At 32.7% G+C, this 72,089-nt stretch overlaps 2 protein-coding genes and 1 long non-coding RNA gene across 7 annotated transcripts in view; 2 read left to right on the top strand and 1 right to left on the bottom strand.

Moving 5' to 3' along the window:
• Positions 1–4,082, top strand: part of LOC139516861 (monocarboxylate transporter 12-like) — an 11,486-nt gene extending 7,404 nt beyond the window's left edge. For all 5 annotated transcript variants that reach the window (XM_071307222.1, XM_071307224.1, XM_071307225.1 and 2 more), the window contains 3 exons: positions 660–803; positions 1,308–2,174; positions 2,854–4,082. In XM_071307222.1, the coding sequence (XP_071163323.1) occupies positions 660–803; positions 1,308–2,174; positions 2,854–3,359 (1,517 nt within the window). In that variant the 3' untranslated portion in view covers positions 3,360–4,082. The remainder of the gene's footprint in view (positions 1–659; positions 804–1,307; positions 2,175–2,853) is intronic.
• A 24,677-nt stretch (positions 4,083–28,759) lies between these two features.
• LOC139516860 (monocarboxylate transporter 12-like) lies at positions 28,760–52,927 on the top strand. Its single transcript, XM_071307221.1, has 4 exons — positions 28,760–28,987; positions 41,410–41,553; positions 49,817–50,644; positions 51,655–52,927. The coding sequence occupies exons 1-4, from the start codon at positions 28,795–28,797 to the stop codon at positions 51,894–51,896; spliced, it is 1,407 nt and encodes a 468-aa protein (XP_071163322.1). The 5' UTR covers positions 28,760–28,794; the 3' UTR covers positions 51,897–52,927.
• A 5,744-nt stretch (positions 52,928–58,671) lies between these two features.
• On the bottom strand, positions 58,672–59,560 carry LOC139514889 (uncharacterized). Its single transcript, XR_011662739.1, has 3 exons — positions 59,360–59,560; positions 59,090–59,148; positions 58,672–58,774 (listed from the first exon to the last, which is right to left on the bottom strand). It is a non-coding gene; the product is annotated as an uncharacterized lncRNA (long non-coding RNA).
• Positions 59,561–72,089: the final 12,529 nt, after the last annotated feature.

Raw genomic sequence — 72,089 nt, 5'->3', positions numbered from 1 at the left:
TATGCAGATTATTTTGATCTGGTTTTTTTTCCTTTAGACATAACGATGTCTGTTCTTTGGTTACATGTAGTATTATAAGAAAGTTTTTTAAAATTCACCTCTGGTATAGTAATGTTTTTCTTAGTTTAACCAGAGACATAATAATAATTCTTTCTTTTTTAATAATTTGCATTTTCTTGCAGTTAAATATTTTAAAACAATGATTTCTACTTTATATCTAACGATAATAGCAATTTAGAATTCTACCTTAATTTGCCAGAGTTAAGTTAAAGATATACGATAGAAAATAATCTGTCTTACAAGCAGTTTATAAATTTCATTTCAGTTTGGGTCGCGCTTCTTCCATGACTTTTTGACAGTGTATTCATCAAGAGTTACATGTATATGTTAGCTAATGTATTTTAGTTTTCCACTTTCAGCAATTCATCACCTGAAGATAACTCTTGCTTACGCGCATATCGTAACATTGTAGCGGAGTGTTCGACAGTAAATATTACTTGTTCTTTTGTAAAACAGTCGATTTTTGAACTGAAAGCTGTAGAAGAAGGAAATGCGAGATAGCCTGTTGGATCATAAATGATGGTTAAATTCTTACAAAACGGCAAGGCGAAGATGTTCTATAATGTAACAGAATCCTATGTTAGTATATTTCCTTTCAGGTCCATTGTCTGGATACTTGATTGAAAGATTTGGTGAACGGAAGGTTGCCATTGCCGGAAGTCTGATTGCAGGTATCGGCATGACGTCATCAGCTTTTGTCAATTCCGTTCCAGCACTTCTTCTGACTTACGGCATAATTTCAGGTAAAAACATATTTGGGACATCAGAAGTGAACAAAATACACTTTTTAATCACTGACGTATTAAATAATACCTGTTACCCTTACAAAATTTATGCAAACGTATTCCTTCTATATATTATATTTACAGTGAGGTATATGCACATTACTTGGTTATCTACACAGATATATTCGAACATATTTTTAGCAAGACCGTAAATGTTTAATATGCAAAATACTATGTGATAAATCTTTTATTTCATTTTACTTCCAAGACAGACATCTACATCCTTTTTCTGTGTCAAAAGATAATATTCATCGAAGTATAATAGTTGTTATATTTTCTAGCGATTTAAAATTTAACATAATGCTTAGTTTACCTTGTAAACTTTGAATACTGTTGGCACAGTAAGTGTTGCCTAATGCTCTTTAAATATAATTAAACAGTAACTCGGGCTCTTGACCAATCAATTTCATGTACACTGGATCTAATAATATATGTGTTGAAGATATTGAAATATATTTACAGGCATAGGATGCGGAATAGCGTTTATGCCAGGAAGTGTAGCAGTGGCTAAATACTTTAAAAAACATCGAAACCTAGCAATGGCGATAGCTTCCGCAGGAGGCGGAGTAGGTAGTTTTGCATTCCCACCGATTATTGAAATGTTAAATGAATATTATACATGGCGTGGTATGTTTTTGATTCTTGGTGGTGTAACACTCAATATATGTGTATTTGGATCATTAATGCGGCCTTTAAGACATGAGATCAGCCCAGAACAAAAGTCCCAAGAGAGTGGATATTCATCGGACAAATCAGAATATAGTAAGTTACAAAAGAGCAATGTTAGCAAGAATCTCAAGACAGTACCTTTGAATGGAGAAAGTGAAAACTTCGAACGAGTTGGACTTCTTGACAAACATTTTTATCTGAAAATTCCATCGTTTTACATCCTCATAATCAATAATTTTATGTATCAGTTTGGTGCATCGATTATCCTAGGTCACCTTCAAGCTTATGCTGTTTTTCAGCAAGGATTTACTAAGCCAAATGCTGCCATTTTATATACAATTTCCGGTGTTATGGTTCTTGTTTTCAAACTTTTACATGGTGTTTTTGCAAATATGAGCCATGTTAAATTATTTAGACCGATTTATCAATATATATTCTTCTATGCATTAGGTGGTATAGCAACAATTTGTTTGATTATAAATTCTCGCTACGGAGTATACTTTTATAGTGCGGTATTTGGAATGAGTTATGCAGCATGTGGAGGCTCCCTTATCCCAGCTTTAATCATTGACATTTCTGGCATAGAAACATTTGGTGTTACATATGGAATTGTGCTTCTCGGTTTAGCATTTGGACAGTTAACTGGTGCTCCTGTAGCAGGTAAGTCTTGTTTCTGAATGCACTTTAATTAATTTGAAAAAAATGTTTTGTAGGTGTGTCGAAAAGGGACGAAAGATACCAGAGGGACAAACTCATAGATTGAAAAAAAAACTGACAACGCCATGGCTAAAAATAAAAAGACAAACAGACAAATAATAGTACGGAAGACCAAACATAGAAAACTAAAGACTAAGCAACACGAACCCCACAAAAAACTGGGGGTGATCTTAGGTGCTCTGGAAGGGTAAGCAGATCCTGCTACGCATGTGTACATTTCGCCTCTTTCTGTTAGCGAGGCACTCATTACAAAAAGGATACTTGTATAAACTACTTAAGCATACATGACGCGCCGTTAAACAGTTCAGAATCGTAGACTTACATGTCATATACATGAACAAAAGAACGTTTAAAGTAGCAGAGAAAATGACAACCTTCGAAGTTAACATAGCCTTTTAATCAATATCAAACGGGGCTATATTATATCACCTTAAATAAGTATTACAGTATAAAAACTACTATTCGAACAAAACTGTGGAAATATAAATAACACACTCTTTATAAAGATGCTGTTTCCGGAGCGTTTACAAATATATTTTACCGTTTGGAAGAATGCAACTAGTTGAAGCAAGCTTAAAGACTTTTGTTTTTGTTTTAATCTTTAATGAATTGATTGTTGCAGGGTTTTTATATGAACACCAGAAAACATATGATACTGCCTTCATCCTTGCTGGATCCATGATGATAGCAAGTGCCTTAATAATGATTTATCCTCTGAAAACTGATCTCAACCCTTCAAAACTAAATAAACAAAATAAAAATAACATAGAAATAAATATTGAAGAAATTGATTCAATAAACGATGAGGTGCTTACCGTTTTTGATCCAATATCAATGTCCGTCGTTAAGGGAAGCAGAACAAGTCTTCATAGTGGAAACATCGACAATTTAAACAGTGCAGGGAACTTTTATCACAGTTCTAATGGTTTACATCGAATCAATCGACTAAGTGACAGTTTGGAATCTATAGAAGTTGGACCAAGATCATCAAGTTTTAGTGTTCATAGGCATATAGCTCGTCCACACAGTGGAAATACACAACAACCAAGTAGACTTCTGAATGCATTAAGACAGGAAGGTCAACCCCACTACCATCCAATACTGTCACCACTTGCAATAGAGCGATAATTTAGATGCTTATGAAAATTTTGTTATGGAAAAACGACCAATAGTTAAACTATCAGAATTATGTCAAATTCGATTATTATGATAATAAGTTAGAGAATATCATAATAGGTATTTTCTTTAAATATTTAACGTGGCGGTCTACTTTTTTAACGAATTAAATTTTTCGTAATGGATGGTTTTACATACATGAAAGTTAAAATCGTCTACAAAAGGAACTTGTATTTCATATAGGTCACGAAACTTAATCTGATAAAAATAATTTCTTCATGAACGGAGCACCCCTATTCCATAATGATTAACAGAAAAATAGTTTACACTTACGGGCATATGATATAAAAAAAAAAAGTGAATTCCGCGCATTTTAAATGGTCATCACGAGCAACGTACGAAAAGTTAAATGTGTTAATTGCTCTTGCGACTGTGTCGTATGCCAATAAGACCAGAGAAAAGTCTTGATTGATTGGAAAAGTTCCCGGCGCTTGTCAACTTGCATCTATAGGTAAAATATAAAATGTTTGCATATTGCGATACAAACTATAAATGAAGATAAAAACATCTTACAGTGTTAAAAGATGCAAATAATGTGAGACATATTAAGGTTGTTTTTTTAAAGCCACGATTATTTTTCGAATAGTTTTATTTTTCAATATTGATAATTCATAAACATACAAACTCAATTTGTTATAAAAACTTACATTACAAGAGTACGTTAAAGTACTGTAACACGTCTTTTTGTGATTTTTATGCCACGATTATTTTTTCGAATAGTTTTATTTTTCAATATTGATAATTTATAAACATACAAACTCAATTTGTTATAAAAACTTACATTACAATAGTACGTTAAAGTACTGTAACACGTCTTTTTGTGATTTTTATGCCCCACCATAGACGACGGGAACATACACCCATGTTGTTGAAAAAGAGAAGAAAGTAGCAAACAATACTACATCCAATGCATCCATCGAATCATTTGAAAAAAGTAAAATCACAAAAATACTGAACTCCGAGGAAAATTCATCAAAGAAAGTCTCTGATCAATTGCCAATATAAAAAGCTGAAACACGCCAAATGAATGGATAACAACTGTTATATTCCTGACTTGGTAAAGGCATATTCTTATGTAGAGCATGGTGGATTAACCCTGCTTTTTAAAGCTAGTTAAAAATATCAGTTGTATGACAGTCGCATCAAACTTCATTATAATGACAACAATATGTGAACAATACAAACAGACATAATAAGTTAAAATGTCAACGTTGTAATACTAGTATATGTATAATCAAGATAATCAAAATATTGTTTTGGACGGATCAATTTTGGATTTGTCAGATTTTTCCTTGTCTTATAATAGTTTTGCACCTTGACAGAGCAGAAAATTGCAAATTGTTTGGTTTCCGGCTGGACAATATCTTGTGTAAATTCAACGAAATAATTCAAATTTGAAAATGTTGTCAGGGAAAACTGATCACAGACCATTTTTACAGTAATTCTGGGTCCTCAATACTCTTCAACTTCACACTTGTTTGGCTTTCTAACTATTTTGATTTGAGCGTCACTGATGAGTCTTATGTAGACAAAACGCGTGTCTTGCGTATCAAATTCAAAGCCTGGTCACCACTAGGTCCATGCCACTGCTGGTGGACTTTTTGTCCCCGAGGGTATCACCAGCCAAGAAGTCAGTATTTTGGTGGTGACATGAATATCAATTATATGGTAATTTTTATGAATTAACTGTTTGCAAAAGTATGAATTATTCAAAATACTAAGGATTTCTTATCCCAGGAATAGACCACCATAGCCGTATTTGGCACAACGTTTTTTGAATTTTGGGTGCTCTTCAGCTTCATAAATGATTGGCTTTCTTTCTATTTTGATCTTCGCGTCACTTATGATTCTTGGCATAGGCGTATCGACCGAGGTGCACCAGACGCACACATTTTTTTTATTATTAAAGTACGTATAGCACGCAAGATGCACGCTGAGCAATTGTTAGATGCGTGTTGTATAAGGGGCATTATGTTTTCTGGTCTGTGCGTCCGTTCGTCCGTCCGTCTGTTCGTTTGTTCGTCTGTCCCGCTTCAGGTAAAAGTTTTTGATCAAGGTAGTTTTTGATCAAGGTAGTTTTTGATGAAGTTGAAGTCCGAACAACTTGAAACTTAGTACACATGTTCCCTATGATATGATATGTTTTACTTTAATGCCAAATAAGAGTTCTTTTCCCAATTTCACGATCAACTGTACATATGAAATGATAATGCGAGTGGGGCATCCTATGGATACATTCTTGTTATGTTATCAGATAACTGCAATATATACAACATATAAAAAGTCTTTGAAGTCAACTTGGGGTGCAGGAGGGGGGATTTGTGGATTTTGGCTCGCAGATTTTGTCACAAAAAGATCGCCATACAAACAAAGGGAGACAACTATAAGAATAAAACTTATGTAAGTACAAACTTTTTCGTTAATTTATTCTGGCAAAATATTTATACAATGTAAACAAAGACTTCAATCGATAGAAAGTATCCACAATAAGTCTTTATATCCTTTATTATACTAGTTACAAGAACTGTAAACATTCCCGAGTGACTTTACGACGCGGGTTATTATATCAGACGTATACGGATTAGAAAAGTATCATAATTCTGATATACTGCAACATAAAATAAGAAGTATTAGAAAAATATAAACACATTTATGCCAAATAGTTATCAAAGGTACCAGGCATAAGACTCATCAGTGACGCTCATATCAAAAAAGTTATAAAGCCAAACATATACAAAGTTGAAGAGCATTGAGGATCCAAAATTCCAAAAAGTTGTGCAAAACACGGCTAAGGTAATCTATGCCGGGGATAAGAAAATCCTGAGTTTTTCAAAAAATTCAAAGTTTTGTAAACAGGAAATTTATAAAAATGACCACATAATTGATATTCTTTTTGTCAACACCGAATTGCTGACCACTGAGATGGTGATACCCTCGGCCACAAAACGTCCATCAGCAGAGGCAATGCAGTTATACACATGCATAGTGGTAAAGTTGTAGCGATTAGAGGACACATGCTTGTTGACACTGCCATCATCGGCATTCTTTTATCTAACATTTTCAACTTTGATTTCCAAGAATCAGAAGAAAATGAAGAAGGAAATATAAATGATTATTTTGACTTATCTTGTCTGAGGCAGCCGATGTATAAACAGAATTGAAAGGAACTCTGTCTATACATACTATATATGTGATAGTGCTGTACTTTCAGAGCATCGACGAAACAAAGCTCAGCACACTTGAAGGGAACAAGAAAAATCGAGTCTCTAAATTATGGCTTCAGTATACAGAAATGATTCAGATCCTTAGACAGTTTATCAAAGGAGAACAGACTGGGATAGGGAATTGCATTTAAAAAGTTATGCTGCCATACTTGACTGCCTCTGGTCACAACTTATATGCTAAATCTGCGTAGGTGTATCTAATGATGATGCAACAACTTGAAACAAATCATCCGGAAGTTTTTACCGCTTTCAAAGATAGCTATCATGTAATGAGCCGAATGGCAGATATTGGGCAGGATTGTTCCTAGATCTTACGATTGAACAAGTGCTAATGTGGAGAGTAAATACAGCAGGAGGACTGACAAGAGGACGTGGAATGTGTGAAAGTCAGAAATCACAGGCACTTTTGTCAATGCCCGCTGGTGCAGACATGACTCAAGCTATTCAAGAGCTCAATGGAGAAGGTTACAATACAAGTGGTCGGCACATGGAAGAATCAACTGCACGTCAAAAACGAGGCAGAGAAGACATTATGTCAATTCTCACATTTATAAAAGAACGCAGTCCATTCACTGGAGACAGTTTACTGCGAAATATTGACACTGGTATGTGGGGCGTGTTTGTAACATACGCCTTGTGTAGATTTAGCGCACCGTGAACACATAGTAAGCACCCCTGGTGTATCAATAACGTATTCGTACATTCAACAAAACTTGCTCTGACATTAATAATGGCATATGTCCGTGAATTCGAATATTCAAGTGCATGTACAAACTGGTATGAAAGGGTTTGGCAGTGTTCAGTTTGACACTTGCTTCAATAGATTTCAGGAGAATATATCTTCTATCAATGGCTCTACAACATGTAGATCAAATTCACCAATACTACAAGGTTTAAGAAGGGATCGAAGACGTCAGCGAAAAAAACTTCTATGGCAGCAGCCGTGGTATCATGGAGAAAGCACTTCACATTGTATGATCAAATATTAGTTGAACTCAGAGCTGTTTCAGAAATTTTATGAGAATACCCGTAAAAATGTACGATGAAGTTTTTCAGAGGATCAATCATAGGGTTTCCAAATAATACTAGAATACATGGTTCCGGTAGGTTTTTTGTTATGGCTTAAAAACCTTTTTGTTCTGCATTACGAATACAGTAAAATAATCAGTCTGCAATAGTTGTAACATCCTTAAATTATCAATAAACAATTGCAAGCTGTAAGTAACCAAGTACACGATATTGAATCTAGAAAAGTAAATAAAAAAACTTTCATTAACCATTCAATTTAAACACTTATAATTTTAAGTTTAACTGTTTCATTTTGTATATTCAAAGAGAACTGCTAATGCCTGGTTATAAATTGCCGCAGGTCTTTCGATTTTGCTGCTGTGTCGACATATGAAATTTTCCTGGATAGTTCCAGGTAAGATCTTGTCTGTAGTTGTTAGGGAAGTATGCAATGAAATTATTGATGAATATACAGATGAGGTCACGACTCCTCAAAATGATCCAGAGGAATGTAAAGCAATTGCTGATCAATTTATGCGCAGATTGCATTTCCATATTGCTGTGGAGCGTTGAACGGAAAACATATTGCCCTAAAGGAACACCTCGTTCAGGTCCATTATAACACAACTATAAGGGATTTTTTCCCCATAGTCATGCTTTCTTTGGTTGCTGGTGATTACAAGTTGATGTGGGCAAATGTAGGAAAACAAAGATATTCTGTGTTGTCTTTATTTTAAAGCCGACATGGTTTGCACCTGTCCTAAGTCACGAATCTGATGTACAGTAGTTTTTGTTTGTTTATGTAATTTATACGTGTTTCTCGTTTCTCGTTTTTATATAGATTAGACTGTTGGTTTTCCCGTTTAAATGGTTTTACACTAGTAATTTTGGGGCCCTTTATAGCTTGTTGTTCGGTGTGAGCCAAGGCTCCGTGTTGAAGACCGTACATTGACCTATAATGGTGTACTTTTATTAATTGTTATTTGGATGGAGAGTTGACTCATTAGCACTCACACCACATCTTCCTATATCTATGGTACATTGTTCAATGAGAATGTGTTATCTCTATACCATGCACCAAGCTCATTTTCCACACCAGGTTCCTTGATATTGCAATCTCTCTTGTTAGTGCGTGGTTTCGATTTTCTTGATTACACAACTGTTTGTACTGGATGGTTTTCTACATATTCGTGGTCAGTTTCGGATGACGGTTGGTTATTCTGAATGACATGTAGTTTTTAGGACTGTCGGGACCACTTTGTACGTTTCCTGGACTAATAGGACGACTTGAATGTGGAAGACTTAGTAGATTAACATCTTGAACTTTTTAAATGCAATTCCCTATCTAGTTTTAAGTATTCTCTTCTTGCACTCTCTTGTTCCCGACGTTCTCATCATCCCACGACGAAGACCACGACCAAAAACTGATTTTCCTCTGCCTCTTCCGTTAGTGTGGCATTTCGAAATGAATTGTTATGAGAAAGGCGGGAACACAAGATCACATGTATCCAGGAGTAGTTCAAACACCCCATAATTACACGTCCCAGACAGACCGAAAGCACGGATAATCAGCCCAGGTACGACCGGGACGCGTCTCAAATACAATCAAGGGACGTTTTAACCTTTGTAGCGTGCATCTCATCTACGTTAGACAAAAGCCAGATATACGCGAACATTTGTTACTTGAACGCCCGATTAACGCTAATGTACGGTTCTCGTACGTCATAAACACGCTTATTACTCGTTGTGCTGACGATACATATATGATAGTCAAGTTGAATGCGTCCGAAATTACTAGTGTATATAAGTAAAAAAACAAAATCTGTTTAGTATTAAATTTATATTAAGATCCACTTTGTTACATCTTGTGATCAATTTTATTTGGCAATCGCCAATGACAGTCAGCAGGGTTAAAGAACATCAGTTGGTCGACCTGTTAGTCAAATGCGTTTTGTTTAAATATACTTTTTCACTTTTTTGGTCTTTTGGAAAATGTTGTTTGTGCTGTTTTTATACCCTTCTACAACGAAATTTGTTTTACATGCACACGTATAAAAATTGCGGTTTTTATCCAACGCAATCATAGGTTTGAACGTAGTTTTCAATTTAGACTCGTGTATATATATATATATACAACTCGTCTAAACATCAACCCAACAATGTTAGATCTGTAAATTTGCTTTCGCAAATTTTTGGTTCTTCCCTCGCCGGGATTCGAACCCATGCTACTGTGATATCGTGACACCAAATCGCCTGCACTGCAGCCGTCCCGCTAGACCACACGACCACCTGGGCTCTCAAAAAAAGAGATTTCGCTGGCCGTGTGTTACCTTTCCACGTCAGTTTTAATCTAGCGGTGTACTACAGTACATGATATATAAGGCATGAAGATGTTATTGTTACAGATCAGCTAAATTATCTATAGTAAAGGATCCTACAAATTAATGTAAGATACAGTCACAGAAAATAATTATATTCATAAGTACGTCTGAGTCAGTGACAACCCTACAACAGATGTATCCATCGGATCGCCATCAATGATGGTGATACATGGCTGTGTACATAATGTATATACAACTCGTCTAAACATCAACCCAACAATGTTAGATCTGTAAATTTGCTTTCGCAAATGTTTGGTTCTTCCCTCGCCGGGATTCGAACCCATGCTACTGTGATATCGTGACACCAAATCGCCTGCACTGCAGCCGTCCCGCTAGACCACACGACCACCTGGGCTCTCATAAAAAGAGCTTTCGGTGGGCATGTGTTACCTTTCCACGTCAGTTTTAATCTAGCGGCGTACTACAGTACATGATATATAAGGCATGAAGATGTTATTGTTACAGATCAGCTAAATTATCCATAGTAAAGGATCCTACAAATTAATGTAAGATACAGTCACAGAAAATAATTATATTTATAAGTACGTCTGAGTCAGTGACAACCCTACAACAGATGTATCCATCGGATCGCCATCAATGATGGTGATACATGGCTGTGTACATAATGTATATACAACTCGTCTAAACATCAACCCAACAATGTTAGATCTGTAAATTTGCTTTCGCAAATTTTTGGTTCTTCCCTCGCCGGGATTCGAACCCATGCTACTGTGATATCGTGACACCAAATCGCCTGCACTGCAGCCGTCCCGCTAGACCACACGACCACCTGGGCTCTCATAAAAAGAGCTTTCGGTGGGCATGTGTTACCTTTCCACGTCAGTTTTAATCTAGCGGCGTACTACAGTACATGATATATAAGGCATGAAGATGTTATTGTTACAGATCAGCTAAATTATCTATAGTAAAGGATCCTACAAATTAATATATATATATATATATTGGCAACATACATGGTTTTTTACCACGCCCGGTGTTCGTCGGTCCTGTACGCTGATGTGTGACGCCATTATTATGTAGACGAAACACGCGTCTGGCGTATCAAATTGTAAGCCTGGTAGCTTTGATAACTATTGAAACAGGGTCAATTGCAATCAAGTCGCAGAAATGGAACATGAGTATGATTTAATCGACAACCTAGAATTAGCTTGATTATAATGAAGATATTGCTACATATATGGTAGCATTGGTTGTCTCAATTCCGGAGAACCTGAGAACACCCCCAGTTTTTGGTTGGGTTAATTTTGCCCAGTGTTTAGTTTTCGTTGTTGTGTTTTGTGTACTATTGATTGTCTGTTTGTTTTTTCCTTTTTAGCCATTGTGTTGTCAGTTTTTTTTTTTGCGATTTTCGTTAGTTGCAGGATAACAAACTTAAACAAGCTCGCTGAAATTTTCTTTTTCTTTGAAACACTTTGCCACTGAAGAATATATAACAAAAATCTTGTCCTCTTTTAGTTAAGAATTTCCTCCAGACAGGGTTCGTGTATATAAGCCTGGTTTTCTATGCAGTGCTTGGTAAACGTTTTTTGTTGTTTACAATTTTTTGCCTAGGCGTTCTGATTTGCTTCAATATATGACTGCAACAGTTTTTCATCGCAACTCATCTGAAACCACACAACAGAATTTCATGAAACTTCATAACGACAGGAAATTATGATTCAGGTCTTTTTACTAGGAGTGACGCCCGTTTGAACTTATTTGCCTCAATATACTACTGCAACAGTTTTTGTACAGCTTTCAACAACGAGAAAACCCATATCTTATAGTTGGCTATAAAAGGCCTCGACATGAAAAATATGAAACTTGATTAAGAAAACAAAATCATAGCATAACAGTTTCCTTAAAGCATATATGACACGAACCAATGACAACCACAGGCTCCTCGTTTGGGAGGATTAAGTAGACTTTTCTTTGTGTGGGTAATTTTTGGTATAAGATTTAGTCTAAAATTTCTAGTTTCCAGTGATTAAAAGAAATTGAAGTTTTTAATTTTAAGATATAATGTGTCAGTCCTATCGGTGAATTCTGAACTTGATTTATTGTTTCATTTTCTTTGACTGGTCATCAGCATTTATGTTAGATTAGAAAAAAAAGTGATAAAGTCCAAAAGGTACATGTTCATGCACTCGGACATTTTTCAATATATATAGCGCTCAGTAGACCAACGTTCAACGTCAAAAAAATGAATAGCCGTTAAATGTCGGAGATGTGATAAACCAGTTTTCTGAATGCCAACAAGTCCGATGACAAGTCAGAAAAATTAGGAAATCTTACGTAATCTAAAATTAACACAAAATATGTGTTTACTGTCATCTTTCCCACTATATAAACTCTTAACTATAATTTCACAATTTCATTTCATCATTTGAAATCACCGGTCTCAGAAACCTTTACATAAGATAATTTGTCTATTCTTTGTATGTACATTTTGGCATATACAGTTATAAATAAATTCTAAAATTTATTATCGGATTGATCAAATCTAGGTGGTTAAATTATTGGATTGTAAAGTCTGAGCCTGGGCGAGGATTTAGAAAAAATGTTAACTTAATTATAGAAACGGATAGATCTGATAATCCGCGAGAAACTATGTGTCAACTGTTTTTAAAAGAATAATCAAATGAATTATCATGTTTGATAAAAGAAAATCTCGTTCCAGTGCTTTTCACATTCCACATTCCACAAAGTTGTCAACTTCTGTAACACATGTTAGCATATTTCGATTCACCCAATGGGCCAATGAAGGTTATAACCTGCAACACAGCCAATCAACTTCTGAGATCATCAGAAACCATACGTTGATTAAATTGTGTATATAAAAAGGGAAAAGAAAGGTATTTTTTTATCATTTTATTTTAGGGAAGTAAGGGTTCATATAACAAAATCTTTCCTTACGCACAAACAAAAACAAATCACGATTGAGTATGCAAAATATTATGCTATTTAGAAAAAAATCATTTGTCTTTACAATTTCCATATTTTGTTTTTCAGTTATAATGGCCCAGAGTCTTAAAGTAAGCCGACAATTCAAAGAAAGATATAAAACACATTGCACTATAATTGTCCCTTTGATTCTTTTTACATCTCTTTTGAAATTAACTTTAAAATTGCTGCTCCTGATAGCATATGTGCGTCAAGTCAAGTCGATAGAAAATTCATAAACAAGTAAATAAACTCATCATAGATACCAAGACTAAATTTTGTATATACGCCAGACGCGCGTCTACAAAAGACTCGCCAGTTACGCTCGAATCCCAAAAAATTGAAAAGGCCAAATAAAGTACGAAGTTGAAGAGCATTAAGGACTAAAATTCCTAAAAGTTTTGCCAAATACAGCTAAGTTAATCTATGCCTGAGGTAGAAAAGTCTTAGTTTTTCAAAAATTCTAAATTTTGTAAATAGTTAATTTATAAATATAACCATATCAATGATAATTCATGTCAGCACAAAAAGTGCATGTGCTGACTACTGGGCTGTTGATACCCTCGGAGAAATAAATCTCCACCAGGAGGGGCATCGACCCAGTGGTTGTAAATAAAAAACGACCATACGTGACCAAACATGCATTCAGTTGAAAGTCAGGATTTTAACAGGCATATAAATCAAAACTTAATATGTTGTCTATTCAATTATCAACACGTTTATTTAAAAATGTTTAATTACAGCATTAACACGTGTGTTATCGTACGGTTACATGTTTGTAAACTTCATATTTCAATGACAGATTAAATTTTATGCGATGTGTGGCGTAATAAAATTTAGGAAGTTGCAATATATCAAATAGAATAGAATGTATGTAATCATAAAAAAGTTTTCGATTCGGCATTTCAGTCGGATTTTTTTCAGTTCCGCACCGTAAACATTTTAATTCGTACCGCGCCTAGATGATTTGTTAATGTTGAGGTTCTGTAATCGACTGCTCCATAGGCTTAAATGCAAAACAGCTGATCACTGAATAGTAAAAACAAAATGCTACATAGAAAAAAAGATTCATGTTCATATCAGGTCTGTACTAATGTAAAATTTTGATTTAATCGAGAAAAAAAGTGGATCATGACACTATGAATAAAAAGTTATGTAACCCTGAAGTCAAAACTATTTTTTTCTACTTTCTGTTTGCTGTTTTTAATAGTACACACCACTTACAGTAAACATGATATCCTTCCACTTTCCTGCATTGATATCTCCAAAAAGATGCAATATTTTTTTTTAAATATATATGTTTCAATTCAGCATCAATTTTTAATCAAACAAAATTGATTATTTCATTTCCCTCCATGTGTTGACATGCATCGGAAACTGGTACCTTAATTTAATTTTATAATATAAATATCACATAAATGAACCGATAATAATACTGCCAGTAGTTGTGATCAGGGTTTTGAATCGTTTTGGTGGAACCCTTAAAAATAATATTCATTAATCGATTAGGTTCTGAAGGGCGAATTCACTTGATTGCAGGATGTTATAAAATTCGAAAAAATCCACATAGTTCTATCACTCCTATGGCGATCAGTGAATTGCCGTTTTCAGTTTTAGCGTATTACAGTTGTCAAAAATGAAATTGCTGACGCTTTCTCTTCCATCAGTTGATACAACCGTAAATTGTCGTATAAAAATACAGTTGAAACTAAACCTGCTATGCATGCATCACCCGCAATGTGAATTCACAGTCAATTATACATTCACAATCGATAAAGTTTCTGACTGGACGACTATATTATTATCAAAATATTTAAGACCGCTAGTGAGTTGATACACAGACACATTGCAAGATGTTTTTTGTTTTTGTTTTTAAGAATGTATGAAGTCTGTTTCGAGTGAAAACGTAAACAAGAAGTGCAGTTGTGGTGCACAATGAGTTCACATTCCAATATCATCCAAGCAAACTCAACAGATATATTCTCCGTCAATAAGTCCAACATTTTGACGATTTCAGTTTCGTTGTACTTTTTTATTGGATTTTGTGTGCTTTTTCAAGACATTTATATCTACCTTTCCTTAAAGTACAGTCAAGACTTACACTTTCAGACATAAACCTTATGTCGTGTAGTGAGGCCATTTGCTCTTCTATCTATGACATTCTTCATATATATATGAAACGCAGATTTCAAAATGATTAATCCTTGTCCTACTTGTAAAAGGAGTGCGTAGATCATTCTGGTTTCAATTAATGCATTGACTAACAGCACTTAAAACAGACTTTGTGCATTTTAGTTATGAGGAGAGGAAAACTTGATAGTTGTTGGGGATGGATGATAGTTGCAGCCGCTGCATTAAACAAAATAATAAGATATGGTATATCACACTCAGCTGGTGTAGTTTATATTGTCATCCTGGAAGTTTTTAACGAAGGGAGCGGAATAATATCATGGATATCTTCTCTCATCACTGCGATATATTTTTTACTTGTTAGTATTTGTCAAAACACTCGTCTCTCATTTTACGCATTCATTAAACCTTCGAATAAACATATAACTAAGTTCTTTCTACCATTTTCCTAAATCAAAGATGACTTACACAAATTTTGTGACCAGGTTAACCGAATCAGCGGTGTCAATCAGATATTTATTATAAAAGGTCTACTCTAAATATTCTCGCTATATCATCAATTTTGCAAATTTATTAAACTTCTGTTATCAATATGAACTCAAAAAAAGTCAAATCTATACTAGAAGGTTTGCTTCCCAATTTTTTTTCTTGATAATGTCACAGATAAACTATATAACCTTTGGGTATATGACATATGAAACGGTTTCATCTTTTCAAAAGTCGACTTCCCTCTGCCTGGAAGACACGTACCATCTGCTTCATGATGTAGTGTTAATAAAGAGATCTTAAATTATACTTACGCGCGCGAGTTTACGTAATTGAACTTTTTTTAATTAACGAATGTTCTCTTTTCATTGTTGAAGGCTGTTTAGTATCCTATAGTTGTCAATTTCTGTGTCATTTGGTCTCTTATGAAGAGTTGTCTCATTGGCAACCATACCACATCTTATTTTTATTTCAAAAAAGAGGCAAAAACACCAACTGTTACTTGAACTTATCAGTAAAAACGAAAAACGTGTAATGGCCGTATGTTTAAATTTAAAGACTATTTAAACTATATATTGGTTGTGTTTGCATTTTGTATTACAATGCTGTATATTGGGAACACAAATATTGATTTAAATTTAAACGACATATGTAGCTTTCTCCATTAAATGAAAAAAAAAATCCATTATCAAGCAATTTGTGTTTTTTCCATATCTTTTTACCTTTGTTTTAGTTTCAATATTAACATTATTTTCCTTTACAAAACTTAACACGAACAATTCATCTCTAGCTAAGGAGTTAAATTGAAGTTCATATGAATACGGATTCAATGAGGTCAAATTATTCACTAGCAAGTGAATAATTCATCATCAATGTTTCTTGGCTTAATATTTTAACAAAATTGAAACATACTAGCTGCTAAAAGCGAGTTGTTAGTTCACTATTTCACTTTCATCAATGATTGAACAACATAAAAATCATGTTTTAGATTTGTTAATTATCTTGTAGCTATGGACTATGTAACATGTTTATTGTTTGATAGAATAAGACACTAAATTCATCAAAACAAAAATTGGACAAACAATTAGCGTGATAGATAAGTTCTATTTTTAGAAAAGAAATTGTCTTTACTACAATATTTATAGATTTAAAGTAGTTTATTTACATTATGTATATGATTGCTTGGGAAAATTTAATACTTAACAAAGTAAGAAAGTACATATTATATTATTCATGGAAAACAAAATGTGTACACATTGTATAAAATAAAATTGAAATTAAATCACCAAAATTAATTAAGGTTCTATATGCTATTTGATTTCCAGGTATAAGTATAACAAAATAGAATGTACACTAAAATTTTCCTCTACCCGCGAAAATCCACGATAATAAAGAATCCACAGTAGTACATAGAAAGTATACAAGATAGGGATTTAATATGATATTTGATGGTGTGAAAATGTGGTAATTTATTTGTTCGCTAGGTCTGGTTAACATTTATACTTATTATGCATAATGGGGTATTTAAAGGCTTATATTAAAAATAATGCAAAAATAATAATAAACACTTGTTAAGACACTTCAAAGAAAGTTCAGTTTCATGTTTGCAATTTACTCATTGACTTACTAGTCTGAACGGTGCCTCCAAAGTTCTCGGTGAACGATTGTCCTATGGCCTTATCGCCTTATTCTGCAGTACTTACAAGTAATTTTCCATTTTAAATAAAGTTTTGACTGGATGAAAGCTTATGTTCAAATCTAAACGAGAAGAAAACTTGACAAGATTGCAAATATATATTATTCAAATTATCCAGAAAATCATGTATGATGAGTTTATTTACTAACGGCTCTCATCTTTAACGTAAGGGTCATTCTTTGTTTTTATGATATTTGAGAATAATTTTGGCTGCTGCTGATAAAACCAATTTAAGTTAGAATATCAGCATGATAAATACAGACAACAGAAGTAAACCCGTGTTCAAAAGTTGTAAATCGATTGAGAGAAAACAAATCCGAGCTCAAACTAAAACCGAAGGAAACACGCCAACTATAAGAGATAATAAGGAACTACTGGACCACTGAATTGCAACTAAAACATACGCCAACATACATAGAAACGAACTATTTGATAATAGCTGCCATATTTCCGACTTGGTACAGATCATTTTACGAAACAAATATATATTTATAGTTTGTTTTCAGTATACACAAAATTAATGCGACATTATGTCATTAATTTTTTTTTAAATTCATAAATACTTAACATGTCAATGATCTTCTTATGACATTTCGTGACCTCTCTTAAAGCTAGACATATAAGTTAGTTCACTCTAATAAACATATAAATCATGGTTAACCAACGATGTGATCTCAGTCTATTAAATTTTGTGTAAAAGTACAATTCAATTACATGAAACACCTTAACAGGAAAAAATGTTATATCTGTGATTTATTGAGGAGGCAAAGGATCTGACATAACACGGTCAACCTTATAGCTAGGACATCTTAGTTCCTTAACCCGACTTACTTTGTTAATTTTCGGTAAACCAATTATTTGATCTCAGCCTATTTATTTACCTTTCTTATGGACCACGCTTCGTAAATCGGCAGCTGAAATAATCGAGTAACCAATCATAATTGATTGTTCGACTTTGTACTTGATAATTTTACTGAATTTTGTTCTCAATTGGAATAAATTAAAAATTTGTCTTTAACTGTTGAAATTATTACCCGAATTGAATGGGGTTCAAAATCCCTTCTTCCAGTTCAAACTACTCATGGATACATCATCGAAAACCTACCTATCGTTTGATATTAGATTTGGATTTTGTATATATAAATTCACCAATATATTATGTAATACATCGTTTGTATACTGTAAAATATTGGTCACAAGGTTAGGACGAGTTGAAAGATGTTTGGAATAACACTTGAAGACATGATTCGATTCTGTTTCAGCTTGTTTTTTCTTCTTTTTGTTATCATCGATGTTTTGCAATAACAATGGATCACATGGAGACCATGTAGTTGAATAGTGTAAACTTTCCAATAAGAACTGTATTGAATTTACGTACAATCTTCGTTGTGGGTTGATGCTACTGCTGATGGAGGTTTCCTCCTTGATGGTAAATGTATCACCGATCACGTAGTCATAACTTTTGTGTTGGCATGAATTGTTATTGATATGGAAATAATTATAGATTTCAACTATTTAGGGGACGACCATTTGATATTCTAGGGGGAGGGGCAGGAGGAATTTGAAAATAAATAACTTAGCCTTGATAATCCAAAACATAAATGGTTTGTTCTGTGGTAGTTTGAAAATAAATTACCTGACTTGCAATGTATTGAAAATAAATAACTCAGCATGTCTGATCGAAAGTATGAGATGGCACCAGATTCTTCATAAATTCATATTTTTCCCCAAAAAAAATAGGGAAACACTTCCCAAATCTTTTAATAATAAAAATATAGATATTATTTAAATATGCTTGAAATGTCTGAAAATTGGTTTCATTTAACTTGAGGTATATTGTCTCAGGAACACTTATCTCACTTTTATTACAGTATTGAATTACATTCAGGCAAATGCCTCAAGTAGGAAATTTTAAAACCAAACACTTGTCTCCATATCAAATTGTGTTCACCATGAGTGCCTTGCAAGAAGCAAGTTCTGTTCTCCCTCGTAGCCCTTGATTTTTCGGGATCAATTTTCTTATTTATTTGTCTTTTGTTCATTGGTTGCCCTTCTGTATTATTAAACTGAGGTCCTATGAACTTAGCCTGGCGTCCTGAATACTTCGTCGAGCAGTGGGCCAGGATCTCAGGCTACTATGAACTGACTTCAGATAGCTGTCAATATGTGGGGAAATATTTCATATATATTTAAACATTTAGTTGGGAACCATTATTCGATATTTGAAAATATATATATATATATTGATATCTCTAATTGTTTCAGTATTAAAAGTGTTGAGTAACGAACATTTATTGTAGATTAAGTTTGGGAAGTCGTATACACCCCCTTTTTGTAGCCATTCCACATAAAGAAAAAAATCTGCAGGTTTTATGATTTTTGCAAATATTTAACAAATTTAAATTCTCATACAGGATGATTTTCCTTTTTTCCTCAACATTGCGTGCTGAAGAGAGTGAGAGAGGGGTAGGAGGGGTGTTATCCCGAATTTCCGAGAGAAAGAAAAAAAAAACAAAAGCTGAATACCGAGATCCCGAAAAACAAAGCATTTTATACCGAATACCGAAAAATGAATTGATTCCCGAGTCCCAATAAGTGTAAATCCGGAATTCACACAAAAATATAGGCCCAGCCCGACGTCCCCAAAAGATCTGTTCAAGAGTTCAGTTTACATAAATTTTCAGAGATTAAATTCAAACAAAAATATTTTACACAAATTCGTCGTTAATTGATATAGTATAGTCTGGATTTTGCTAAAAAAGAATAGCAAATGAAATGCATAAAATATCGTATGTCATGGGTCACGCACGGACTGTCTTACTTTAAAGGGATGCTATAATGCGGCACAACAAAGATACGATATATGTTAACCACCCATTGCACCACAGAACTTAGATTAACCTGAATACATTGACCTCTTATCCTGTCGACTTTAAAGCCCGTCAGACAGTTCCACAGAAGAGACCTTGATGAAATTTGAAATTTAAACAACGACACGAAGATTTTGCAAGTACTTTGTAGTGATAAGTTCATCAACAAAGACATTTTAAAAACAAGACGCCACGGTCGAAACTAGCTCCAGCTTACAATAAAGAAAATGTGAACCGTCTGAAAGCAAGAAGGTCTCCTCGTGTACCCGAAGTTATGTTTTTTGGACATATGTTGCTGGTGGATAATGCCGCACCGACTTAATCAGTGTAGGGTCTACAGAGAAATGACGATTAAAGGGTTCGAGCAAAAAAGTGTATATTTCATTTGAATAAAAATACTATGTAGAAATCTACTGTCATTTCAACTTGATTCAAACTCAATTATGTATATCTTGTTGTTTTATAAAAAAAAATCACTCCACCCCTTGTCCTATAATATAACACTTCGTAGAATCATATCGTTTTCATTTCACGTAAAAATATCCGATAAAAACGTAGATGTTATAGGAGCTATAGGTCATCGTACGGCCTTCATCAATAAGCAAAACCCATACCGCAATAAGCAAGCCATAAAATGCCCAGAAATAACAAAATGAAAAGCATTCCGAACGAGAAAACAAAAGCCTGATTTATGCACAAAACAACAAACGAGTAAGAAATATGATACAAAGCAACGAACGACGACCACCAAATTACAATCTCCTGATTTGCCACTGGGACAGGCACATATATAATGCGAGTCAAACATATTTTTGTGCGTTGTAAATTACACCACAGACTTTCTTTAGTCAAAGAAAAAAATTGAAAGTACACAAGTATTACCAATTCACCATGATAAAGAAGGTTCATAATGCAATGTCTTTCGGATTCAAACTTATTAAATTTGGTAAGCGATGCAAAATTTTAGATATTTAGCTTGCAAGTTAAAAAAAAATACAGGGGAAAATAATCGCATTTTTTTGGCACCGAAGAATATCCGACGAAAACGATATGTGTCTATCACATTCATAAAAGACATAGGGAGTTGTAAGTTAAAACAAACATTTGAGACTAGTCTGTGAAGTGCATTGCCTCTTTTAAAAAAAGTATATTGACGCAAGTAGCGAAAATGTATAAATTTCAGTTTCAAAAGAGAATTTTTCCTTTATACGCAATATTTTCAAGCTAGTACAATGTAATCTTACATTCGTACACACTGCTCTGTTTACATATTTAAATGAAATCAATGGATCTTGTAACATTGACGACTCCAGAATATCTTTCACAGTTGATTAGGGTACTAAATTTATCATGCTGAAATTTTCTTTCTTATGCACCGATTTTCTTTTCCTTTTTTGGAAGAGGATGCATTAAAAAAAAATGTTTGACTAAATATCTTGAAAATTGCATTGCTTGTTTTGAAAGGGAATAGACAAATAGTTTATTTGGATGTTCTACTGAAAGTTATTTTTAATTTAATAGATTTATTTTGATGTAAAAATCAATTTAAGAAGGGCGGGACAAACGGTCATTGGTATCCAATGTACAAAGTGTTGAAGAGCGGTGATGCTCAAACACATTGAATGACATTGTCATGAATAAATGACAATGTTTTATAAACAACAAAAGGGGCTACTACATAATCTGATTGTATAATCCTAATTATATAACACAAAATAAAGTTGAAATTGACAAGCAGCTTTTTAACCACTGTCATGATTGGGTGTAGATAGTCAGACACCGCTTGCCAGATGTTCATGTTACTGGTATTGGTAATATCATTTTTCTTAATACAATTCAAGGTTCATTTAAAGATTTCCTTGTCTTTCCTATCTACTCGCAACATACTTTCCCGAATGTAAATTAAAACCGAACTGTCTAAATGTTCACTTAATAATATCCTCTTTCAATTATTTTTTTTTTAATATACTGGATTTCTATATCTAGCTTTTCGTGTCTGGCATACAGCTTTATTCAGATCTACGAGCACTTAATGGTGGTTGAAAAAAATCATCAAAGATAACAGGTTTATAAATTATGGTTGACCCGACAACTTCTATTAATGTGTCATATGTTGCTGCGTTTTCTTCATGGGTCATTTTGTAACACATTTAATTTAGCATCCGAAACATTTAACATTGTTGGTCTCTCAATCTCATGATCCAACACACTCATATGTTAGGAATCTTTTACTTCTAGTAGAAAAAGTACATATTTAGTAGTGAGTGCCACTGACATGATTTATAATATAGAGTTCTTGAAATTTCTCCATTGATATTTTTTGAAATTCCCACCACCTCTACCTAAATTGACCTTAGATGGATCTATACATCATTGTTTTCAAATGTTTGTGTTCGAGCGTTTCTATTGACAGAAATCAATAAGTGTTATTTTCAATTTAAAACTAACCGGTATATTCATCTAGTATTCCCATAATTACTGTATATATATATGATTATGTCTTTCCACTTTTCTGTGGAAAGACCTATTGTATTTGTTTTGATTATTTTTATTTTTCTTCTTCTGCCAAACGCTTTTCTTGCGGTACAAAATAGATTCGCAAGATGTCGATTATATATTTTGGATATTATATCGAACAGATATTGCGCTTTTAAAACTCATCTTTTTTAGCTGAAAACTTTTTAATGTAAGAGTTATCTCCCCAAACACTGTTTTTCTTGTGATTGTATCTCCTCCGTAACCAAAAAAGATTACGACACAAATTCTTTTTCCTTTTTGTTCGTTACATCTTCAGAATTTTTTACTGATTTATCTTTTTAATAAGGTTTGGATTTTTTGGGCCTCGAGCATCACTGAAGAGACATTGATTGTCGAAATGCTCATCTGGTGCAGAAAAATTGGTACCGTTTATGTTATTAAGCGATTCAGTTAAATTTTATAGGAGTTATCTACCTTTACCAAATAAATATGTCGTTATGTTTTTGTAGCTCATAAAACATTATCCGTATAAACCTTGAGTCTTATTATTTGAGGTCCTGTGACCCTAACTAAGAAAATGAGATAAAAAGGTCATGTTCTTAATTTTGACATTTGCTTGTTTTTTGTATTTTCTTCGACGCTTTTTACGATATATATGAAAAAACTAGTTTACTTTATTGTGATGAAGATATGATACATTAGAGAGTATCACAAGCCCAGTAGTCAGCAAAAAAAATGAATTGTCATTGATGTGGTTATATTTATAAATTTACTGTTTACAAAATTTTTTAATTTACGAAGGCTTTTCTACCTCAGGCATAGATTACCTGAGCTGTATTTGGCAAAACTTTTAGGAATTTTGGTTCTCAATGCTCTTTAACTTCGTACTTTATTTGGCCTTTTTAACATTTTTTTATTCGGGCGTCACTGATAAGTCTTTTGTAGACGAAACGCACGTCTGGCGTAAATATAAAATTTCAATGCTGGTATCTATGATGAGTTTATTTACATGATTTCGTCATTTATAAAACAAAATGCGTGTTTCTGGCGGGTAAAGTTGTACTAAAATTTAAAGTTGACACCAATATTGAACTGTTGGGTATATAATTTATATTCAAAATTTGTTTTTGTTTAGAATACACCATTGCACGGAGATTACATCATCATAACATGCTTAACAAATCTTTGAAGTTTTTATGTTACAAAAGAAATATATATGCTTCAATATGCCAATCCAAGATAAACGTCTGTGTCAGTGTTCATAAGATTAAAAATTTATTTATTCAAATATGAACTGTTTTGAGTGTGCACCAGTTATTATATGTCTCTAGTTTCATTTTCAATTACATTCCCAAAATTTCTCTGAAGATGTGTCACAGTTCCTTCTGATTTTGTGTCATAACTCGACGCTCTGCTAAAATCTCACCTTAAATTAATACAATAATAAATACAGGAATATCCTGTGTTCGTTTTTCGTATATGTAATTTACGTGAATGTAAAAAAAGAAACTAGTCATTATAGCACGAAGAAAAGTCTATCGTCGGATCTAATGAATACCGGAAATCATCGCCTGTCCGCAGTTCGTTTAAATATTTTGATGATTCAATGAAAACTACGACGAATTTTTCACCTTTTTTTAAATTGTAACTATGAGCGTACCTTCGGCCCACTAAGATATTTGAACTGCATCAACATTTATATTCAAGGACTGTCAGATATAAATATGATCGTGGGCCGTAGGCGCCTGGCGTAAATATAAAATTTCAATGCTGGTATCTATGATGAGTTTATTTACATGATTTCGTCATTTATAAAACAAAATGCATTTTTCTGGCGGGTTAAGTTGTACTAAAATTTAAAGTTGACACCAATATTGAACTGTTGGTGGGCCGTAGGTACGCTCATATTTTAAAATGCAGAAAAAGGTTTGCTCGAATCTTGAGGTGTTTACAGCAACAAAGCATGAATAATATCAGCGGAAATTGACAAATCTATTGAGGTTTACAAAAATATAAGTTTTAAACTTTAAAAACAAAGTATTATAATGTATGGCATGTCACTTTTAATTTCAATGAAAATTGGAGGGCGTTCTCTGAATTGCTTATCGTACCTTGTCCTTTGTCATTATGATTTTGAAACTTATAAATCATAAGCCGTATGAACCTAGAGTCTTTTTATTTAAGGTCCGTGGGTCCTTGCTCAGAAAATGAGGTTAAGGTCAAAGGTCAAGGTAATGTTCTCAAGTTTTTACTTTTGGCATTTTCTCTTACACTTTTAAAGTTATATATAGAAGAACTAGTGCAAAGTGTTTGCGTCATAGTGATATTATATGATATGATATATTTGGTCTGAAACAATCCAATTGCATCTTATAGGAGTTATTGCCCCTGAAATATTTTATTTTAAGGTAAATTGATTATTACTTCAGATTGGTACATTTGCAAATGTTGGGTGACATTTGACCTTGAAAAATGTCACCGGAAGTGATATTGTGTGAACTAGAATTAGTAATTTTTGCACTTATTTCATTTAAAAGTACCTGGAACCTGTATATTTTTTTGAATGGGCATCAATTAAACTATCATTCGAGGACGGAAGTTGCATTTTATAAACCGGGAGTGACCTTGAGTGAACCGGAAGTAGTTATTTTTGCACTTATTTCATGGAAAAGTACCTAAAATCCATATATTTTTTTAATCAACATACATAAACCTATTATTTGAGACCGGATGTGACATTTTATAACCAGAAGTAGCAAAGTATCTGCCTTATTAAGGCATAAGTATAAATAAACTATATAAATTTATGGTATGAGTGTGAATAAAGTGATCATATGTGACCGATAGTGACCATCAATAAACCAGAAGTAGCCAATTTTCTCTTTTTTTTTCAGGCAATATTATATATAAACCATATATTTTTGGAATCAGTGTATACACATCAATCATATGAGACCAAACATGACCTTTTTTAACCGGAAGTTGGCAATTATCTGGCTTATTTCAGGCAAAAGTATACAGAAACCATATATATCTTGAATCAGTCTAAAGAAACCTATGATTGGACGCCAGTAGTAACTTTGAGTAAACCGGAAGTAGCTTCTTATCATTTATTTTAGAAAAATTGATGTGGAAAGACCTTCAATTGTTCTCTGACCAATTGGTTTTTAATATATATATTAATATTAAGATCGAATTTACATCTGATGATCATTGTATTTGGCAATCGCCAATAGCAGTCAGTGTTTAAGAACATCCGTTGTTCAACCTGTTAGTCTAATGCGTTTAGTTAAAATATACTTTTTCACTTTTTTGGTCTTTTGGAAAATGTTGTTCTGTATTCAGACCCCTCTACCAAGAATTTTTTTTACATGCACACGTATAAAAATTGCGGTTTTTATCCAACGCAATCATAATTATATATATATAGATATACAATATGCATAGATAATCAACCTAACGATATTAGAATAGATCTGATTCTTTACTTCCTTCCCGACTGGGGACGGAACCTGTACTTTTTACTGTTGACTTCTACGGCAACACTTCTAGCATTGCACAGACTCCTTATCCCCTGATACATATATACATCTCCGTTTACACTTGTAAAAAGATAGATCTTTCTTGAGATGGATCTGAAAAAAGACTGATCTTTCGTCTAATGTAAACGGGAAAGATCGATCTTCAACGGACTGAAAGCCCACCTTCAGAGGTGGTTTTATAAAGATCGATCTTATTTGAATCGATCTTTCTTCAAGTTTAAACGCTAAGATCGCTCGTGATCGAGCTTTCTTCAAGTAAATGTAATATTTAGATATGAAAATAAATCTGCGCATGTTCGGCGGCAAAATCACACGTGTTTAAAAACGATGGTGTGGATAAAACAACAAATATTGATACCGCTGTTTTTGGATAATTCTTTTGAATCGATAAATTCTATTTCTTTGCTGCAAATCATCATCGTCAAACGCATTTACCTTTAATTTTTTTAAGTGATAGTCTCTCACATTTATTTGTTTAATAGAGATAGTTAGTAACTGCATACGAAATTCCAATGATCCAACTATTTCTAACTCTGCTTTTGCAATGTACGTGCGAGATGCACACTTTATCATACTATCATATTTTTAAGAATATTTGTTACGAAATGTTAAATTTTCATGCTTAAAGCATGATGACAGTATTAACAAAATGGAGAGTCTCTATAAAGTTTTACCAATGAGTATTTACAGAATACATTTAATATTTACTTTTTGTTCTTGAAAAAAATACAGCTTATGACTTTCAAAATATGAAAATAAAATTAGATAAAATATAACAATAAAGACCTTTTTGATGAAAAGGGGGACTTTTTTTATATTTGTTTTAATTGTGCATTATCTTCCTTTACTTATATGTAAAGAAAGAAATTAATATGCCTCCAAAAATTTCAAAAGAAAAAAGGATATAATTCTGAAAGTGTTCAATTATTTTCTTGCCGAGTAAATGCGGGGAGCTCCAGTTCATTCATGGCATAATACCACAAAAAGAACTGCCCACTGTTTGAAAGTAAGTGAAAGCTTTAGAACAAAAAATATGCTTGGATCAGAAGAAATTTTGAAGTCAAAAAGTGTGTCAACTAAAAAGGATAAAATTGATCAGTTTGACAAAGATCTGATGAAAACTACTGTGCATAATTTATTTCGGAATCGGTATGCTCCTTCGTAATGTCAGATTTTTCATGACCTTAAAGTGGTCACCACACCAGGCGAAGTGAGTGACTATGTCGCCATAGGACTCCCCATTCTTCGCTCTGGAGAAGCTTCAGGGAGAAGTTTATGTCGCCCTCGATTTTTAATAAAATTTCCCAATGTCGACTCGTGATTTTTTTTGAAATCTCGATTCAAACGTAAACGAACCGATATTTGACGAAATACAAAATATGTTATCCCCGAATTCAGAACTGATTTGTCTGCGGTATATACTCCAACATTAAAATTGCTTGACATGATGTACTATAAGCAAGGAACAAGAAACTTGATTTTGTGATGGTTGTTTATCGTCCGCCATCTTCGTTATTGAAATTGTAGAGGGCCCCCTTTTATTTTTTCAAAACTCTTATCATTTACCTACGCCATATTTATATGCAATTTTTATTTTGATTATCTTATATTTACTGATAGACATCAAAATTTGATGCCTCATTAAAAAATTTTCATTTTTTTCAAATGTTGCATAATGTAAACTGGAATCCGCTTGTATTTTAACTACGTTAGCCGGGAACCAGCACAACGATGTGTAAACTACAAAACGTAGTCAGTTTTTCGTTCAGGATTTGGTGTTACAGACTGCTGCATGTGCTTTGTTTCAGCTAAAGGTCCTTTAAACAATATTTTGATGAATACATAACATTAATTCGCTAAAGCGGCACTATTTTACTTCGAAAGTCGTATATTTTTGTAAACTAAAAGTACGAATTTTTGGCAGCGTCTCGCACCGTATTTGTTTTCGATTTACAAGTACTTATTCAATTTTAGGTAATGAAAAATACAACTTTTTCGATGTTACTTTTTGTGATTTTGTCATGTTTTATTGCTCGTGAAGTGTTCTAGAATCATTTATATGCAAAACCACTGCAACTTTATGCTGAGAAACAGCCTTTTCCGTGAAAATACCAAACAATCGCACACGATTTGAAATTAACAAAGTTTTACTATACGTTTTCAATGGTTTTCAGTGACGAACAGTTTTTCTTTCTGAATTCCTATTAAAAATAATTTAAAGAACATATTACAATTTTTTTTTAATTATGATCTTAACAATGAAAGACAGTGAAACCGTATTCAAGATATTTTAACTCACTTATCAATTGATCTTGGGTCTTCACTTCTCCCTGTTTGGCTGCAGGGAGAAGTCACTTATCCCTATACTTCTGAAGTGTGGTGACCCCTTTAACAAGGAATTTGTTTCTACGTATCCCTAAAGTGCATGAATACTGACATAAACCTTATGTCGTTTATAAAGGTCATTCGCTCTTCTATCTATTACATTCTAATTTAAATACATATAAAAAGCGAATTTCAAAATGATTAATAATTGTCCTACTTGTAAAAGGAGCACGTAGATCATTATGATTGCAATTAATGAACATTTAGACTACTAACAACACGGTAAGCAGACTGTATTTTAATTATGAGGAAAGGAAAAGTTGATAGTTGTTGGGGATGGATGATAGTTGCAGCCGCTGCATTAAACAGAATAGTAATATATGGGATATCACACTCAGCTGGTGTTGTTTATGTTGTCATTTTGGAAGTTTTTAACGAAGGGACTGGGATTACATCATGGATATCTTCCCTCATCACTGCCGTTTTATTTTTTACTTGTAAGTATTTGTCCAAACACTCATTTATTTTACACATGCCTTAAACCTACTCGTCTAGATGTTCGACTAAATCTCATACTAAAGCTCTTTCTACCATTTAATTAATTCAATATGGCCTTCGAAAATACTGTGAACAGGTTAACTGAATCCACGGTGTCAATCAGATATGGATTTTTTTAATGATCTACTCCAAAAAATTCTCGCTTTATCATTAGTTTCGCAACTTTATCAAAACTTCCATTGAAAAATACATATTTAGTGAAGAACCGCGTTGATTCCAACATTAAAATGAGTCAAGACGATACATTAAATGCTGTAATCGTAAATCGATAATTTATTAACAAAAACAACTAGCACTCATCGTCAACTTGAAAAGTGATAATATCTAAACTAAAAGTTTTGCTTCATAAATTAATCTTTTTCTTGATTATTACACATGCAGTTGAACTATTTAAAAATTTGGGTCTATGATAAATTGGACGATTTCAGCTTTTCAAAAGTCAACTTTCCCTCTTTGCAGAAACATACCATCTGCTCCATGGTGTGGCGTTCACATAGCTCAATTTCTCATTACATAGAAACTGCTCATGCACGGTTATGAGGAAAACGACCAAACAAAGAGGCGGAAGAACCTAACGGACACTAAATTTTATTAGTTGAAAAGAAGCTTATAATTGCATGGCAAAAAACAAAAAACGACGAAAAGACAAACAACAGTCTTCAAAACACTGAATGGAAAAATAAACTCTATATATCCGTTTAATGGCCTTATGTTAAAATGTAAAGACTACCAAAACAATATGTAATGTGAAAATGGTATATATATTTGACCTGCTAGTCAAATGTGTTTTGTTAAAATATACTTTTTCACTTTTTTGGTTCCTTTGGAAAATGTTGATTGTACTGTATATAGACCCCTCTACCAAGAAATTTGTTTTGCATGTGCACGTATAAAAACTCCGGTTTTTATCCAACGCAACCATAGGTTTGAACGTTGTTTTCAATTTAGATGTGTTTATATTATTTCGTTTGGGCTTGTTTTATATTTGCCTTCGGGTCTATATAATCCGTTCATCCTTTTTCGACTCTTCAAAATTCAAGAGTCTATTCTAAATTGAAGTAAATGATATGACCTTCCAAATACCGTTTCGATTCTTAACATCACTGAGGAGACATTAATTGTCGAAATCCTGATATGGTGTACCAATTTTTGCACCTCATGTTTGCGGTTTACCATTTTTCTTCGTAAGTTTATTGTTTCCTGTTTGGTATTAAATTAATAATTAGGATCCATTTAATTACATCTGGTGAACCATTTATTTGGCAATCACCATGGCAGTCCTCAGGGTTTAAGAACATCCGTTAATTGACTTGCTTGTCAAATGCGTTTGGTAAAGTATACTTTTTCAACTTTTTTGGTCTTTTGGAAAATGTTGCTTTGCTGCATTTATATCGGTTGTGTTTGCATTTTGTATAACGATGTATTCCAATGATATCAGAACTAGGGATTATTTTATTTTTATCAACATTTGTAGCTCTCTCAATTTGCATAAAAAAAACCACTTCCATTTTAACGCAAATATTCTGTTTTGGGGATTTTAATGTAACAAAATTATGGGGTCAAATGTCTACTCATTCGAAAATCGGAGAACTGATTTGTGTCAAGTCAAAGACTATTAATCCTAAAGAGTTTGTTCTTGATTCAAAAGGTTTTCTATACCTTAGAAAGGAGACTTAACAAGGAATATTGAATATTTTAGTGTACTAGATAAACAAAATAACCATATCAAATATAACATAATATATATAAATTTACTAACGACATTTTATCACGTCTTAGATTGTGGTTTACCATCTGCGTCGTCTGATCTTCTAAGTACCGAACGTGACCTATTCCCGAACATAACTGTTTTGCCGAGGGCGATTTAGCTGTATTTGGCAAAACTTATTAGAATTTCTGGTCCTCAATGCTTTTCAACTTCGTACTTTATTTGGCCATTTTAACATTTATTTATTCGAACGTCACTGATGAGTCTTTTGTAGAAGAAACGCGCTTCTGGTGCAAATACAAAGTTTCAATCCTGGTATCTATGATTAGTTTATTTATTCGTCTTGCTTTACGACGAGTCTCGGTATTAATATATCCAACATTCATGTATTTAGTTATAATGTTTCTTTTGTCCGTTTGGATATTTTGTTTTGTCTTATGTTCGCTGTTGGAGACGACGTGGTTCGGTATTTGTATATACCGTTTTCGGGCATTTTGTTATAACTTTCATATACGTTTGGGTCCATAGTTATTTTATTTTTATTTTCTATATGTATGTCAAAGTTAAGATAAAAAAAGTCTTTAAAAAATGTGTTCTTTGTTAGATATTTAAATTCGGTTTACATATCAGGGATGGAATCGATTATTTTAAAATGTAATCAATTAAATAACAATTGCTTTACCAATCAAATGTAACGTTATTAATTACATTACAATTACAAATTTATTCAAATATAATCATTATTTCTTTGGATTACTTACGATTTCATTGTATACTGTGATATTAAAGATTTTTTACAGACTTTTGTATCCTCACAAAAAGCTATTTTTTGTGACAATTTTTTTTTATCTATTTAATATTTTCATGTTATTAAAACATTTAGAATATAAGCAGTGTAAGATGTGTATTGTTTGATGCATAGACACGTATCCTATCTATGTAAAAGAAATAACATTGTTTTCATATATTTAACATAATCGATTACAGCTGATTACGATTACTGATTGTCTGTTATCTATACTCACGAAATCCACGAAAGTAGTATCCCACAAAATATTAATGCATTTACAGTAGTATACGAGAGTATACAAGAGTGTGATTTAACATGATATATTTGAGTTGTATGAAAATGTGCTAACGTTTATGTTCGTCAAGTCTGGTGTACATTTTTACTTTTTATGAGGGTATGAATGCCATTTACTGTCAGGCGTCAAACGGTCATTTCGGCTACCGTTAGCGTTAAATTGGTTAAAATCTTACCGTGATTCGTCAAAATATCCTTATTGTGATTCGTCAGGGGTCCCAAATAATTATTGTTACCGTAAATTTTTTTTAATTTTTGTTTTGCGTGATTCGTCAGAATCAGCCGATTTTTTAAAGTCTAAATGAAAGTGTACATTTTATCGTCATGCACCAAACATTACCGTTAACGTCATTTGGCGATAATGTTTACCGTTTTCGTCATGAATGTATTCCCATTACGACCCTCTTTTATTATCATGGCATTCAGAAGTTCAAATTCAAATAACGAAAACAGTTTTTTACCTTTTTAAAACACTTCAAAGAAAGTTCCATTTTATGTTCGCAATTTATCTGCTAACTCACTTGTCTGGACAGTGTCTCAAACGTTCTAGGCGAACGTTTTATTATGTAAATTGTCCTATGATCTTATCGCAGACAATTATTCTAAAGTACTTAATTTCAGTTTTAGGTTAGATTTGACTCGATGAAAGCTTATGTTAAAATCTCATCGAGTAGGAACACGACCAGATTGCAATTATCTATTATTTCAAATTATCCAGAACAATTACTCATACTGTGGATTCATTTATTTCGTGGGTATCAATTTTCGTGGATTCAGTAAACATTGCATTTTCGTGGATATTTAATTTCGTTGTTTAGCCTAAGTCTGCTTCCTAGCCTATAGAACATTTGTATTTCGATGAACATTTGAATTCGTGGTTCGCCTTTACCCACGAAATCAACGAAAATTAATATACCACGAACAATAATGAATCCACAGTACATTTATTTTGGTCAGATTATAAGAAAGATTCACTTTGTGGAATGACAAAACTGCTCATTTGCAAACTTCCAAAAACAAGGATAGGATTGTGAATTTGTTTCTTTATCTCGTTCAAGTAATGATTGTCTCCGGAAAACACAGGAACCTGTTTCGAATCCCCCAAGAAGGACGTAAAGAACGACTCTTAGAAGACATATTGTTAGGTTAATTCTTTCTATTACAAAATCTAAAAAATATATTGCCTGCGGCTGATAAGGACATTTTTAGATGAAATATCAGCATGATAAAACATACACTTATAGTTTGTTTTTCATTAAAAATAAAATTAGATGTGACATTATGTCATTAACATTTGTTATATTTAAAATTATCTAACAAGGATGTTCTTATTATGTAACTGGTCAAGGATATTCTTATGACATTCTGTGAGCTATCTTAAAGCTAGAACATCAAAGTTCGTTCAGCTGACTAAGTTTGTTCATTTAAGGTATACAAAGGATGTGACCTCCGCCTATTAATTTAAGTTTGTGTTGAGTATAATTAAATTAAAGGCACCACCATAACAGTAAAAAATGCTTATATATTTCTGATTTATTGAGAAAGCCAAGGATCTGACATAACGCAAGCTATTTTAAAGCTAGTACATCTAAGTTTATTAACCCGACTTAGTTTGTTAAATTAAGCTAAACGAATAATTTGACCTCGGCCTATCTATTTACCTAATTTCTAGAACACACTTCATAAATAGGTAGCTGAAATTATTGAGCAACCAATTATGTGTAATTGTTCGACTTGGTTAGACGAAGTTTGAATTGACTAATTGACTGATGTCTGTTCACAATTGGTATAAGTTTTAAATTCATCTTTGATTGTTGCTTATTATTTTTTTAGTTGACTGGGGTCTGAAAACCCTCCTAATAGTTAATAATATGTGACTCCACATAACTACAACACCGAAAACCTGCCGGCTACCAATCAGTTGATATTAAAATTTCGATTTTGTAGATAATATACTAGTATATAATTTAATTCCTTGTTTGTATACTGGAAAATATTGACCACAAGGTTAGGACGAGTTGTGAGATAATGTTGAGAATAACACTTGACGACATGACTTGATTCTGTTTCGGCTGTTTTCCGGTTTTTTTCAGAATTGTTGATGTTTAGCAATAACAATGAATCGATAATTGTTTTTATTTAGTACAGATACTAAATAGTGCAATATTTCCAATAATTTGTTTAGACTTTATAGAGGTTTTTTATGGTCTACGTTGCATGTCGATGCCACTACTGGTGGAGGTTTCCTCCTCAATGGTACATCACCAACCCAGGAGTCAGCATTTTTGTGTTGACATGAATTATCATTGATATAGACATACTGATAAATCAACTGTTGACCAATTTTTTTTCGAAATACTATCCAAGAATAAAATAACCTTAGCTGTATATGGAAAAACCTTTCGGAATTCTGTTTTTCTTCAGTGTTCTTGAACTTTGTACTTTATTCGGCATTTACACTTTTTTTTTATTCGAGCGTCACTTATGAGTCACTGATGAGTCTGGCGTACCAAAAAATAAGCCTGGTAACTATTATAGGTTTTAACGAAAACAAATCGATTACAGGTTTTGGTCGGGTTTAAGCATGTTTGTGAGAGCTCAACCCTTCTCAAAACCTGAGACACTATTTTTACAACACAACAAGAGATATATGTAAATAAACTGTTGACACAGAGATTTGTCTTGCTTGTCGGCATAAAATTCAGAAAATGACAATCTGACAAACAGTATCAGATTAATAAATTCAAAGTCGCTGGACCAACTAGTGGACAGGGCCTCAAAATGGTTGACAAACTGAGATGTACAGACAGCAATGTAACATTATAGAAAATAATGTTGTCTGTTGTAAGTAGTAACTATCAATCTAACTTAAGCAGAAAAACTTAACATTAAAAATAGTTAAATATATGAAAGTTACTGGACCATGACCTAGGGGACAGGGCCCTTATATAGTTGTCAAACTGATATGTAATGATAGCAATACAACTTTATACAAAATATCATTGATCTATCACAAATAGTTCCTGTCAATTCAACTTAAGAAGGAACATAACATTGAACATTGTTAATTAATTCAAAGTCACAGGACCATGGCCTAGGGGACGGGGCCTCAAAATAGTAGTCAAACTGATATGTACTGATAGCAATGCCATTTACTTAACAAACTAACTTAAGGTTTATGTACCCTTCTGTAGCCATTTTTGTACGAACTTTTCAAACTTCAATTGTATCAAAACTACAGATGTAATGAATAATAGAGATAGGCCATTTTGTACATATTCTAAGGGGAAACTTGATGCAAAGCATTATTATTTACTGTTCCATTGCATTTAATAGAAAAAGAGGACTTTGTGGCAAATAAATCAAGATTTTTATAGAAAATCCACAGTCTTTATCCTTGTACTCTCATATTTGGCAATTTGATGACTGATAGATATAGGATTATTGCATGCAGTGCTAGCATTGATTTCCTTAAAACAAGTTTATAAATGTAGTTATTGGTTAAGACAAGTACAAATATGGCAAAAATCAAGTACACCTTTTAGGGTGCGCTCGACTTTAGTGACTCAGCACGAGGTGTTTTGGAATTTACAGGTTACTTAGAACTTTTTGTAAAAAATAAACACTAGCACATCATAGAAAATCAAGTGAGTAATTTATGTTTCAAATTTTATAACAAAAATCTCTGTATTAAAGGCTGTGGATTTTCTATAAAAATCTTGATTTATTTGCCACAAAGTCCTCTTTTTCTATCAAATGCAATGAAACAGTAAAAAATAATGCTTTGCATCAAGTTTCCCCTTGGAACATGTACTAAATGGCCTATCTCTATTATTTATTATATCTTTAGTTTTGATACAACTGAGGTTTGAAAAATTCGTACAAAAATGGCTACAGAAGGGTACATAAACCTTAAGCAAAAAACTTATCAATTTTTTTGGCGACGGCAATGCCGGAAAAGCAATCCCTATCCCTATGTCTCGGAAAAATCGCAGGCGAGACAAAAATCAGTGTTAAAGGCCGTAACTCATCAGATTGGACGCTAACACAAGAACAAAGACAAAAGATTCAAGTACTGATCTACAAGGATTCGCAGAACAAAAACATAAACAATGTCATCCTACACTTATAATCGTTTAAAACGTACTAAATATCCAATACAACAAAAAGTAAAACAACGCAAATACCGAACTCCAAGGAAATTCAAAACGGAAAGTCCCTTGACAATTGGCAAAATCAAAAGCTCAAAAACATCAAACAAATGGAAAACAACTGTCATATTCCTGACTTAATCCATCATTTTCTACATAAGGAAATACCTGTACCAAGTCAGGAATATTGTAGATTGCAACTCGCGGAAGATAATCATTCACCTATTAAGATCATTTACCATAGTTATTCTTTTAGAAATGTAATATTTTTTCCGAACAGAATCTTGTTTTAAAGTCATATGAAACTTCAAATCTAAAAATAAAGTTTAATATGTTTTTTATACTTGAAATTGTTGGATGGCTAAGTTTTATTGTCTAATGCTTAGTCCGTTGCTGTGTGTGTTACATTTTAATGTTGTGTCGTTGTTCTCCTCTTATATTTAATGCGTTTCCCTCAGTTTTAGTTTATTACCCCGATTTTGTTTTTTGTCCATAGATTTACGAGTTTTGACCAGCGGTATATTACTGTTGCCTTTATTTACTATAAAACAAGGGGACATACACTTTCTTGTACGAAAACATCCTTTATATTATCAAAATCTTCATTAATATGCAGCTATTGAATTATTGTCTGCCCGTACAGTAATTCGTCGATATTTTCCCGTATTCAGTGACCTTTACTACGAAACCTTTCGTTAGGACTTCGGCCACCAAACAATGCAAGTGTGAGGGGAAAACCGTGATGAAAGAATGTAAACAAACTTGTACTGGAAGGTAAACAATAATAACTGACGTGCTTCAAGTGCTCTGTGTTGATTGTCTATCAATGTCACGATCCGGTAAACCTTTAAAAACTATTTGGATAATTGATGTTTATATAAAGGATTAACTCAGTTCAAGTCATAGATAGGGTTTCCCCTTATTTTGGGATATACGTCATCTATATTGCTGCTTTTGGATCAATAGCAGTGCCCCTTTTGTCATCAGATATGTTCATTACGTTTTGATTGGATTTTCATATTTTAAATTTTTGACTGAATTATATACTTATTAATGGATATTAATACATTATTCTGTGTGATCTAAGACTTTAAAACGAATTCAAGGTAACTGTCCCGTTTCTTCAATAACAAACGTTCCTTGTGGAATCAAAATGGCTTCAAGGAGGAAACCGGCAAGTCGTGTACAAACAGAAACATTAAACGACCAAAATCCTTCTAATTGGACTGCGTCTCAACTTAAGAACCCTCGGTAAAATAGGGATTAAGATTACCGGACATTTATCTAACAGTAGTTTAAGAAGACTGTTTTTGGACAATCAATCAAATGAAAATAGTTCCGCAAGGATTGATAAGTCCGATAATTCAGCTGAACGGAATACAGTTTCTGATGGAAGCTATTCGTTAAATGTAACTAATGTTAATATACGTGATCCTATTGACATAAATACTTCCGATCGCGATGTTCACTCAATTCCTATTTCAAACGTCCAAAAGGAGATTAATACGCCGTCTACATCATATGCGCATGCAATTCCCCAGCTTCTGCCCACTGCTTCATCTGCGCACGCAACCGTAAACAATAACAATCAACTTGTAAACATGCAAAACCTCTTAATGAATACAATTCAACTCTGCCAGCAATCTATGTAACAAATGAATAAACAAGGAGAGTAGATACAGCCAAGTTTCAATCTATCAACAGCTTTTGGACATGGTTCAACTTCACTAGGAATTACGCCGTCTTTTACTTCTACTATTCCCGTTTATTCTGCTAATTCCTTAACTCCAGGAAAATTCAGATTCCCAGCTTCCTCGTTTTCCGGTGTAGACATAGTTTCCCCCGAACTAAGGAACGATATCATTACAGGTAAAGATGTCAATCTTAATATGTTATTAATTACAAACTATAAAAACTCTACTATAAAAAAGAATAAGGAATCAGATGTAAGACTCCATAGAAATCTATCAATGGACGAATTTGTAATTGCCTTTGAGCGTTACAAACGTATTATGGGTACAGGTTTCCCTAACAGAAACGAGGAGTTAGATTTGATACCTGGCACACATTATTGAAACAGAAAACATCTGGCCAGACTGTTTTTATGAATATCACAAAATATTCTCAGCTAAATGTGCTGTCATGCTAATTCCGCACAACATCAAAATAGATTGGTCAAAAGGGGACTCAGATTTACGTAATATTGTATGTGCAGGTTCTAAGATCAACACATGTAGAAAGTGTCACTCAACAACTCACTCCACCGTTATATGTAGTGTACAGTAGCAAAATTTTCAGCCACAAGGAAATTCTACTTCATCCAGAAATACACCTGATTCTCTTGGCCGTGATGTTATTTTTGTAGATGGTTTACCCGTTTGCCACAATTTCAATGGATTTAAAGGTTGCACTAAACCTTATTGTAAATATGTTCATGCTTGTAAAACTTGTAAAAGTAAAACACATAGCAAAGTTGCTTGTCAAAACTACAGAGAAGGTTATCAACACAATGATCAAAACTCAGTTAAAGCAAACAGTAAATATGTACCTAAAAATGACTACCTTCTGATTTTAAAGCCTCTTCACCTATAAATTGTGACATAAGAAACCACCCCGATAAAAACTTTGTTAGCTTACTGTGTTAGATATGGTTTTGATATGTTAGTTTCTGACATTAATATTTCTACTTATGAATGTAAAAATGCTCTGTCGGCAGGTAAAATCCAGATTCAGTAACTGCTCTAATTCAAGATGAATTGGTTAAAGGCTTCATTCAGGGTCCTTTTTTACCCCCCCCCCTTTTCTGTTTATAGGGTTTGTCCAATCGGCAGAGCAGTACATGAATATTCTTTGAAGAAAAGACTTATATTGGATCTTTCCTTGCCTCACAACAGCTTTGATCATGATAGTGTGAATGATTTGATAGACAAAGATTGACGTTCACTTAGTGACATTAAAGTTGATGATGCAATCAATGCAATTCAAAATTATGGTTTATATAGCATTTGTTGTAAGGTAGATGTCTGCGATGCGTTTAAACAGTTGGATATTTTACCTACCCAATGGCATTTATTTTGTTTTAAATGGGATAATTTTTATTATCATTATGTAATAATTCCTTCCGGTTGTCGATCTAGTCCTAAGTTATTTGATATGTTGTCAAGAAGTATATGCTGGATAGCCAAACATAGTTATAACATTAATGTAATTTTTCATCTTTTAGATGATTTTTTAACAGTTGATAGGCCTACTGATTGTGGAGAAAAGAACAATGGCTTTACTTTCTTTAATTTTTAACAAATTGAGTATTCCTTTATCGAAGAAAAAGACTGTTGGTCCTTCTTGTGTGTTAGAATACTTAGGCATTGTATTAGACACTGTAAATATGCAAGCTAGATTGCCTCAAGACAAAGTGAAAAGAATTACAGATTTTATAATGTTAATTTTAAGTAAAAAGTCCTGGACTAGGAAAGAACTTGAACAGTTGCTTAGACATTTAAATTTAGCAACTACAGTTATTCTTCTAGGACGCTCTTTTGTTAGTTATTTGTACAAGTTAATGTCATCTGTCAAATAGAGTTTTTATCATGTCCATTTAAACAAAGAGTGCAAAGCTGATTTATACATGTGGTTATCGTTTTTGAAAAATTGGAATGGCATCAATTTCTTTTATGAAAAAACTTTTAACTAAAGCAGCAGATATGATGCTTTATACAGATGCGTCCTTTTTGATAAGATTTGGTGGATATAATCAACATAAATGGTTTTGTGACCGTTGGTCCGACAATTTACCATGCAAATCCGACTTTGCCGCTTCTATGGCCTTTTTGGAACTTTATCCTATAGTTGTTGCAGCTGTTCTATGGGTTAAGGTGGGGTGTGGAAAAAGGATTCTTTTTTATTGTTACAATTTAGCAACAGTCCACATTATTGCTAAAGGTTGATCGAAAGAAACAAACATTATGAAATTAATGCGTAAACTTACAATGTGTGCTGCAACTTATAACTTTGCTGTTTATAGTTAACATTTACCGGGAAAATCTAATGAAATTGCTGATGCATTGTCTCGTTAACAGATGAACAAGTTCAGACTTTTAGCGCCTCAAGCAGAAACAACAGACACTCCTTGCCCATAGCTTTCAGACATTCTCTGAGATATTCTGGAAATATTCAGTAGCAGATAGTACAAGATCGCATTATACTATAGGTTTTGATTTATATAAGAAGTTCTCCTTACTGCAGAGATCATTCTGGACTTCAAATGAAATGCCGCCTGTTTCAGAAACTTTGTTAATAGGATTTAACTGTATTTATGTGGTATAAGATATTATTACTTGCAACATACAGGATTTAGTCCTTTAGAAAAATATGGCAAGCCATTTTTATGTTTACAAACAATTTTAAATGGTTTTAAAAAGAAGCAGAATTTTGTGTTATAAGGCCTAGATTGCCAATTACTATGTCTGTGTTGTATAAAATGGTTATGCAATTAAGAAGCAATTTTTTCACTCTTTTTAACAATGTTATGTTAGAAGCAGCTTGTGTTGTAGCTTTTTTTGCTTTTTTGCGTTCTGGAGAGTTCACTATACTTAGCAACTTTGACTCGGAAACACATTTGTGTGTTGGTGATTTAGCAATTTTTGAAGATCATATTTTGTTACATTCGAAAAAATCTAAAACAGATCCTTTCAGACAGGATGTTACTATACCCTTAAACAAAAGTGGACACATTATTTTTCCTTGCTTTGCTATTAAATATTATTTGTCTCTTCGAAAGAAAATGTCAAGTATTACATCTGATGCTCTGTTTGTCTCTGATGAGACAATTTTTTATCAAACAGTCAAAATTATTTTAGACAATTTAGGTCTTGAAAGCAAAAAATATAATGGACATTCTTTCAGAATTGGAGCAGCAACAAAAGCACAGGAAGTAAGATTAGAAGACCACTTGGTTAAATCTTTAGGCAGGTGGTCATCAGATTGTTATATTAGGTATATTCATACCAGCCCTAAAGTAATTCAACAAGCTCAAAATCAGTTAGTTTCATCATTTTCCTTGTCTTAAACTATTGTACTGGCAATAAAAGGAGAAATAAACCTGGGGATACAGCTGCTTCGCATCTTTATTAGTACTTTTCGATAAAATTGTATACTTCTATCATCAAATTTCGATCTCTGTCAACTTTTAGGATGAATATGAACGGCAACAAACTCGAATGTTAATTAGCTTGACATCAATGATCACTAAAGGAAATATAATTTGTCGATAATACGTTATAGATTCGGAATAACTATAAAAAAAACAACCTGCAAAACAGAAATTAGTTTAGTATATATGCACGCATTGGTTTCATAATTTTGATAACATTAAAATTATATGGAACTCGTTTCATATGGCTTTGATGTATTTTCTTACAGGTCCATTATCCGGATACCTGATAGAAAAATTCGATGAAAGAAAGGTTGCCATTGCCGGAAGTTTGATTGCAGGTATCGGGTTGATGTCATCTGCTTTTGTCACTTCCGTTCCAGCTCTTATTCTAACATACGGCATAATTTCAGGTAATCAGATTATAGGCATACCAGAATTGTAGTAGACAAAAACACTGTACAAAACAATGAATTCAACAATAATATCCACTGGTTTTTTTCAGCTTTCTTCAACTTCGTATTTGGCCTTTTAACCTTTTAGTTCGTGCGCCACTGATGAGATAAAATGCTGTACCAAAGTCTAAGTCCAGTATCTTTGATGAGTTTTCATAGCATTAATGGAAGAGTTAAAAACTTTTATAATACTAGAACACACCCGTGATATCGCGGGTCCGTGACTGAATTAAAGTATATACATGTAACTATGCGTAAGCCTTATTTTAGTATTGGTATTGTCATCTGATAAAGTCATGCCGATTATAAGATACAGTTTTCTCTGCTTTCAAACTCTTTCTGTGTGAACCCGTCGACCTTGAACTTATCATGCTTATCAAGTATTGGTAATATTAATTATTTGGAAAACAAAAGGTCCTGGAATGGAGTATTTTTTAATCAACAGCAGTGTCCTATATTAGTTATAAATACGTTGAATTCTTTGATTCGCTGTTTTGCCCGCTAACAAATTGAAAACTGTACCTATACGCCTTATATAAGTCCAGATTTTTAGTATTCGTTTTGTTATCTTAGAAAGTCTTACTGATTAAAATACTAAAATAGGGAACAATTTGACAATGATTGAATTTAGTAGTGTCAACCCTTAGATTATGACCCGTGTATATAGCAAAATCCTAAATACACCGTTAAACTTTGGTGGTGCGCCTGTCAGATGCGGAACATACAGATAAGATAATAGATAACAGGTGAATATACTATTGGTATCGGTATCGGATTCGACCCGGAACTTGTTAATTATTGGCAATATTAATTATGTGGAAAACAAAAGGGTCTAGAGTGGTGTAATTTTAAATCTACACCATTATCATATATTAGCTATATATAAAGTTGAATTCTTTTATTTGTCGTTTTAACCCGATGACGGCTGACAAATTGACCTCGTAATTTTAGTATTATAGATATGTTGCACTAGTAAATGGTGGCAGCAAGACTTTCGTACAAGCCGAAAAGATATGGCCAAGCCAAACCGTCGGATTCCCCCACATGTAATAAAAGGTCGGCAGAAAAAATTATTTTCTTTATTTCGTTAAACATGTCCGCCCACGTGTGGATCCAAATTAGTTATACACGTCAAACTAATTTTAATTCATTCTTGTGTTTGAAAGTCTTATCATTTACACGTTGGGTTCGACACAAAACAGATCTCGATTTTAAAGAAGAAAATAAAACGTGTGCCCACGAGTCGAACATGTATCGTCTTATTAACAAAAATAACTTCAAACACTTCAAACGTTTTTGACCTAACCATCTTGTTATTGACGATGCTGACCGGTAATTTCGTTCGTCCTATTTGAAGTAAACAAAATGCATGGACTTTTAAAGTCTCAATTCTAACCCAGTCTGCAAATAATCACATTAAATGTACCAATTTTACTGCACGAGATGCGATAAGACTCGTATCACTTTCAATAATGACAGCTAGTCAGCTTTAATAATTTTCGTATCGAAATAAATTCATTGATGTAGGCGATTGCAAATGTACATTTGAGTAAAGGGCATATTTGCATACTCATATTACACCTAACATCATGACAGTGGTTACAAAGATGCTTGTCAATTTCAACTTTTTTTTTAATTAGGATTAAACAATCTGAATATGTGGTAGCCCCTTTTGATGTTTATAAAACATTGTCATTTATGCATGACAATGTCATTCAATGTGTTTAAGCATCACCGCTCTTCAACACTTTGTACATTGGATACCAATGACCGTTTGTCCTGCCTACTTAAATTGATTGACATCCGTATTTTGAATTTCATATCGGGACACTTTATTCTTTAGTTTTCTATGTTATGTCATGAGTGCTGTTGTTTTTTTGTCTTTTTCATTTTTAGCCATGGCGTTGTCAGTTTGTTTTAGATTTATGAGTTTGACTGTCCCTTTGGTATCTTTCGTCCCCCTTTTAAATGGATTCAAAATAAATCTATTAAACTAAAAATAATTTTCAGTAGAAAATCCAAATAAAGTACTTTTTCCATTCCATTTCAAAACAAGCAATGCATTTTCTAAGACATTTAGTCAAAACAAATTTTAAGATGCATCCTCTTCCAAAAAAGGTCAAAAATCTGTGCATAAGAAAGGAAATTTCAGCATGATATACTAAGTACCGATGTTTCAAAGATAATCAACTGTGAAAGATATTCTGGAGTCGTAAATTTTACGAGATCCATTGAATTCACTTAAATAATGTTATGAAACGCATTAAAGGAGTGATCAGGATGTGTATGACTGTAAGATTACATTGTACTTTGTTGAAAATATGGTGTATAAAGGGAAGTTCTCTTTTGTAATAAAAGTCAGTAAACCGTGCCTCTCTTTGCCAATTGAAATTTATACCTTTTCGCTACGTGCGTGAATATACTCTTGTAAAATGTGAATTTTTACTAAAAACTCACGATATCTTTTATGAACAAAAATGTGATAGATAAAAAAAAATACCGTTTTCGTTGGATATTCTAAAAAAATCTTCGGTGCAAAAAGATGCAGACAATTTCCCCTGTATTTTTTTAACTTGCAAGCTAAGTATCTAAAATTTTGCATCGCTTACCAAATCTAATTAGTTCGAATCCGAAAGACATTACATTAAAAGCCTTCTTTATCTTGGTGAATTGGTAATAATTATGTACTTTCGAATAATTCTTTGAATAAAAAAAGTCTGTGGTATAATTTACAACTCAAAAAAATATGTTTGACTCGCATTATTTATCATGAGATTGTAATTTAGTGGTTTTCGTTCGTTGCTGTGTATCATATTTGTTACTCATTTGTTGTTTCGTGTATAAATCAGGTTTTTGTATTCTCGTTGGGAATGCTTTACATTTTTTTTTTATGTCTGGGACTTTTATGGCTTGCTTATTGCGGTATAGGTTTTGCTTATTGATGAAGGCCGTACAATGACCTATAATTATAACGCCTACGTTTTTTATCTGATATTTTTACATTGAATGCAAACGTTGAATGCAAAATAAAGGCAACAGTAGTATACAGCTGTTCAAAACTCATAAATCCATGGACAAAAAACAAAATCGGGGTAACAAACTAAAACCGAGGGAAACGCATTAAATATAAGAGGAGAACAACGACACAACACTAAAATGTAACACACACAGAAACGGACAAGCATCAGACAAAATCCCACGAGAATAACAAATATAACATCAAAACCAAATACATGAATTTGGGATAGACAAATACCGTGACACGCCTTATCGCAATGTGAAATTACACTCAAAAATAAGAGAAAACAAACGACGCAACGTTAAAATGTAACACACAGAAAGTTGTACAGCACTGAAGATCAAAAGTTGAAAAAGGCTGTGTCAAATACGGCTATGTTTTTATGCTTTGGATAAGAACATCCTTATTATTTAGAACAATTAATGCTATTGCAAACAGTAAATTTTATCAAATGAATATAACAGATATACATAATGAAACTGAAGTATTAACTCATTACAGAAAACTATACGAACCTACGAAGTCTTGTATTATAGGACTAGGGGTGGAGTGATTATTTTTTTTTTATAAAACAATAAAATATACATAATTCAGTTGAAATGACATTACATTTCTACATAGATAATTTTTTTTAAATGATACATACATTGTTCCTCGTACCCTTAAATCGTGATTTCTCTGTCGACCCTACATTGTTTAAGTCGTTGCGACTTTATCCACCAGCAACATATGTCCATAAAACAAAACTCCGGGTAAACAGGAGACCTTCTTGCTTTAAGAAGGTTCACATTGTTTTATTGTGAGCTAAAGCTAGTTTCGACCTTGGTGTCGTATGTTTTTGAATTACTTCGTTGATCAATTTATCACTACAAAGTATTTGCAAAATCTTTGTGTCCGTGAAAACTTAGAGTTGTTTAAATTTCAAATTTCATCAAGGTCTCTTCTGTTGGACTGTCTGGACTTCAAAGTCGACATGATAAGAGGTGAATGTATTCAGGTTAATTTAAGTTCTGTGGTACAATGGGTAAATGTCTGGTTAATATATATCTTATCTTTGATGTGCAGCATTAGCATCCCTATAAAGTAAGACAGTCCGTGAGTGACCCATAACATACGATATTGTATGAATTTCATTGGCGACTTTCTAGCGAAATCCGGACTATATATATATATGTATATATGTATACTATATCAATTAACGTGTCTGAAGACGAATTTGTGTAAAATAATTTTGTTTGATTTTATTCTCTGAAAATTTAAATAAACTGAAATCTTGAACAGATCTTTTCGGGACGTCGAGTTGGGCCTAATTTTTGTGTGTGTGTAAATTCGGGATTTTCACTTATTGGGACTCGGGAATCAGTTATTAATTTTTCGGGATTCGGCATAAAATGCTTTATTTTTTCGGGATTTCGGTATTCAGCTTTTGTTTGTGTTTTTTTTTATGGAAATTCCGGATCATGATATTCCTCATACCCTCTCTCAATCTCTTCAGCAGGCAATGTTGAGGGGAAAGGGAAATTATCCTGACTGTTTGAGAATTTAAATTTGTTAACTATTTGCAATTCTAATACAATCACAAGACCTGCAAATTTTTGTATTTCTTTATGTGGAATGACTACAAAAAGGGGATGTATACGACTTCCCAGACTGAATCTACGATTCATGTTCGTTACTAAACACTTTTAATACCGAAACAATTAGAGATATCAATATATTTTTTTTTTCAAATATCGAATACTGGTTTCCAACTAAATGTTTGAGTATATCTGGAATATTTTCCCTCATATTCACAGCTATCTGAAGTTAGTTCATAGTTACCTGTCGGCTAGACAGGATCGGGTCAGGACTCCAGGCTAAGCAGGACCTCAGTTTAATATAGGTGTGGCAATCCATCACCTTTGTACGATCAACTGTCCTTTATGATCAACATTGGTGGGATTGTAGTCGAAATAATGTAATTTATATAATGACATTGTAATAGTTTTAGGACACAGTTTCATCAACATCAAAAGATAATGTACTTTATTGTGGAAGCTGTGGACTACTGGTTCAAAATAAAATTGATTTCTACAAGTTACTTTGTAACCACTGTCATGATGTTGGGTATATCATATTATAATGAGATAAAACCTTTCATTTTTATATCAGATGTCTTAAAGTTTGACTGTTCACAATTGCTAAAAGTTGCAATGTGTTACAATCTTTTTTAATAAACGATAGATTTGTTATTATTATTATGAGTAAACGCTAATTTTTTTTATTTTTCGTTCGAATTCGCATGAAATTATTTTTTTTTTTATCTCTATTTATGGAGATTTTTTTTTTTTTTTTTTAATAATGAGAGATACCTGTTCGTGCAGCCACGATCAAATACAAATTAAGCGTCTCTTCAATCGCAATGATATAAGGTCTCGTGTTGTTTCAACTTTTATTACAAACATTATTTTGTCTTGGTGGTAATGGGTTCTTAAAATTTGGTCATATCGTATATCTGTTCATTTTAATGGCGTACTCTAGTGACATGATATAATCGCCACAAAAAAAACTCTCTGGAAGTTTAAATATTATTCTTCCGGATGGTTCGACAGTAAAACAAATCGCTTAAGGAAATAAATCTAGTCCCATAGATAAAAACATTGACAGAAAGAATACAAAATGCCCCTGATCTGTTATTGCAGCGGTAACATAACGTAACAATGTCACCATACGGCATATTAGCTTGCGTTCATGGATCTTAACGAGGTTAAAAACGCGGAATTACTAACCTTCCTATATCTTGAAAACAAAAACTTCGATTATCTTTATTGTTACGATATAAAGTTAATGTTTGAAATATTACACAGTTCTTTTCAAGTTTAAGGTACTTGTTGAAACAGTTAAATGTTTGACTATGCACTAAAATTTTATTGCAAATTAAATTGGGTTTCTTGAACAATTAAGGGGGTTCGCGGGTCTAAATCATTTATATAGGATTTCTCTATATTTTTCTATAAATGAACTTTATCTTATAGTTAATAGAAAAATAAAATAAAAAAGTGGGGTCACCGTTCATTTGCGCTCACAATATGCTTTCGAAAGAAGCATACATTTTGGTAAAGGCGGTTTTTTTCTGTTGAAGTAATAGGAGAAATAAAGGTAATATCGAAATAAAAAAAAGAAATTTATTACAGAAATCGCGATAATTGTACAATAATTTAGTTTAAGTACAGCTTATATGGAAATTATATTAAAAAAGATAGGTCACCGATGAGTTGAAAAAGATATTCAATTTTAGAGCCCAAAAATGGCATTTTTCCACCACTTTTTCAATGATGTATACATTTTGAAAGTCATCTGGGGCCAACACGAATTGATTGTTTTGAATGATTTTTGTACCATATGATAAAGTAACAACTACAAAAGGAAATAAATAAAATTTGTAATGAGAAAACAAATGTTTGATTTTTTCCTTAATTTTTTATACCCTCGAGCCTCCTTAATTAAATTTTTAGCTCACCTTTCCAAAAGGAAATGTGAGCTTTTGCCATCACTTGGCGTCCGTCGTCGTCGTCGTCGTAAACTATTTCAAAGATCTTCTCCTCTGAAACTACTGAACCAATTCAAACCAAACTTCATCTGATTGATTCCTAGGGTATCTAGAATAAAGTTTGTGTTTTAATTCCCATTTCATCTAAAAACATGGCTGCCATGGCTAAAAATAGAACATAGGGGTAAAATGCAGTTTTAAGCTTATAACTCAAAAACCAAAGCATTTAGAGCAAATCTGACATCAGTGAAATTGTTTATCAGGTCAAGATTTATCTGCCCTGAAATTTTCAGATTAATCGGACAACCCGTTGTTAGGTTGCTGCCCCTGAATTGGTAATTTTAAGGAAATTTTGCTGTTTTTGGTTATTATCATGAATATTATTATAGATAGAGATAAACTGTAAAAAGCAAAAATGTTCAGCAAAGTAAGATTTACAAATAAGACAACATGACCGAAATGGTCAGTTGACCCCTTTAGGAGTTATGGCCCTTTATAGTCAAGTTTTAACCATTTTCCGTAAATCTTAGTTATCTTTTACAAAAATCTTCTCCTCTGAAACTACTGGGCCAAATTGAACCAAGCTTGGCAACAATTATCATTGGGATATATAGTTTAAAAATTGTGTTCGATGACTTGGCCAACCAACCAAGATGGCCACCATGGCTAAAAATAAAACATATGGGTAAAATCAGTTTTTGGCTTATAACTCAAAAACCAAAGCATTTAGAGCAAATCTGACATGAGGTTAAATGGTTTATCAGGTCAAGATCTATCTGCACTGAAATTTTCAGATGAATCAGACAACCGATTGTTAGGTTGCTGCCTCTGAATTGGTTATTTTAAGGAAATTATGCTGTTTTTGGTTATTATCATGAATATTTTTATAGATAGAGATAAACTGTAAACAGCAAAAATGTTCAGCAAAGTAAGATTTACAAATAAGTCAACATGACCGAAATGGTCAGTTGACCCCTTTAGGAGTTATGGCCCTTTATAGTCAATTTTTAACCATTTACCGTAAATCTTAGTTATCTTTTACAAAAATCTTCTCCTCTGAAACTACTGGGCCAAATTTAACCAAACATGGCCAAAATTATTATTAGGGTAACTAGTTTAAAAAATTGTGTCCGGTGACCCGGCTAACCAACCAAGATGGCCGCCATGGCTAAAAATAGAACATAGGGTTAAAATGCAGTTTTTAGCTTATAACTCACAAACCAAAGCATTTAGAGCAAATCTGACATGGGCTAAAATTGTTTATCAGGTCAAGATCTATCTGCCCTGAAATTTTCAGATGAATCGGACAACCCTTTGTTGGGTTGCCGCCCCTGAGTTGGTAATTTTAAGGAAATTTTGCTGTTTTTGATTATTATCTTGAATATTATTATAGATGTAGATAAACTGTAAACAGCAATAATGTAATGCTTGGGGTATACAATGTTTTTTTATACTTTCATCATAAATTATATTATGAACAGGAGACAAACGAGACATTTCAGTGTGTCCACTCTTGTTTTTGCTTTTAAAGAAGATATGGCAGAATCGAAGAACCATTTATATAAATTGAAAACCCAAAATAATCATTCATGGAAGATTTAAGCAAAAAATTTAAGGTGAGCGATTCAGGCTCTTGAGAGCCTCTTGTTAATGAGTCTAATGTATATTTACAGGTGTAGGGTGTGGGCTAGCATTTATGCCAGGAAGTGTTGCGGTGGCTAAATACTTCACAAACCATCGACACTTAGCATTGGCAATAGCATCTTCTGGTGGTGGAATTGGTAGTTTTGCATTCCCACCATTTATTCAAATGTTAAATGAATATTATACATGGCGTGGCATGTTTTTGATTCTTGGAGGAATAACTCTCAATATATGTGTATTTGGATTAATTCTCCGCCCATTGGCAAAGGTCAGCCCGAAGAAAAATCAACAAAAATCGAAAAATAATAAGTTACAACAAAGCTATGATAGAAAAAATCTGAAAACTAAAATGATGAACGAAGAAAGAGTTAGATTCTTCGATAGACATTCTTATTTGAAAATTGTATCATTTTACGTCCTGATGGCCAATAGTTTTATGTATCAATTTGGTGCATCTATTATATTAGGTCACCTGCAAGCTTATGCTGTTTATCATCTAGGATTTACTACGCAAAATGCCGCAATATTGTATACAATTTCCGGTGTGATGGTTCTTGTTTTCAAACTTCTACATGGTGTATTTGCAAATATAAGCCATGTTCAAATATTTCGGCCTATTTATCAATACATATTTTTCTATGCAATAGGTGGAATAGCAACAATATTTTTGACTTTTGATTCCCAATACGGTGTTTACTTTTCCAGTGCGATATTTGGAATGAGTTATGCAGCATGTGGTGGTTCACTTATACCAGCTATTGTCATTGACATATCTGGCGTAGAATCATTTGGTGTTGCATATGGAATTGTGCTGTTATGTCTATCAATTGGACAGTTAGTTGGTGCTCCGATTGCAGGTAAGCGAGGTTTTGTTTTTATTTCGATAATAGACGGATGAGCGGAAAACGAACACAGACGAGAAATAATTATGCTCTCTCTTACTGCTATCGTAGGTTGGTGATGAACATAGCTACCTTAATATTTAAACCCCTTTGATAGAAATTAAAATATGATCTTGCAACAACAAAAACTTAAATTTGAAAATGTTTAGTTTCTTTTTAAATGACTGAAAGGCCCCGAAAAATGTGAACATTCAAACGAGACAACAAACGGTCTTGTTTGTAACAAAACAATTATGACAGGCATGCATCAATGGCAACCAGTGTACTTTGGGCTTTTGATTTTTTTTAAACATGACAAAATGTGGCGGAGTTGAGCATGTGTGTGAGCGTTTAACCATCCACTTACCTACAACAGGTGTTAAAAATAAAGCAAAGAAAAAACATGGCATTTAAATTAAAGTCATAATCAAAACATAAAAAAACATATCAACCAAAAAATAGCTTTTAGCTAGAGGTGTTCAGTAACAATCACAAGTATGTAAGGCTAAATTATACACTTGGAAGGAACCATACGTGCCAACGAACGCCCCAATTCGTATGGGAGTCTTCAGATTGCACTAGACTCAATATGATGAAAATCAATGAGACAGAAAGCACAAAATGTATCACGAAAACACAACGTTTTTAACACAAGATAAAACGAAAAGACAAGGTAAACTTCTGACGAGATATGGGGAGATAAAAAACAAACAATATTTAAGGAGGTAAACTAATTTAAACTCACTGAATCCTCAGTTTATTATTTTTATCTATGAAATAATAAAAAAAAATGCAAACAAATATTTTCCTTAATTGAACGTAGAAAAAAGCAATCCATTAAATCGCGTACTGAAGACCAAAACAACTATTTAAAGAAATACTATACAATTATACTATAGAAATTATGCAAGCATTTACTGACAGTAAGCTCAAAAACATATTTGTTAAATCATTTTTCACTATATGTCTAATAATAATTTTTGCAGGTCTTTTATATGAACACCAGAAAACGTATGATGCCGCCTTCATTCTAGCAGGAACAATGATGATAGCAAGTGCCTTAATAATGATATATCCTTTGAGAACTGATCTTAGTCCTTCAAAACTAAATAAACAAATTGAAATTAATATAGAAATCGATTTGAAAAACAATGAGAAGCGTACGGATTTTGATCCAATATCTGTATCTTCGTTTAGGGAAGCAGAACCAGTCTCCAACGTACAATAATAGACAGTGTACAGTGTGCAAGGACATATTCCCAGAGTTGAAAATGTTAACATCGACAACATTATTAGAGTGACAGTCTAAAATCATTAGAAATATGACCAAGATCTTCAAGTTTAGTGTCTAAACACGATATTACAGAAACAGCAATTCAGAAGTCTTCTTAGTCCATTTCGCCTGGAAGGTCTGAAACATATTCTGGTTTCTGTGAAACCACGGTTTTCCATTTTGTTCAAGGTACACTTTATATTTATTATTTGAACAAAAACTATGTAGTATGTCATGTTTACATACAAATTTAAGTAATTCTAACGAAAATCTCCTGATGTTTTGGACTCTTGTCGATTAGGAACAAGACGTTATAAGCGCCATTTCGAACTTCAAGTTTGTTGCTACACTCAACTAAAACATGCTTTGGAAAAAGAAAATAAATGCAATCAGCAGAACTATATTTTTGACTGATAGTTATGTATAGGTCCTCAATGCTCTTCAACTTCGTACTTTATAACTTTTTTGAATTCGAGCGTCACTGACGAGTCTTTTGTAGACGAAACGCGCGTTTGGCGTATATACAAAATTTAGTCCTGGTATCTATGATGAGTTTATTTATTATTTTCAATGTATTCTTATTCAACGGTTTTAAACCTTAATGACATATCATTCCAACCGTTTTTTGTGCTTCATTTTCTATACATAATAAAAAAAAAATACACAATCAGTGATTGAAAAGGAGATAAAAGGAAAACTAATGTGCATTATTAGTTTCCGGCTATCTTTCATAGTGCTCCTTTGTACATTTCTCATTTGAAATAACAGAAAACTTGCAATTCCTCGATTCAGTTCTCAAAGTCACATTGTCTGTCCTTTGTTTGATTTTGTTAACGCAATTTACTTATGTCAAACGAACTTCGATTCTAATTTTCTGAATTTCATAATCAACCTCTTATCAAATACCAGTTCTCTATATTCTGCTTTTAGTAATATAAGGTCAATAAACATATTTCAAAAATAAAATCGCGCGACATTAATTGACAAATCACAGTTTTGAAATATATGATATTATAATAATAAAGAGACCTGTTTACTAAATAAGTATTTATATCACGCATGTATCCTTGTAATATGTTATACGAGTTATATGATATGTATTATGACATTCTAACAAAAGTTTGGATGAGACATACCAACTAATATGTTTCTACAAAAAGCATTATATTTACAGATAAAAGGCTGATACAACTGAAAAAATTGTAATTGTATTTAATCGGTATGTGGTATCTGTTACCCTGCAAAATAGAAGAAATAGATACAATAGGGGTATTCAAACTAAGAAATCGAAATATACTGACAATGTTATAGCAAAAAAATTTAAAAGGATGTAAAGACAAACCATAGTACACAAAACACAAAAACGATGCAAAGAAAAACCATAGTACTCAAAACACAAAATAGAAAACTAAAGACTGAGCATCACCTACCCACCAACAGCCGGGGTGATCTCAAGAGCTCTGCAAAGGTAGGCAAAGGGTATAGATTCTGGGTACTGACGTTGTTTATCGTCTTAATAACGAGTTATTAGACGTGACTCTGTACTTATTTATCCTGCTATTGAGTTATTGTTCTAGGAAAATTTGTGTATTCTTGTCTTTCGTTTTTGCTAATGTGATGTGCCTATATGTCTTTGAGTGTTTCTTTGATACATCCCGTCATTTTGTTATTGTTCTATAATTTTTGCATTCTTGTCTTTCATTTTTATTGATGTGTTTTGTCTATAAGCCTTTTTTTGATTCTTTGATACATATGACGTGGCTCTGTACTTATACATCCCGTCATTGTGCTAAAGTAAATTTTTGTATTCTCGTCTTTCATTTTTTGCTAATGTGTTTTGTCTTTTTGCCTTTTTGTGCTTCTTTGTTACATATTTGTTTGATTTTATAGTTATTAAGATAATAACACAATGTTGACTGCTGTATCCATATTTTTTTACATTTTTACCGATTATGTCAGTTTGCTTTGTTCGTTGTCAAGATAATGGAATTTGTTGCGACTGTCATACAAGTGAGAGGTTTATCTAGCTATAAAACCAGGTTTAATCCACCATTTTCTATACAATAAAATGCTTGTACCAAGTCAGAAATATGACAGTTGTTATCCATTCGTTTGATGTGTGTGAACTTTTGATTTTGCCAGTTGATTAGGGACTTTCCTTTTTGAATTTTCCTCGGAGTTCAGTATTTTTGTGATTTTACTTTTTTCTTTGATAATGCAAGGCTACATGTTCATTAAAGTCGCTTCGTTATTCAAAAATTTCAACAAGTTATATAATATGACATTTTGATCAGTCTCCAATGTACTAATATTTGGTAAAAATATGTTACTGCTCCTTGTTTTTACACTAAACGGTAAATTCTCGAAATTGTAGGGAAGATTTTTCTCACTTTAATATGTTTTAAAAACTCCAAGGTTAATTAAAAAAAGGGGAAGTCAAATAAAACTGAAATCAACACTCTATAAATTGTATGCGTCTAAATCACCTTTATCTCTTCACCTTAATCAGGAACGCCTACAGCCGAATATTTGGAAGCGAATGATGTATAAAGGCAACAGTAGTATACCGCTGTTCAAACTCATAAATCCATGGACAAAAAAAAATCGGGGTAACAAACTAAAACTGAGGGCTACGCATCAATATAAGAGGAGAACAACGACACAACACTACAATGTAACTAACACACACAGAAACGGACCAAGCATCAGACAAAATCTCACGAGAATAACAAATATAACATCAAAACCAAATACATGAATTTGGGATAGACAAGTACCGTGACACGTCTTATCGCAATGTCAAATTACACTCAAAAATAAGAGAAAACAAACGACGCAACGTTAAATTGTAACACGCAGAAACGAACTATAATATAACAATGGCCATATTCCTGACTTGGTACAGGACATTTTTCCATTTTTTCCTTGTCGGTTGAACCTGGTTTTGTGGCATGCCAAACCTCGCACTTTAATGGCAATGTTAAATATAACATAGAAATGACAACATAATATTACAGGACTACAATACAATAAGAATCTAAACCGTCAAAGTGCTATATGATCAAAAAGGACATTAAAATAACAGCCAATCAATTTAAGGTCAACTTTGCCTGAGGTTGAAACATTTAATATCTAATAATATATAAATTTACAAAAGAAAGTCGAAAGATACCAAAGGGACAATCAAACTCATATGTCGAAAATTAACTGGCAACGTCATGGCAAAAAACGAAAAAGACCAAAAGACAAACTGCAAAAAAATAATATAATGACATGAAATAGAAAACTAAAGACTCAGCAATAATTATAAGAGCCCCATCAAATACCGGGGGTTGATCTCAGGTGCTTCGAAAGAGTAAGCAGATCCTGCTCCACATGTGGACAATTAAGGAAAGTATTGACCTGATAAAATTAAAAGCTAGACCACATCACCTAACGGAGCGAATGGGAAACATTCGTCATATTCCTGACTTGGTAAATGCATTTTCCGGAGCGAGAAAAATTAGTGGGTTAAACCTGACTAAACCTCCCAAAAGTATTAAAATGTAATTACAAAAAAAACGCACATCGGCGAGTATTTGAACTTCTGGTAAATCAGCTGCTATTTCTTATCCTGTCATTGCAAACAACGTTTAACTATCAACTAAAAGTTCGAAACGATTTTATGACGAAATAGTTGATTCATTGATATTTATTCTGGCATCTAACATGTCTAATACAAACATTTAATTTATACATCTCATAAATATCTCATAAACATTCTTAATTACTATATTGATGTATAGGTCATCTGTTCCAAATCTTATATTAATCTCTCATGTGTTTCCCGTTATTATGATAATGCTTAAAAAACTAAGATGCCCTTTATTTTTAGCCATTGTGAAAACAGAAAATAGAACATATTGTAGCGAATTATATATTTTGAACTTTCGACACTTTCATTTATATACCAATGTATTATGTCGTATTATTTGTTTGGCATTTTCTATAATATATTTTCCTTTTTCCTGCTATTTCATCTATCATCCTAATGTTTTTCTTGTTTTCAATGAAAGCATAACATTGAAAAAAAAGTATTGCATCAGTTTGGCAGAAAACTACATACTGAGCAACGAGAACCTCATCAAAATTGAGGGCGATCATCGCTATATGTGCCTTGAAGGGTAAGAGTTAAAGTATATTTTCCGGATTTTAACGAATTATGACGAACTGCCATGCGTAAACGTTACAAAAAGACACATGATAAGCATACCGGTAGCACTTATTAATATTATCATAGCCCGAAAAAATACGGGTTGAAAGATATTGACAAATGTAAACCATATGATTGGTTCATTTTGAACAAATTAGATGACAGCATCATTTTTGGTAAATTTTTTAAGGAGAAATTTAATGAAAATAAAACTCAAGGAATTACAATTGTCAAAAACTGGTAAGATTTCCATCCCAATTGCTGGCTTACTTATTAATTTATCAGAATATCTCATACGAAACAAAGTTCAATATACCCCAAGATATCTTCCTGTCATATTTAGATGCACTAAGTTAATAAAGCATTGCCATGGATATGAAATCAAAATAAATGATGATCTAAAATTTGCCCCCAGCTTTAAATGCACAAAAGAGGTCTGCAAAGTTGGCAATCAGTCAATGAATGTTATCCGTAGTAATAATTGTACCCGCTTCCTGCCACTGAGGTAATCTGTCTGTAAAAAAAAGGAAGCAAACTTTGCAAAAAATATGAAAATAAGAAAAACATGTGTAATAATTAATTACAGTTAATCAAGAGTATTGCTCCAAATGTACATGACAATCAATTGACATTAATCTTATCTCAAATAGTTTCATCTGAATCATCCGCCACAGAGCAAAACGAGTGTTAGATGGGATAAAAACATTATATGTATGACATTGGTTTAATTCAACAGAAATTCTGCTGAGTACCGAGATATGACTCATTTGCCATCCGAACAAATCCTCAAATCCTCAAAATCTACTAAAATGCTATCCATCAGGTATCTGGTATCATTCCTGAAATGATGCTATGGATGTCAAACGAGGGTAAAAGACAAATAGATGAAAGGTATTATGGTGGTCTTCTTCTTGACGAAATGGCAATACAAGATAATCGTCATCAATAATAAAGAATGATCTGCAATTTTTGGATTATCAGATAGGGGAAATGATATGAAAATGATGAAGCTTTAAATGACGGAAAATTACAATCCAACATTGCAAACCACGTGCAACAATATGTTTTTAAGGATTTAACAGGTTTTGGGTGGTCTTTTGCTAATTTTCCAAAGTCCAAGGCTTCTCCTTCAGAAATATTTGTTACAACTTGGTTGTGCATAGATGAATCGTTTCGATGGTGCTTTATGCCAATTTACTGTTGTATAGATGGTTCAGCAAACAACCATGCATTTGTTAAAATGCATTTTCCCGATAGAAATACACTTTGTTCCAATATGATTGCTAAATGTTTTAAAAATCCAGGTAGAAAATATTTTTACTTTTTATGGACCCTTGTCATCTTTTGAAGAAAATTAGAAACAATATGTTAAACAGTGGCTTTTTGGAATCGCATCAACTTTTACTTACCGTAAATGATTCTGTAATAATTTGAAAATGTGGAAGTCGCTCCTCACTATCCTACTACCTGTCAATACATTTATTTTTGGCATTGCACAAGTCATGTATTCTCTGACTGTTCATGACGTTAAAATACTAAATCCCTGGGATTGTGTTTTAGTTGATTTTAGTCTCTGATTTTTTTTTATTGTTAATTATTTTCTTGTTAATTCGACCTGTTGATAATGTTTATAATGCTTTTTTGTTATTTTATATTTATATGGATCTTGTCTATATACCAGCTTTGATTATTGGAATATCACTTCTTCTTACTACATTTGTATAAATTTCAAGATTTACCTGTATTTTTTTAAAACCGTTTTTTTCTTTCTTAAGTGAATATTTTTGAAGGGTTAAATATTTCGCAGTGGTGTCTTGACATGGCTTTGTTTGGACTTGTTTGTTTGCTTTTTGGCCTTGAATGTTTGTCCCTAATATTTTATTAACTGTGCATTTGCATTCAGATATCGCAGATCAAATTTATTTGTTTATAGTGTATTAATGTACGTTTTTTGATGAGTTAAGCCTGCCAATTGATATTTTATCGTGTGTTTTTCTATGTTGTGCTATTGTTTCAGAAAAAGTGACAAGGTTTGGATCCATTAAAATGTTTATTCCCGCTGCAAATGTTTGCACCTGTCCTAAGTCAGGAATCTGATGTACAGTAGTTGTTGTTTGTTTATGTAATTTATTCGTGTTTCTCGTTTCTCGTTTTTTTTTTTATGTTATATAGATCAGACCGTTGGTTTTCCCGTTTGAATGGTTTTACACTAGTAATTTTGGGGCCCTTTATCGCTTGTGGTTCGGTGTGAGCCAAGGCTCCGTGTTGAAGGCCTTACATTGACCTATAATGGTTTACTTTTTTAAAATTGTTATTTAGATGGAGAGTTGTCTCATTGGAACTCACACTAGCAACAACTACTTATTTTTCAAATAATGAAATTCAGGTGAATGACACATTTAATCAGACAGAGTTTGGTATATGAAACACTGAACACTTTGAATTTTTCAATTATATTGCAAAATGGCAAAATGGCAGTCATTTGAAATATCGTAAAACATTGGTTGAATGTCAATTTAATTCAAAATTTTATAAATAGCGGTTCCTCTTTTGTATTTAAGTTCTTAGAGCAGTATTTGGCAATTTAACTCACTTACAACATCTGTCAGTAGATCAAATCTGCATTGGTACACTTTATTACCTAAAATATAAACAGATATTCATATATTTTGAAAATTTAATAAAATTATCAAAGGGAAACAATCCATACCGTTAAAAAACAAGAGGCTCAGTGTAGTTTCTAAAGAGAAGCAAATTCAAGCTTTACAAAATCTAAAGAATAAAGATAAGAGTGCAACCTTTAATTTATGAAATACAAAATGGAGTTTAATCCATAAAGTTTAACAATTCCAAAGCAGACAAGTTATATTAAGTAAAAATGTACCCCCCCCCCCCCCCCTCGATTTTTTTCCAGATTTTTTTTTTAAATGCAAAAACAACCTGATTTTTTAGTTACCTTTTTTCATGAAATTTGTATTCAGTAACTTCTTTCAGCAGAATATATCAACATTCACCCTGAAAAAAAAATATATCAATCATTAACAAATATGCAAATAAAAGGGGAGATTTAAACAATTTGTGGTGGTTTTGAATTTCTCCTTTGATACATCAAGGTTTAAAAAACAACTACATTCCTGTGTATATTTTGACCATTAATTGTTCATTTCAGAAAACAACAGAATAACAATGAAAATTCCTTTCTTAATGATATGATGAGTAATCATACTTATGTCAGTTGTAAAGCGGTAGGTATCCATGCCCACTCTTACTTCCACTCTGTCTTTTAGCTATTTATCTAAAAATACAATATAATCACTATTAAAGTTTCAGAATGCATAATTTAGAAATAATTAAATGAAAAACAAGACTCAATAATATTGAATTGTCTAGATTTGCATCATCATCATAAAACTACCAGCACAAATTATTGTACATAATACTCTCTTTAAATATTAACTATAATAATTTACCAATATATAAAATAAATAGAAATTGACCTTTAAAATTTATCTATAAAATTGCTTACAAATCTTTCATTCTAGTAAAAATGTTGTGGCAACTGAGTCTTCTTGTTGTTTTTTTTATTGTACATGAAATAAATGACTTGGCAAAATATTGTTTACAAACGAGTTAAACTGACTTGCTCAATATCAATTCCAGTATTAACTTAACAACTAAGGTGGTATCGTACAACAAAGAAAAAATACTCTCTTAAGTGCATTATATGTTTTGTTCTTTTGCTGTTTCCATGGTTTGTGTGCATATTTAATAATTAAAAAAAAGTACTATTAATATATTCAATCGAACAGAAAATAAAAGATACAATTAATATGTTCAATGCAACAGCTAATAAAAAAATGTGAGTTTTCATCAGAGATATATTTTTTTATGTAAGGTACCACCTTATAAGAATAAATTTAAATTTCAACAAAGAAATTTAGAGATCTTCACAGACAGATAACTGTTATGAATCCATTCACTATTTTCGAAAGTTTGAGTACCTCTCTTTTACAAAAGTTAGTCTTTCATAAATTATTTCTAACCTGTGGTGATCTCTTAATAAAAAGTGCTATTCTGGAAATACTGTCCTTTTAAAAATAATTTACTACATTAAAATTTAGGCTAGTATATATGCATTTGTGGTACAAGCCACATCTGATAAGGCCAAATGTGTTGACAATATATTTCTAAAACAGCACTAAAAATGAGGCCTAGACTATTTTATTTTTTTACCTAGAAAATTAAATAATTTGTGCCTAATGCAGTGTGAAAAAAAACAGAACATGTGTACTTTCAATTGAACTGAAAAGTAACAACTCCAACAGCATGCGCTGTATACCATCGGACAACTATCTCAATATTTCCATCAGCATAGTAGTTGATACACATAGACTGCTGGGTCACCATCATACGTGACATTGTACCATTTTCCAAAACCAGGTACCACAGAAATAACGTTAACAATAAATGTTCCTTCTGTAAATTTGTGCCTTATTGTTTTTCCGACAAGAAGTGAAACTTGCGAGGAACTACTACTTTCTATTGTTGCAACTGACTTCGACTCATCAACAAGTTTGCAAAGTTGTTCTGTTAATTCGGGTATTGTTTTTTGTATTTTCTTACTTGAAAATAAAAAATAGGATTTGTCAGATTTTTGAAGCAACACATTTTCCCTAAAATTAAGCTGTGATTTTAGTGCTTTCTTCTCTGCAGCATTACTGGGTATTTCCTCAAGTTTTAATTTAATATCTTCCCTACTCTGCCATAGCCCAAAAAAGAGTATATCATTGGTGAAAGTTTCCTTCTTCTTTAAAACAAGTTTCTTTTTTTCAGAGATTTCCCTTTCCTTAAGTTTCAATGTCTCCACTCATTTTTCTTCAATTGTCTTTAATTTCTCTTTGAACTTAAGACGTATGTTTTTACCTTCCTTTCGACTATCATTTATAACATCATCTAGACTTTGAAGCCATTCATCCGTCTTGTTATGTGAATAAAGTAAATAAGCTTCGTTGCATAAAAGAGAAGCATTCGGCCTGTACCTCAACAAAAAGTCCAACTGACCAAAAAAAAAATTCAGGTAATTTATTGTGTTTTAAAACACTTTTACTTTCTGCAGATATATCTGTTGGCTTTGAGAAATATTTTACACCTGGTAAATGATCTGCTGCTTGTCTGTCCAGTAGATTTAACATGCATGAGAACAAAGCCTGTAGTAACTGTATTGTCATAACATCTGCTTCATCTGGTTTAAAAATTTCTGCCATTACAATGTCATTTTCAATTTTACAGCTATCTTCTGGAAAAGGAAGATGTTCTCCAGTTACAACCTCTGAACAATCGTCCTTTGCTTCTGCTAAAAATGAACGCAATCCTGTCAACGTATCATTTATGTCCAAAATATGGGTTTTGCATTCAATATTTCGCCATAAAGGGCCTGTTATAATCTTGGAAATTATTCCCAAAGCCCGACTTCCAGCAACAAGGAGTGGATTACAAATGTCTTGATAAACTGAACTAAGGAGTCTATTTGTACATCCTTTAAAAGAATGAAGGAAGTGTTTAATATTTTCCCTGTGGAAGTACGTGACATGTTCAAGTAAAAAGAACACATTAAATCTGTTATGTGTGAAGCGAATAAATTTGACATGATCTTCTTCTTCATTAGTAAGTGTGTATTAAACTGTTTATACACCCCATTTTTTTCATCCATACCTCTACTGAACGACTTCGCTGAAGTTCGAAGAAGTCGAATTGTACCACTTTCAGTACCACTTTCAGTTTCACTTTCATCATCAGTTTGGATAGGATGATCTTTTGAATGTAATGATTCAAATTTTTTAAGGACCTCTCCACAAACGGTTGTAAAATTTACTAACAGATGCAAAGAGCAAAAGAAATTATTCATTCGAGAAGACGCAACCCTTTCTTCTTCTGTTAACATTGGCCAACCATCAATAATTTTTGTCAATATGGTTGTTCGATAATTCTCGAGTAAATTTTGAAACTTTTTTTTTAGTGCTAGCCCGATCCGACATGGTATTTTTAATAGCAGGAAGTACTTTGAAACCAACATCGTTTCCAATGCATAGATCATTGAAATCCTGTAATATATCTTTAAAAGTTTCTAATACAGTTTCGAAGCTTTTGCAATTCATTTCACGTAAACCTAACAAATAACTGTTCTTGTCCTCATCCGTTACAGCAAACACTTCAAATGATTTTCCGAACTTTGATGTATCATCAGAATAAAGTGTTAAATTACTTTTCCTTGACAGGTCTTCTACCTGCTTTGTATCTATATATAGTTTCATATCACTGATTCTGTTCACAGTGGTGGCTGAGGGTACCCTATTTGGTTGTCTTTTACATAAAGAACACACTGTTCTTATGACTTCCCCTATTTTTGACGCAGAAATGTTATTATTTTGAAGGTTCATCACACACTCTATAGTGTCAGCAGTAAACTGATATGAAGTTTCATCATATAGTTCTAACAAGTTATTGTCCAGTATCAAATTTCTTACATGATCATTCTCCTCCTCTTGATCTTTGTTTTTTGCTTTTAATGTGTTAACTGATTGTTCTAATTTTTCTAATTTTTCTTTTGCAACATGCATTGACTTTGAAAAATCTGTATCCTTAATTTTCTGTTAATTATTCATAAATTGAATCACATTTTCTTTTTCTTTAAGTTCCCTTTCCATTCTTTCAATTTGACGTTTCATATCAAAATACCTGATACTAAGATGTCTTTTTATTCGGAAAAGATTTGATGCTTGATTATTTTGACACTTATCTTTTTTTTTTTTTTTTGTCTTTACCTTTTTAGATCTAACCTTTCTCTGTTACGCCTTTTTTTCTTCCTTAATTTATCAATATTAAAGGTTTTTTCCCTGTCATCATTAGCTTCATTTAGTTGAATAGACAAATCAGATTAAGTTCTCTTCTACTTTTGATTTTATATTATTTGCAAAATCAGATGATGTCCTTACTACATGTAAAGGTATAACAAAAGATTTTTCTAAAAGCACCTTCCTCCCCTTTCCTCCTTTACGTTTGACATCAGTTATTAAACGGTATAATTTGGTATTTAATGCTGTTAAAGCTACATTTTCAAAGAGTGTTCCTAATGATCTGCTCAAATAATTACAAAGTTTATCAATTGGTGAGCTATTTTTCTTTTTCAAAATGTTAAAAGCCTTGTAAACAAATTCTAATTAAATTCTGATGGAATGGGCGACAATTCTTCTGTAATATCATCCATGGTTAAAATTATTGATGAAAATGATGAAATTATTGATGAAAATGATGAAGATCCTCTTCAAATTTGTCCATTTGTTTTTGTCAGTGCACACACTTTTTCACCTATTTTATATTTGAGTTTACTGTTGTAAGGTACCTATTTTTTATCTTTTACGCCAGGATCTGTTTGTTTTGTCTTCTCAGGGACTGGAGTGTGGATCTAAAATTAATTTATCTGGAGGTAAACATACTATGCTTTAGAATTTTTAATTGAACTTGACCTTCAAATAACATGCATGGTGAAATTGACATGGTTGATTTTGTTACACATGTACACATTCAAGTTTTAAAATTGATTATTGTCGTCATAGAAAATACTGCTGTTAATGTTTTTCTGTTATCAGAAAATTGGTTTAATTCTTATTGCTCTAAAGAAATGTTTGAAAACAAACAGAACGTATAAAAGTAATGGTTAGTCCAAATAATGTCGAACAATACGTCATTGGGATGCGACTGATGTCGCGCAGATTCAACACTTGTCAACAGCAAAACACAAACGTAGTCCGGCAGTAGGCCGAGCTTTAAAGCGATATCTTTAGGGCTGTTTCCGTATAGTAGGACTCCCAATTGCAGGATTAATAAATGGAGCTCCACATGTTGAAAATTGGTCATAAGAACCTGCGGTCCTGTGGTTGAAGTCATAAAACTTTGCTCAGTTCTTGGAGCACAAAAATCATGCTCGAAACATGAAAGCCAACATTTTGATTGGTTGATTTAAGTATGAGTACAAAATACTGACTCGAAAGTTTTATGACTTCAAGGCCAGGTGAGCTAACAATGATTTATTTATTTGATCAATATTTAAATCATACCTTAGTTTGCGTTCCTTGTTGAACATGCATGCATGTATAATCACTGGATTTACGTTTTCTACAAGGTGGGCCTTTGAAGTTATCTTCCTCCCCAAAATACAGGGTAATGTCACTATCAGTACATGTATCTCTTTCTTCCGCCTTTAAACGGTCAACTGAAATATATAAACTATTTTAAATAATGAGACACTACTACTAATTGATCTTTTTTATTTTGCCCCTTTGACCCCTTATTACTCAGAAACTGCAAAAAATGTATAGGAGAAATCTTATTGAAAAACACAAGCAAGGCTTTCATGAGAAACATAATGAAAAAAGATTTCATTTCAAAGTCAGATCAGGTCATGTGATTATTTTTGTGTTTGTAGCATTTCCCCCATATCCTTTCAATGAATAAAAAAATATTATTTTTTTAGCATGGCATAATCTATTGTACATTTGTTGGTAAGATTTTGATTTAAAAGCACAATAAAAGAAAGAATAATCCAAACCAAATGATCAAAATAATATAATTAAAGCCTTGATTCATGTTACCCTACCTAGTCTACCCTACCCCATTTTTTTGGCCTACCCTAGTCCACTGCAATTAATTATATAACATGAATTCCTCTATTTCAGTTTTTGTAGTTTGTACCTTCATCTTTCAGCTTCTTCAATTTATTAATAACTACAGGGTCAATTGTTGGGGCTGATGAGGTAGATGTGTCACTGGCACTGGAACAATCACTTAATACAATCGGATCTTCACTGGAAAAAAAATTTACATAGTCACTAATAATGTACATTTTACATGTTGATTGAACAGTTGAACAAATCAATCGAAAATGAAATTTGTAAATAGCAAAACGTTCCACAGTTCAAAAGATCTTGGCCTGAAAAAAAAAATTCTCTTTATACTGATAATAAATGATACAAACCCATTGAACAGAAAATGAAATCACCAAATTCGCAATGCACACGACAAAGCTATTGCACGTCTGAAGATAAATAATGATAAAAGCTAAATCATCATGAAGGGGAAAAAACGTCAAATGTGTACATGCATGTTGCAATTTTTGTGTTGATTTTCAGCACAACCGATAAAATTTCTACTGTACCCCGCCCCTTTTGAAATATTTCTGCACCCCCTGTTAATCCTCAGGAAAATTAAGTAGTCATGGCTAATCATGACATTACTTATAAGCAAAGACAGATATAATCTGAGATATTTTTAATTTTAAGTTCAATTTCAAGTCAAGATTGTAATTTTAAGTATAACATAAATTAAAATCAGCCAAAATATCTTGTGGATAGGTCAATTATTCATAAATAATTTTATTCTTATGTAAAAATATTACAGTGATCAATAATTGGGAAAATAAGGCATAGTAAATCGTTTTTGGAGTGTAAATAAAAAATACATGGGCGCCTTCTTCCAAATGAATCCACAAATCCCGAGAAGTTCCGAATGTGAGATAAACAGGAAGTTACCATATTTCTTGAAACCCCTTCCCAAGATTGACATTTTAAATGTAAATTACACCTTGAGAACGGGAACAAAAGAATAAAACAGTATACTCATCACGTAGAGTTTTTTTTAAAGTCCATTAAAATACAATCGTCGTTAGAGTGTAATCGTGTAATGCAGTGAACACATCAATATTCCCCCCTTCAATGTTAAGCACAACTCTTACCTTAAACTCATGGCAAGGAAAAGAGGGGTTTACATCTTCCAATTCAAAGGGTCCACATGGTCAGGTCAACAAAACGTTTGATATGAAGCCGATTGAGGTAAAATGTAACAAAAAGCCGTTCTTTCAAGCGCATATTTCGGGACTCGTTAGGAATATGGTAAATTGGATTATTTCCCTTACACCGGTTGTTGCTACTCACACCACATCTTCCTATATCTATTGATGCCTACAACTGGGTCCGCACTACAAGCAGTTTTCACATACAACACAAACTGTTTGAGGATCACATGTTTCCAAGCAGATTTTAATAAATATTTTACAAGAATAAAATAATCATTACATGTGGAATATGAATAACGTTCTGAGTAAAAGTTTGTTCATGTCTTTTAGTCAGTGTTGTTATTTGACACATCACCACAAGTTGTTTAAATAAACTTTCAACTATGGAATACAACATATTAACAAACTGTTGAACATAATCTTTTGAAAGCAAAAGGTAAGAAGACGAACTGTTTTGGCCGAGAGGAGAAACTGTCTGTCCTAACAATAATTCATTAGTTTTATCTAAGTCTATGTCATTTTTAGTTTCAACATGTACATGAGATGTCTCAGACAGATCACACATTTCCAAATCATCTAACAACAAGAAATCAATCTCTTCAATTTCTTCATTACTAATATTGATAAATCATCAAAAACTCTTTCCTGTTCTCGAAAATCAAAGCATTTTCATTGGTTGGTACTTCCAAATTCTTTTACAGCAGGACAATTGATTTTTTTTTATACACTTTAGTTAAATTTTCTGAATAAAACTTTCATCGTGACGCATGACCGATTTCGGATTAAAACCAAAATACGCAGTCCTCGTTTTTTCTTTTGTCCGTCCTTCTGCTACTCTTAATTGCCCTGCAGCAAAAATATAACTTGCATCTCCTTCAGCATGATCAAGAGTGAGACCTTGTGACTTATGAAAAGTTATTGCAAATGTAAGACATAATGGAAATTGCTACCGGGATGCAACAATTTTACTGTCTAAAGAACTGTACACAGTGAAAGTTTCTCGTTTCAGGTCAACTACTTTATAATTGTTAAAATGTACAGTCATGATATTGTTAAATATTGTAGTAACCATTCCCCTCGAACTATTCACCAAATTATCACCGAGATTTTTCAGCATCATAACAGGGCAACATTCTTTCAAATTAAATGTTTTCAATTTTAAATTTTCTCCCTCATCAATTGATATGAATACTAATACCTCTCCTTCCATATCTATCAGTTTACATGAAGTGTGAATGTCACAGTCAAAATTTCTTGATCATAATCTTATAGTACCTTCACCTGGTGGTAATTCACGAGACAGATACAGTCTCATTAGTAAGTTTTAAGTATCACCTCTTGAAATTTGTATTAAAATTTTGCAAAATATAAAATATTCATTAATGCTTATTTTTTTCTTGAGAAACTCTACTTGAGTATCGACCGTCGCGATATCCATATCCGTCAATATTTAATGATGCAATTCCTGGCAAAGCTGGGTTTTTTAAAACTGATTTGCCTATTTTTAACAATGTTTTGACTGATACTTTTAATATGAAGCTTTTGCCAGTACCACTCTGACCTAATATTAACAGAGAATGTCCTTCTAGGGCCTTATCCAGTGCTTCACTTTGCAAATTTGTTAAACTCATGTTTACCTTTCTGTGTTGTATGTCCACCTTTCACTTGGTTTTTGATCTTGTAATTAGTAAAAAGAAAAAGGTGACCAATCAGATTGTACAGTTATATAGCTTCCTACAAAACAAAGTTTAACGGAAGTGGAAGAATTATAAATGTAATGGTCAGGAAAAAGATGAATACTTATCGTCACAAGTGTGTTATTCTGTTAGAGAGGTATTCTCATGGTGAGTGAAACATGTTTTATTGTAAAGATAAAGCAATAACCGGCAGACTGATGCGTGTTTATTCATGAGATATGCAAAGGAATGTAGAGAACATCAGTTGAAACGAACAGATAGAAAATTTAGCTCCCTTGTGATTTTTTTCGTACAAGTGGGGATAGTAAACAAATCCATTGACAGAAAGAAGTGCCTGTGTACGGCTACATCAAACATTCGTTACCTTTTATACTATAAAAGTTAAAGGATAATAGCAATTAAACACAGGATTCACCAAGAGTTCTCTTTCCTAAAGCAACACATCGCATTATAATCACTACACCAGTTACACTACAATATGATTTTAAATTACAACGCACAGAACACACTTCGTTCATTTTTTGTCTCTCTAACTTTCTTTATTTGAGCGTCACTGATGAGTCTCTTGTAAATTTAAAAGCCTGTTATCTTTGATGAGTTTTTTACACGATTTATACTTGTTTGTTTGTTTTTTGTGAATAATTATGTTCTATATATTATATATATTTTATTGTTCCAATCAAGGTCCCGCAGGGGGCATTTACAATTAACAAATATGATAGTATAAGCAACAAACATGAGACATTATACAGTATATAACGTGACATATATTATAACAGACAAAGGAAAATAGCATTAAAAACCAAAGTATATTAAAAATACTCTTGAGTATATTTTTTTCCCCTTCCTTCCTTATTACCATTATATATAAATCTAATTAATCTCAATACGAGGGGTAAAAATATTTAACTATCACAATTCAATATTTCTTTTTCAATTGTTTACAAAAATAATCTATTTAAAACTTTTGACTATACAAACTTTAAGTGTATAAAAGGGTTAGTGTTGTATTCTTTAATAAATGTTTTGCATGTGTAGTGCATCATACTGATTGCAGAAACTGAATATGGAAATGAGTTCCCTTTGAGCTATACAATATGTTTTATATGATATTTCATAAAGTCAACGTACTGGTCAGCACTTTTAAGTTACTTTTGAAAAAGATACAAAATTTAAAATTACATGTTTTTGTCAAATTTGGCTTCAAAGGACATGGCTTACCAAAATTAATTAATTAATATCCTAAAGACAATACATAGCTTTACATCCAACATAATATAAGTTTTGGTTAACGATGTTTTCCTTTTATGTATATTTAGATGATTTGTTTACGAATAAGCCATAATATTGTATTGAATACTGTGAAATTTTAAATATTTTTTGACTAATGGCACCTAGTGTGAAACAAATTAAGGGGTAACTAGCTCTACTCTATCTCTTTCAAATAGTAGTTGCATAAAATCTATCGTACGTGTATATGTTTTACTTATATTTTGCTTATTGTGTTTCCAAATTGTCCGTTAACACTTTACTTGAATATGTATGGAATTAAAATTTAAGTATGAAACAGAAAAATATCAAAATATTGCATTTGTGTCTTTTTAAAACGTTGGAGAGAGAATTGATCAGATTCATTATACTAAATGCTAAGCGTTCTAGAAAAACTTAAGTCTTGAACAAATCAATTGTTTCTGTAATTTATTAACAAATTCATAAAGATTGTCCACACGTTATTTATTTGCAGTGCAACTTCATTTATGAGTTTAGACCGACCTTACTTTGTCTGTTTTATTACTTATCTATCCCAAATTCATGTATTTGGTTTTGATGTTATATATATATGTTATATTTGTTACATTTTTGTGTTATGTCGTTGTTCTCCTCTTATATTTAACTAGAACACACCCGCGAAATCGCGGGCATTCAGAGCGGAGTTAAAAGTATGTAAAGTGTTGTTAGAAGTTTTATACCTCCTCCTTCATTTCCAAAATTCCCAATTTTTGGTTTTCTATCAATTTCAATATGAACATACATTTAATATGTTATGAACATTTAAGTAAGGAGCCTGTAGTGCAGTGGTTGTCGTTTATTTGTGTGTTACATATTTGTTTTTCGTTCCTTTTTTGTACATAAATAAGGCTGCTAGTTTTCTCGTTTGAATATTTTTACATCGTCATTTCGGGGCCTTTTAAAGCTGAGTATGCGGTATTGGCTTTGCTCGTTGTTGAAGGCCGTACGGTGACCTATAGTCGTAAATTTCTGTGTCATTTTGGTCTCTTGTGGAGAGTTGTCTCAACATGGCAATCATACCACATCTTTATTTTTGTAATCAATGAATTTTGTAAAATATTTAATGAATGGAGAATTTCAGAAAAGGTATCAAAAGTTCACATGAATAATTTAAGCGCTTATCTGTATATTACTATATAAATAAAGCGTATTTACTTTCAATTCTTAGTTTAGTAATCGATCTATGGTGGTCAATTGACATAGTATACAGACCCTCCCCATTTGATAAACTCTGAACAGAATTAAAATACACTTTATTCGTACTATTTCTTTGTTCAAAGTATACAGAAAAACGCAAACCGGAAGTATAACCTGACTTAATATTTCGTCCAATGACGGGACAATATCCGGATGCCTTTTTTCTCGTTTTTCTCCAAAAATAACTCAATCTGAATAATCATATGAATGGATGACAAATGCGACTATGCACTGTATATATAGGACACAGAGTCGTGTTGATTAATTTATTGTGGAAAGAAGAGAAGCGACACCAAAAATGAGGTCTTCTCGTTTAATAGTATAGATGCGTTTCCCTCGGTTTTAGTTTGTTACCCCGATTTTGTTTTTTGTCCATGGATTTATGAGTTTTGAACAGCGGTATACTACTGTTGCCTTTATTATTCACATTATACAAATATAAATATATCATTTATACTGCTAGTCAAGTATGAAAGTAGCAGACAAACCGAGGAAGCAAATAATGATTCATTAATTTAAACTTAACAAATTACAACACTAAGATCCCAGGAAATACATTTCCAGTAACATTCTAAATGGAGGGTACCCATTTTGTTTTATTAACTCCTCCTGCATGATTTCGAACTTGAGAATTCAATTTTTCTTTAAAATGTGAATAAAGTTTTTATTTAACTCTTACTTTGTATGCACCCTATGTGTTGACTTTGGTATAAGAATATTGTTATTCTTGTACCTCTCTCATTCAGCAGTACAACCCACGTTAAAATGACCCGTTTGGCTGTTGGGCGTAGCTACCCGGTAGGAATGGTAACATTAAATCCGATTACTCCTATAAGGAGACTGTCAAACTCTCTTCATTTATCGTCTATATGCCCAAAATTTCCAGCGGCAGTCAAAATTGCCGTCATTCGTCCCTGTCGACCCATTCTGCTAAACCTTCCTTTGAAATAAATGTTATTTTTTCTAGTCCAGACTTGGAAAACGAGATTATTACTACTGAACGTTAAGAAACATTTTTTCAAACATATTTATACTCGTTTGATGGAAATTTTTTATTCGTTAGCCAATATTTCTTGTCAAGGTAGTTTTTCTCAATTTTGGTAAATACCATCTTTATTGCTTTCATTCAAAACTGCAACGCTTTTAAAATATACAGTTATTTTTATCCATATGCAATGTTTGTAAAACAGTGTTGCTGATCATTCCCATCGTCAACTGTCGTCCAATCAAAAATGCCGAACAATGCTATAGTGCAAAAAAATAAAAATAAATGTCCTTTCAAATTTCAAACCGTGATTATTGCCACTTGAGTCTTTGAATATCTTATTTTATGAGGACAATAGAATGAAATTCAAAACAGTGTGGCTGTGGCCATTGATTGACATATTAAATTCATCCATTAACTGGGAAAATTTAGGTGAACGTTTGTATGTAACGACCACTGCTCACTATGTACTTTTTAAAGACACTTAAACTATGGGGTCACCAAAGGTTCTCAACACCTTAATAAAGTAATTCGAAAAATTAATCAGAAATAATACGATGTTTTGATTTATATCAATTATATAAATCAAAACATAAAGGTTATTCCTGATTAATTTTTCGAATTATTTTATATCTAAAGGCGTTAAGAAACCTTCGGTGACCCCACAGTTTAAATAACTATCGTAGGTACGTCGTGAACAGTGGTCGTTACAGACAAACGTTCACGTAAATTGTCCCAGTCAGTGGATGAATTTAATGTGTCAATCAATGGCCACAACCACACTGTTTTGAATTTCATTCTATTGAAATTAAACAAGAAATAATAAAAACTAGAACCTCGTGTTGTTTCTTATAGATTTCTAATATCCAAACCTACATTCTGTTATCAATGCAATATTCCAGCCACAATAATACCAACGACTAACTCGTATATGGTTTTT

This window comes from Mytilus edulis, chromosome 3, assembly GCF_963676685.1.
Source record: "Mytilus edulis chromosome 3, xbMytEdul2.2, whole genome shotgun sequence".
Taxonomy (NCBI): Eukaryota; Metazoa; Mollusca; class Bivalvia; order Mytilida; family Mytilidae; genus Mytilus; species Mytilus edulis.
This window is presented reverse-complemented; position numbering and strand designations above follow the sequence as displayed.

What these genes read in the sequence shown, in the direction of transcription:
- LOC139516860 (XM_071307221.1), top strand. Translation starts at nt 28,795, where the DNA reads ATGAGGAAAGGAAAAGTTGATAGTTGTTGGGGATGGATGATAGTTGCA. An exon ending in TGCCGTTTTATTTTTTACTT is followed by an intron (nt 28,988 to 41,409) that starts GTAAGTATTTGT and finishes ATTTTCTTACAG; the next exon opens with GTCCATTATCCGGATACCTG. An exon ending in AGTTGGTGCTCCGATTGCAG is followed by an intron (nt 50,645 to 51,654) that starts GTAAGCGAGGTT and finishes TAATTTTTGCAG; the next exon opens with GTCTTTTATATGAACACCAG.